At 40.9% G+C, this 71899-nt stretch overlaps 4 protein-coding genes across 8 annotated transcripts; 3 read left to right on the forward strand and 1 right to left on the reverse strand.

Moving 5' to 3' along the window:
- Positions 1-3146: 3146 nt before the first annotated feature.
- Positions 3147-42831, forward strand: LOC111081221 (gamma-tubulin complex component 2 homolog). Of its 3 annotated transcripts, none has more exons than XM_041593425.1 (8): positions 3147-3397; positions 3490-3645; positions 3703-4048; positions 4112-4636; positions 4705-5750; positions 5819-6140; positions 6328-6438; positions 42153-42831. In XM_041593425.1, the coding sequence occupies exons 1-8, from the start codon at positions 3342-3344 to the stop codon at positions 42390-42392; spliced, it is 2802 nt and encodes a 933-aa protein (XP_041449359.1). In that variant the 5' UTR covers positions 3147-3341; the 3' UTR covers positions 42393-42831. The 3 variants fall into 3 exon arrangements, with proteins under 3 accessions (XP_041449359.1, XP_022232916.2, XP_041449360.1); XM_022377224.2 differs by lacking the exon at positions 42153-42831 and adding an exon at positions 7362-7409 and having other exon boundaries at positions 3148-3397; XM_041593426.1 differs by lacking the exon at positions 6328-6438 and having other exon boundaries at positions 3148-3397; positions 42153-42830.
- LOC121404196 lies at positions 18119-20827 on the reverse strand. Of its 3 annotated transcripts, none has more exons than XM_041593428.1 (2): positions 19838-20827; positions 18119-19778 (listed from the first exon to the last, which is right to left on the reverse strand). In XM_041593428.1, exon 2 carries the CDS (start codon positions 19149-19151, stop codon positions 18393-18395), a length of 759 nt encoding a protein of 252 aa, XP_041449362.1. In that variant the 5' UTR covers positions 19152-19778; positions 19838-20827; the 3' UTR covers positions 18119-18392. The 3 variants fall into 3 exon arrangements, with proteins under 3 accessions (XP_041449362.1, XP_041449363.1, XP_041449361.1); XM_041593429.1 differs by having other exon boundaries at positions 19495-19778; XM_041593427.1 differs by having other exon boundaries at positions 19495-20328; positions 20396-20413.
- A 22705-nt stretch (positions 42832-65536) lies between the features above and the next one.
- Positions 65537-68797, forward strand: LOC121404198. Its single transcript, XM_041593432.1, has 2 exons — positions 65537-65644; positions 66866-68797. Exons 1-2 carry the CDS (start codon positions 65537-65539, stop codon positions 68795-68797), a joined length of 2040 nt encoding a protein of 679 aa, XP_041449366.1.
- A 158-nt stretch (positions 68798-68955) lies between these two features.
- On the forward strand, positions 68956-70567 carry LOC121404199. Its single transcript, XM_041593433.1, has 2 exons — positions 68956-69957; positions 70094-70567. The coding sequence occupies exons 1-2, from the start codon at positions 68956-68958 to the stop codon at positions 70565-70567; spliced, it is 1476 nt and encodes a 491-aa protein (XP_041449367.1).
- Positions 70568-71899: the final 1332 nt, after the last annotated feature.

The following is a 71899-nucleotide window of genomic DNA, read 5'->3' on the forward strand; positions in this document are numbered from 1 at the left end:
TCAGGTTATTTGTTGACAGCATTAAGGAAAGTTTAAAGGCTGTTTTGTTACACAATGGAAACCAAAAGCCGTCTGTTCCCATCGCCCATGCTGTTAATATGAAGGAAACAGTGGCTAACTTGTTTGAACATATGACATATAAAGAACACCAGTGGAAGGTCGCGTGTTAATAAAAAGTCGTAGCCATGATGACGGGACTGCAAGGTTACACAAAATACTGCTGCTTTCTGTGCCTATAGGATAGTAAAGCTAGAACTGAGCATTACTCAAGAAAACTCTGGCCAAAACGGGAGGAAAATACTTTGCAAAATACAACATACAAAATGATGCTCTCGTGAAGTTTTCACGTGTAATTTTACCACCATTGCACATTAAGCTAGGACTAATGAAAAATTTTGTAAAAGCACTGAATAAGGAAGCTGAATCAATGAGATGCCTAAGAACTGTTTTTCCTCGTCTGTCGCTGGCAAAAGTGAAAGAAGGAGTATTTCATGGTCCCCAAATAAAAAAAACTGCTTAAAGAAGAAATAATTCTAAGTATTTTATCTAGGAATGAAAAAGCAGCCTGGAACCCATTTAGACCCATAGCAACCAACTTTCTTGGTAACAGCAAATCTGATGATTATATTAAAATCGTCCAAGACTTAATAATTAATTTGAGCTAACATGTCACTAAAAATCCATTTCCTGCACTCCCACCTAGATTTTTACCGACAAACCTAGGGGACGTTAGTGATGAACATGGAGACAGATTTCACCAACAATTAAAAGCTATGGAACGACGGTATCAAGGTGTTTGGATTGAGAATATGTTGGGCGACTATGTGTGGACTCTCATAAGGAAATCTGATTCGAATGACAGAGGAAGACAGCCACAAAACTTAAATCATTTTAAGAACAGTAACAAGCAGTAGAAAACCAAATTTATCATATACGTTTAAAAACTTGTAGCAACATAACACCACATAAAAAACGAAATACACAACGAAAAAAAGTAACTGTCAACAACATATAATGCCAAAGGAACACGTTCAGGTATCAAAAATTAAACCCCTTTTCGTTTGCTTTGTTCCCAATCGGCAGTTGGGCCCGCAACCTTCCCAAAAGTATTTTTTGTCTATTTTTGTCATGTTTTTATGTTTGGTTAATTATAGCTCCACCATCTCTCCATAGATTTTAATAAACAATACCTTAAACGACGGCCAATTAATGCGTCTATTTTAAACTAAAAATGCATGCCAAGAAATTTGTTTGTTCGACTTTTCCTGAGTTTTTAAAGTTAAAATTTCGGGAAAATATAACGCATAAAAATGATGAAATTTAAATTTGAAAGCTTTATATATTTCAGGAGCTAAGCTGAAGTGTCTGGTCAGATTTATAGCTGTCAGCTTTTCAGAACTGCAAAGTTCTCTGCAACCAGATATAAGATACTTAAGTTATGCGAATAATAGAAGCACTACCTCTTCAAAAAAAACATGACAAAATACCAGATTTTAAAAATTCTTAAAAAAGAAAACTAAAGTATACAAAAAAAACATAATGCTATGTATAAATTTTTATGTCCCGAAATCTATCAGAAAAAGTAATTTGGGCCACAGAGGAAATTTCGTGTTGACTAGTGTAATCAGACGCATTTCCTTGCCAATAAAATATTGGGGATATATCCTGGACTGGGGAAGAGCGACCCTAGCCGAAGAAGTGAATTTCATTAACTTTACACAAAACCAAACAGCTGTTTCAGCAGTATACCCGCAGTGCACACCTCTGGTCACACCACTGGCCGCTAGAAAAATGTATGGCATGTATTTTGTAACAGTCCTAGGCATATAGGCCATTTTCACAGGCGATCCACCATCCATTTCGGGGACGGTCCGTAAGGTTTTGCCGCTCCGAAAATTTCCCAGTTATTTTACCATCCATCTGTGATGTTCCATAGACGCAACCATAAATATTTTACATTCCCAACGAAAAAGTACAATTCACAACGAAAATGTAAAGAAGATCGAAAAACTGTTTGCTAGCAAACAGATGCCAGTGGTGTGACCAGAGGTGTGCACTGCATTCCGAACGGTTACACTGCTCAGACCGCTGCTTGGTTTTGTTTAAAGTTAACAAAATGCACTTCTTCGGCTGGGGCCGCTCTTCCCCAGCCATATCCTGGGCTCCCCAATATTTTATTGGCAAGGTAATGTGTCTGACTATCAGTAACAGCAGATGGCGACGCCTCCCGTTCCGGACACCGTGAAGACAAACTGTTTTGAAAACAATATTTGTTTTATATTTATGAAAATTAATAAAAATAATAAATTATTTAATCCATATAATTGTCCTTTATATAATGATGCATTAATTAGATTCTATTTGTCTTCATTATTAAAATATTTCATTTGGTTTTTTGTTCTCTTATTGCAATGTTTGCTTCGTGTTAATATCCTTTTCGAGGTGGGTCGAAACATAAAAAAAAACAAGCAAATACTTCTGATTCTTTTCCAGTATATACCGACCTTTTGTTTTTTGATCTGAGTACTGCCTTCCGTACAGAGCCTAGAAAACAGTTTTTGCCGTAAAAAATTTCTTATCGGTTTCATACGAATATCAACCCTGATTCTGTTCGCTAGGTGTTTTTTTCGATCTGAGTACTAGGCTTAAACAATGTCAGATAGGAAAATAGGAAAAGGCAATAACAAACCATTTGATATGTCTGAATTCTCGCAAGCAAAACAATTCGGAAATGAGATAGTTTGTTACAGCGTGTGCAAAACTCATTCAGGGTATTGCACATGCTGTTGGCTAACAGCCTTCCGACTGTTCTGTACTCAGAAAAAGAGCCCAAAGTATACAATGCTATGACTATACATAACTTCCCTTAAAAACGCCTCGTTGTTTTCGGGTACATCATTCTCCCAATATGTACAAAACCGCGTCTCAAAAGAGATAGAATATATATTTGTATGTAAAACATTGATTGGATTTAGTAGAAGCAGTCAAAAAATACTACGAATTAGGCGATGGCTACGAACACGTATTTGAACTAAAAGATGTATCTTGTCTGAAGACTAGACTTAACAGCTTTCAATTTAAGTGTAGCGGAATACGACCATATGATCGTCGATACATACGATGTATGTATCGTATCGACTTCATAAAAATAAAATACCAACAGCAACACCGGCGTTTTGGAAGACATTTGATATGATTTTGCAACTAAAAACAAAACTAGGAGAGTCCACTCAATTCTAGCTCAAGCGCAAATGACTGCGTTTGTGCAATTGCTGGTATTGAAAGTGTTGTAATTTTTACTGCTGCTTTATGAATTATAACAACAGTTCGCCCTCTCCATTATGAGCAAAGTTGATCTAGTGCGTGGGGTACTACACAATCTCATTATCGAGTCGCAGTAAGTAAATTGAATCTCACCGAGCGCACATCTGCCAATTGCGCAATTTATCTCAAAGTATTTTCTGAATTCCAAAACAATTTTTTTTATAGAACTCCATACACGCCAGACATCATTGTGAGACATTTTCGTGCCACACACGAGCGGCGTCTCTCATCTAATGAGCTTCTGCATTTACTGGCAACCATTAGCCAAAAGCGTCCAAACTTTCAAACAGTGATCACAGAGGTCACCCAATTACTTAAGTCGTCAGTATTCAATATAATTCCTTGGGAGTCTAGGTTTTCACATTCCCTTTCTTTCAGGAAGGATCCTATGTACGCTCTGCTTGTGTTCGTTGAGCGATTTAGCTGCGAGGATTTCGCTGGTAGCCACTTAAAGATTGAAATGCCATCACCAACCATTCAGAGCAGTACTGGCTCTCCGGTCAGTGCCTCGTCTTCGCTGAGCTTGGTTCAATGTGCGTCGACTGACAATAGTGCAATACATACATTGTCGCAAAGCATTCCCACATCGACTCCAATGAATTATCGTAGAATCGAAAGTTTCCCAGTCCTCTCCACTGGGGGATTATTTGGACGATGCAACCAGAATCTAAAACTGTACCATCAGAAGCAGAAAAAGGATCCAGAGCGCGCCGATTTGAGTGTGGTTAGAGCGAACTATCTAAATCTTCTCTAGATTCTAATCAAAATCCATATATTTTGAATTCAGATCAAAGAGCGCGTGCTGATGGCAGTTTCCAGCAGTTCTCTGAGTAGCTACCGTCCGCCTGGAAGCACAGAAGTTGGTTCGACGAAGTCATCCGTCAGCATAAAGCCTAGTAGCTGCCTTCTAACGGCGGTGACATGCTTGCCGGATGAGTATCGCACGAACATGCTCTGGGATTACTGCAAAGTAGACGGAAACAACATGGTGCAGCCGGAGCTTGGTGCCCTGCCTTTGGAAAGCCAGCAGAAAGTCCTTCTAAGAGAGCTGCTCCATTGTCTGTGTGGCACCCGAGGAAACTTTATTGTCCCTTTGCCGCCAGATGTGAACAGTGCAGGCATTGCCAAATATGAAACAAATTTCACTATCCATGCGCACCTGGATAAATCGCTTACAGAGCTTCTGCAGGATATCCTTCCCCTGGCATCGTACTTTATAGGCATCCAAAAGATGATGGCGGCCACTGATGGCCACGGGCAGGTCATTAACTCTCTTAATGCGGCTCTTCAAGATCTAACCCACGATTTCTACGTAAGTGTATGCAGTACGAAATCTTTTCACACCACAAAAAAATGATATTTCATGGATTATATCTTTAGTTTCTGGTTGTACAATCTGAGCAGGAACTGCAGCAGCAGCAGTTGACGGTTCAGAAGCTTTTGTACTACTTAAAGCCGACCATCTGGGTGATGGAGGAGATATGGACGACTTTGGTGGATGTGCAACTAAAAAAGTTCCAGGGGGCTGCAGTGCTCACGCATCTACACGGGCGGATAAAGCGGCTGGAGGGGGACAGGGCGGCCCAGCAGATAATGATAAATTTGACGCATCAGGCAGCCGAGCCGTACATGCGAATGCTGCAACTTTGGATTCAAAAAGGAGTTATTGTTGACCGCAACCATGAGTTTCTGGTGGAGGACAACGAGGTCGTCCACCAAGGCGAGCTGCCCGAACACTATTCGGACGATTATTGGGAAAAGCGCTACACAGTGCGTCGCGATCGGATCCCTTCCTTCCTGGACAAGTACTCTGACAAGATACTGCGAACCGGCAAGTACTTAAATGTGATCCGACAGTGCGGAAAGCGAGTGATGCCCACTCAGCAAATGGAGCTCCAGCTTGATCCGACCAACGAGCGACACGTGTATGTAATCAACGACGCCTACTACTTTGCCGCCCGCATGCTGCTTGACGTACTACTCACGGAAAACGACCTTATGGGGCATCTGCAGTCAGTAAAAAACTATTTGTTGCTGAACCAGGGCGACTTCACCATGCAATTTATGGACGCCTGTGAGGACGAGCTATCTAAGAATGTAGACCTGGTGCTGCCCATGACCCTGGAGAATCTGCTCGGTCTAACATTAAGACTTTCTTCGGCCCGCAATGATCCCTACAAAGATGACCTGCACTGCGAGCTTCTCACCTACGACCTGGTTACTCAGATGTCAAAGATCATGAATCAAAAGGAAGAATACTGGCAGTCGCAGGACCGCCTAGACCTCAGTGGTCTCGAGTGCTTCGCCTTCACCTACGAGGTCAAGTGGCCTGTCTCGCTCGTCCTTAACCACATCGCTATTTCAAAGTACCAGATGCTGTTTCGTCAGCTCTTCTTTTGCAAGCACGTCGAGCGTCAGCTTTGCAAGTAAGTATAAAACTTCGACATTCCTTCCCTTCTTAGTCCTTGTTATTTGTTTTTGTTATTTCTTGCAGGATTTGGAAAGAGAACTCTATAGCTAAAAAGTTCTCGCCGCAGGCCGCTGAGCTGTATCGGTCGGCGTTCATTCTGCGCCAGCGCATGATGAATGCCATACAGAACCTGGAGTACTATATGATGATCGAGATCATAGAACCCAATTGGCAGATATTTATCGAGAAGATGAAAAAGGTCGAGAACGTGGACAATGTACTAAGTCTGCATCAAGACTTCCTGGACTCGTGTCTAAAGAACTGCATGCTGACTGAGTCCTCGCATTTAAATCGAGCCATATTTAAGTTGTGCAAGATCTGTCTTAAGTTTTGTGACTTTATCCAGGTGAGACTGTTATTGAAATCATTTATAAATTAGTATATACCTTTGAGTTCTTCCCGTAAATAACTGTCTTTTCCTGTCTATATATGTTCTGCTTCTCTCCTAATTTGTCTCTTTCTCTTGCTTTTTCATCTGCCTACTATAAACAAAAACTGAATATAAACCAAACACGCTTGATTCGACCTCAAAGTGCTCGCAGAGTTTTTTTCTCGACGCTGAGCTTAAGTCAATGGTCTCTGATAGCAGTGACGACAATATGGATAACTCCGACGTTGATCAGGGAGACTCGAATCGGGCACAGGTATTACGTATTTATGGCTATGGAAAGCTGCTTTAACTTCTGCTTGCATTTTCCATCTCTTAAATTGTGATTTTTTATACCCGTACTCAAAAAAGAGTTAAGGGGTATATTAGATATATGTATGTATATGTATATGTATGTAACGCAGAGAAGGAAACGTTTCCGACCCCAAAAAGTATATATATATTCTTGATCAGCATCAATAGTCGAGTCGATATAGCCATGTCTGTCTGTCCGTCCGTCCGTCCGGCTTGTTGAGCGCCTGGATCTCAGAGATTATAAGAGTTAGGGTAACCAAATTTGGTTCCCAGACTCATGTGATATCACACTGCTACAAGTATATTTCAAAATTTCGCCCCGCCCCTTTCCGCCCCCACAAAGGACGAAAATCTGTGGCAGGCATAATTTTAAAGATACGATATAACTAAAAACGCAGTATCGTAGAGAATGACCATATCTACCAGACTGCCGAATCTGAATCAGATCGGATCATAATTATAGCCAAAATGCAGAAATTAATTTTCAGTTGGTTCTTACGCCTACTTCAGCCAGAGGCCCGCTACCTGTCTCTTTCTCGCTCGCACACTCTGCCGCGTTCAGTGCGCGAACAACCCCTAGCGGAGGCGATGTAGAATATGAATGGTACATCTATAATCTACATGTTAAATTTAAAATATACATTGTAAATGTAGATGTAGATAACAGATGTAGCAAAAAAATGTAAAATGTTAAATTTTTTTTAATTTTAAAATTCTAAAAAATCATAAGCTCAAAAATGTATATACTGACTGAGTACGGGTATAAGTAGTACGGGTCGCGTCCCCAGAAGCGACTCACGCGTTCCTTCTCGTTTTTTTTTTTTATATAATATGAACCTCAGCCGAAACGAAATTATTTATTTTCTATAATTCATTTTAATTTAGATTGGTCTCGTGTGGTCGTACTACTGTATGTAATTGTGAAAATAATGTGTCCATGATTGTTAGAAGAGATATAAAGAGGGTGCCTGCGCTAATATATATACAATAAGAATTCCCGATTTCAAAAGTAGGTTTTTAAAAAGATGTTTTATTTAACCGAACTTATATATTAGAACATAGGATGTGATAATAAATTCCCCAAATCAATGTTAGAAAGTCTCAAACGGAACTGTCTTCATGTTCTCGAGTAATTGATCTCGAGACCTCTGTTGGGAAGCTTAAAGCTTATCTCCTTAAGCTTTTGGCTTCGGCTGATATTTCGTCTTCGCAATTGAGTGATGATGGATTCGGCTGAGAGAGTCGAAGCTTCGGTTGCGAGAGGCGTGGTTTGGTGAGAGCGGCTTATAAGCGATGCATTGGCCTATGTGTGGGAGGTTTGGGAGATGCGTCGGCTTGGATGAAACAGGCAGCCGCAGCTGGTGATTGGTGTCAGCTTTCATCTTAAGAACTCACTTGTTGACAAGAGTTCTCCCTTCTATTGGAGTGTGGGACTGATTCTGAATTAGTCATATGATGGAGTGTGGGAACGAGCTGATAACGTATTGGTCAGCGACGTTCTATTGCATTCCAGAGTTTTGGGTTGCATGGGACTTCCTGTTGATTTCGGTATGGACGAATCATGCGTTGTTTATGCAGGTGTTGGAGTATCTTCTCATATGTTTATCTTATTTCATATAGATGCGAATACATGGGTGTAAGGGTGAGTGCTGGGCATATGCATAACGTGTATAAGTGTGGGTGTGGTTATGAATATGTCAAGTGCTTAACGTATACTTAGTGCGTATGTGGTTGTAGGGCATTATGGATATGTTACTCCCCCGGCACTTCTTATAAGCCTGTTTTCAGGTTTTCACTTCAGGGTATAGGGAGGGAATTTCATTTATAACTCTTGGGGTACTTTTTTCTTCTCCTTTTTCTTCCTCTTCCTAAGGTTTTACATATTTAATAGTTATATTTTTAGGTATTTTCTTAAATTTAACAATTAGAAACCCAATTATGCTTATTATTGATAAAATGAACATAATTATTATAACGATCTGCAATATATTACTATATTTTGTTTGTTCTATAATTATTTCTTTTGTCTGTACATAAGACAATGGTTCCAATCTAGTTATTTTATTACTCACATAGATATTTTGTGTGAAATCTAGCATTGAATTAGTTATTGCGAATTCGTTTAATTGGGTTGAACAGTTGTAAATCTTAATTATGTTATTTCCTTCGATTGCTATTTCTTTGTCTAAACACTTTTGGTTTAATTTGGATTTTGGAAGGTTCCATGTTAACAATATATTTGGTTCAACGTAATTAAATTGGAAATTCTTAAATGTTTTTGTATATGGACATTTAGTGGGTTTTTGTTTTAAAATCCTTTTGAAACAATTGTCTCCTATTATTTGCTTAGTTTCTTTGCTATATATTTTGTCTTCGTAACTATAATATTTATCGAATATTAATTCTGTTAAAATATTATTTTGATTATCTGGATATGGGACAATTTTGTATACTGGGACATAAGCGATTTCGCTCGGAATTTTGGAGATTATATAGATTTTATTTGTATCAACTTTTAACCATGTAGAAGTTGTAATATTTAATAATTTCTCAGAATTTATGTGCTTCAGGTAATCTTGTTTTAGTAGTTTTGGGTTAAAAATACCAAGTCTAGTTAGTTGCATTCCCATTTCTATATCCTCTATGTATTCTGTGAAATGTTGTAGGTTGAAAATTAAAATTTCTAATTGTTGATTTTTGTTGTTTTCTTCGTTTAATTGGTTTATTATCTCAATTCCATGGTTTACTACTTCTATAACAAAATTTAGTTCATTTGTTTGGATACTATGGATGGCGAGATTTTCTATTCTCTGTTCTAATTCTTTCCTATCTTCTTGATCTAATGTGCCAAATAAGTATTTATAGGCGGTACCTACGATATTTATTAGGCCTCTCCTGTTGCGTTTAGCAATTTTTAAGCCATTTATTTCCCTATTTAATTTATCTACTAGGTATTTTACTTGAATTACTTATTGAAATTTGTTAGTCATTACTAGAAGGTTTTGATAGGTTTCTTCGGTTTTTGTTACATTAACTATTAAGTAATGGTACTCATAGTTAATCGGGAGATCGATTGATCCCGTTTTAAATATGAGGTATCTGTTTCTGGATTCAATCGGATTTATTTCAATATTTTTTCCTTCTATTGTAAGGACCATTAATGTCATGAGGACGATTGTGATTATATGTGTATATTATCAGTTCAAATTTTGTGTATTTGTTTTCGAGGTCATTCTCACTGGATATGATCCTCAATTTCCTCAATTGATCCTCAATCCTCCATTTCATTAAAGACTTTTAGTATCGCCCTTTTGGTTTCTAACCAGTCGCGACTGTTCACTTCTATTAGTGTAGCGAATTTTGAGTATACATCACTACATGATAGGAACTGTTGGTTACCTATCAGATAGAAGTCCATTACGTAACGTTCTCGGATGTTTAAGACTTCCGGTGTTACTTCAAATGACAACTTGGTGTTTCTATGCTCAGTCTTGGCAATATTACACGTTGTGCATTCGTTTATTATATTTTGTATACATTTTTGGTGGTCAGGGTAGTAGTATTTTCCCTTAAACCAATTGATTTTCTCTATTTCAGGGTGAAGTGGTTCTTTATGGTTTTTAATTATCAATTCTTTGAATTCCGTGTAATTTGGTATTTCTATGAGTTTTGTACTTGATTTCATAACTTTTGTGAAATTGTTTGGACTGATAATTTTCAAATACGCTTGTTGGAAAGTTGGGAAATCAGTCTCGTTATGGAAATATAATGCACTCTTTTTGGTACATAGATATTCCTTAATGAGTTCTTTAGCCAAGGTGTTAGTCATTTCCTTGTATGTGATTTTGATAATCAATTTATGGAAGTAGTGTTGTGTAGTTACTTTATTTTCATCTCCCTTTATGAACTCAATCTGGCGATTGAAATAGTTTATTGGTCGTTCCGTAATGGGAATATGATTGAGATTGTCTTCTTGCGCACTGTGTATTGTGGCGCCTGCACTATCAGAGACTTCTCCGAGAAGGTTTTCGTTAACTTTAACTCGGGAAAGGTTGGTTTACATGGTTTTCTTTGCCAGGTAGATATTTGATTTTGTCGTTTATTTTGATCTTTCACCTTTGTAGTTTCATGTTTGGTTCTTTGAGGTTGTTAAACCATACTAAAAGCTTATGGTCGCTAAGTATTTCGAATGTTCTTCCGAACAAGTATGATCGGGCTTAGTAGCCCAAACAATTGCTAACAATTCTTTGTCGATAGCGGAATAGTTGATCTCATGTTCGTTCAGCGTTCGGCTGGCGTAGCAGATCGGCTTATGGTCTTGCGATAGGACTGCACCTATAGCCATGTTACTAGCGTCGGTAGTAACAGAAAACATTTTGTTAAAGTCTGGATACACGAGAATGGGTCTGAGGTGATGAGTATTTTTAGTCTCTCGCATGCCTCGACATATTTCTCTTCTTTAGGATTTATTATTGCTCGTTTCTTTAATTTGAGCGTCATAGGCTTGGCTATGTTAGCGAAATTAGGAATGAACTTCCTATAAAATCCGCATAGTCCTAAGAATGACTTGATATGTTTTGTGGTTTCGGGGATGGGAAACCCTGTGATGGCTGTTATCTTGTTGGGATTTGGTACTATTCCTTCGGGTGTGACTATATGACCTAGGAACTCAGTTTCTTTCTTCAGAAACTAACACTTATCCATTTGTAGCTTGAGGTTTGCGTCTCTCAGCTTGCCAAAGACTTTTCTTAGTGACAAAAGGTGTTGGTCCAATGAAGTGGAGAAAATTATTATGTCATCTAAGTACTCCAAACAGTCGGTGAAAATTAAGTCGTTCATGCATCTTTGGAATGTGGCAGGGGCGTTGGTTAGCCCGAATGGCATTCGAGTATACTCGTAATGACCATGTTTGGAACAAAAGGCCGTTTTCGCGATCGAATTGGGTTCCATTGGGATTTGATGGAAACCTTTTGCCAAATCGATTGTGGTGAAATATTGGCACTTTCCTAATTTGTCTAGGATTTCATCCATTCTTGGTGTTGGAATCTTATCCTTTATGGTTAACTCGTTGAGACCTCTATAGTCTACGACTAACCTGCACTTCTGTTTTCCAGAAGCGTCTATCTTATTTGGAATCATTGAAATGGGGGAAAAATAAGGCGATTATTATTAATTAATTATTCCTTGTTCGATCATTTCTATGATTTGTTTGTTGACTTCTTCATGTATTTGGGCATACTTTTATGGCTTCCTGTATACCGGATCTTCATGTTGTGTTTGAAGTGGATGTTTGACAGTACTTGTGAAGGTCAAATTGTCTCCGTCTATGTACTCTACATTGCTGAACTCATACAACACCTTCTTCAATTTTTCTTTCTCTTCATCGTTTAGATGCTCTAGCCTTAGCTCATGACATTCCTTTAGTTCATTATCGATAGCGGAAGTGAAGTATTGATCCCCTTCTTAGGATGAGTCAAGGCACTTCTGTGCGATATTATCTTCTTCCGAATGTATCTTTGCACTTATGTGCGGTCCCAACTTCTTCAATTGCTTCTCCACTAAGAATGATTGGGAATATTCTTTCTCCTCTGTAATTAATTACGTCCTTGCTGGCCATCAGATATTATCTGATATCAGATATCATAGTTGTCCGAGAAGTTATCCAGGTAGAATCTGCTCACTGGGACAGACTTTGTTGGGGGGCCTAACTATACTTTTTGTTAACTTAACTGGTTGATGGTATAGACCTTGAGGTTTTCTGTGTTTATGGAGCATTCGGAATGATTTCCTTTATGATGTTAATTGATGATCCCGAATCCACGATACCTCTAAGTATTTTATTATTTAATTTTAGGTTATTATAGGATCCCCCTCGGTTTCTTCCGAGGCTGTTTGCTGAAAATTTACATCCATTTTCATCTGGTCGCTTTGGCTTTCCCTAATCCTTTTAGTAGGTTGATTGGGCCTGCTGCCACTAGCTTGGTTTTGATTGATTTGGTAATTCACAGGATTCTGTGCCTGACCTTTATTCGAGGAGTTACGAAATTCCTGTTGCAATCCAGGATTATTATTATTGTACCTACATGTACCTCAACTAGATGGATTCTGAGATTGTTGTGCATTGCTACTAAAGTTTGGGTAATAATTCCCATTATTCTTCTGAGCGGACTGCTGCGGCTTATGCTGCTCTTTATTAGTATTCACTCGTGTATTTCGCTCAATTGATTATTTAGTTGTTGATTTATTTAAATCGTTGCGGTTGGTGATTTATATAAATCGTTGCGATTTCCGATACACAATTATTGTTTTGTTTAACGTTTGTGTTTGGCCTAGTGCACCTAGGTTCTTTGGCGGATTCACTTAGTCTAAATAGCTTCGCTAATCTCCAGCAATCTAGTCGTTTAGATTGCTTCTAATAGATTAGTACCGGACATTAGTAGTGTTGTGAATCCTACCAGCTGCGCCAATAAGAATTCCCGAGTTCAAAAGTACGTTTTTAAAAAGATGTTTTATTTAACCGAACTTATATATTAGAACATAGGATGTGATAATAAATTCCCCAAATCAATGTTAGAAAGTCTCAAACGGAACTGTCTTCATGTTCTCGAGTTATTGATCTCGAGACCTCTGTTGGGAAGCTTAAAGCTTATCTCCTTAAGCTTTCGGCTTCGGCTGATATTTCGTCTTCGCAATTGAGTGATGATGGCTTCGGCTGAGAGAGTCGAAGCTTCGGTTGCGAGAGGCGTTGTTTTGGTGAGAGCGGCTTATAAGCGATGCGTTGGCCTATGTGTGGGAGGTTTGGGAGATGAGTCGGCTTGAATGAAACAGGCAGGCGCAGCTGGTGATTGGTGTCAGCTTTCATCTTGAGAACTCACTTGTTTACAAGAGTTCTCCTATTATGGATATGTTACTATACATATATAAATAGATAGCGGACCCGGCGAACGTTATATCGTAAACAGTAAACTAATTTTTCAGCTGCGCCTTTTTATCCGTTTGTTTCACATGAAAATCATTTCTAGCGGACCCGACAGACGTTGTGCTGTCTTAACTATAAATATTGATTTCGAATTGGTATAATTAACTAAAAAAGATTTAAGAAAGAAAGTGTTTATTATTGTAATGCTTTATGATAAACAACATTCTTTGTTTTTTTCTCTGGCGCGTATATAAATAGTTTGGTTGGTACTCCGACTCGGGAACAGGCGACATACATATAACTGGCCATGCGAAAAACATTGATTTTCAAGATTAACAAACAATTAGCGACTGCCCTTAAGATTTATTTATCGATATTGTAAATGCTAGCCTCACTGGAAACTGTAACCGTTTAAAGTCGAATGGCATGTCGTTCGAAATCAAAGGAATCTGTGGAATCAAAACGTCTTCTCCTTTATATTTCTCTTTCAAAATTGTGGCTTCGATGACGTTGTTCATTTCTTCATCGCAAGTCGGGTGCCATTACAAAGAAGTGGCTGGTTTATATTCCGCAACATAATAATTACCGATCCGATCTTTAGTTGCAGATTATGAGGTGGTAGTCTGGGCAATTCCATCGAATTTAAGAACTCCGTTGGATAGTTGACAACATCATCTTGGTTAGTAACGGATTCAATCGATTTGTATGGTTTTAATTCGCTAGCTATATTTTTTTTAATTTGGAAATTCATTTCGTTGACATCAACGTTTTTTGCAGCCAATATAACTCTTTCGCTCAACCATACATGATTTTTAAAATTTTGAGCAATGTTTGGGAAAACCTTCTCGATGAGTTGTGTCTTTCAGTAAAGTTACAAAAATTGGTAGGAAATGTGATGTATCCAGACAATGAGTCAACAGGTATTTTTCCATTACCAATATCTAGCAATTGTCTGGAAAAAACTTCTCCAGATTGCTCGTTCTGCAATTCGAATCGCATGTTTATATTTAATTTGAGCGTTTTAACGTTTTTCAATAAAATGGATGACTTTAAACATGCGTTAAGTTTGACGGCTGGTGTTGTTTGGCGAAAATCTCCTGCTAATAAAATCAGTGCACCACCAAACCGGGTTTGGTTCTTTCGGAAATATTGCAACGGTCTAATGCTTCCAATGATTTTTTGTGTGCCATCGTGCACTCATCCCAATTTATTAATTTGCTCTGTTGGCCATCGGAGAATTTTTTGAAAGGTTGCAAGTTGGTGTTTCATTTATTTGCATGTTCAACGGCAACTTGAGTGTGGAATGAGCTGTTCGACCGCCTTCCAACAACGTAGCTGCAATACCTGACGAAGCAAGTGCAAGTGCGATACTATTTTGCGATCGAATCGTTGCCAAAATCAATGATATCAAAAACATTTTCCCAGTCCCACCGGTAGCATCTAAAAAAAATCCGCCAGTTCCATCGTTCACTACTTTCATAAGCGTACCGTAGACATATTGTTGTTTCTCATTTAAAAGGGGAACATTTCCTTGAACGGTTTCTTTTAATGCTTCGGAATCATATTTCGTTTCGCGTCTCAACTCTTGATTAAATGCGTCGTGCATTTGGCGATTAGGCGCTGTCATTCCTAACTGTATTAATACTTTGTTGGCAAGCATCAAGCACATGTCTTCAATTAAAATTAATGCTTTATTGTACATTTCTTCATTTATTTGCAAATTATCATTTAAGGTTCTAACACGCTCCTGATGTTATATATGTATCTTCGGCCATGTAATCTTTATATTTGTTCCATAAATCAATCGGTGTTGATGGGAAGCATGTAGAAAAAGTATGGCAAACAATGTTCGTATTTGTTTAGCATTTGACGAAATCACAGCATCTTCAAAAGTGTGTGGTCCCAATGAGTGTCATTCTCGAGCAGTCCCATACGTTGACATGCTTCTCTGTATATGCCGTACAATACACCATTAACAGTTTTCAGATGTTGAAATGATGTTGGGCCACGAACATTGACTAACAGTAAACGAAAATAAAAACACTCGTCTTGGCTGGGATGCACTGTGTAAAGACGTTCTAGTGCATCTGTGGAAAATACTTGTTAGTAATTTGGAACTGGCTGTCCTTGTTTTCGTCGTTGAAATTTCTTTAATGATTGATTCCAGGTATAATATCGTGGCATTTCGGAATTTTAACTTAAAATTTTTAAGTGTTCTTGTAAAGTCATCATTCTGGCACATTTCAATGAAGCTGGTCAATGTTGTCGATGGCGGCCTCTCAATTCGTTGTAATACGTTTTTCGTTGTAAAGTACCATTTTCCAGATGTACGGCCAAAATGAACAACAGTGGGATATCTTTCATGTATTCGTAATGAAAAAATACGCCACAATGTTCTTCCACTGTCGTCAGTGGATCACCAGCGATAAAGTGGGTAACCATCATTTCCATTAATAGTTTCTGCTACTAATTGTCTTAGAAAGCGTTTTGAACATTTTCCACTCACCATAAACGGAGAATTTTGATTTAATGTTCCACAGGGACCATGAATCATATTTTTTGTAACAATCTCATATAACAATGAATCTTCATCATTATTAGGAATTTCCGCAGGTATCACATCGTCTATTTTATCCGGTCTTATTCTCTCTACCAACCAAATGAGGATGTGTGCATGTGGCAATCCGCGTTTTTGCCATTCGATTGAGCATCCAACAGCGCGTTTCGCTGAATACACGATGCTTAACAATGTAATCCATGAGTGATTTTAACGTTCTTATGTTGCGGACTTCCGACGTATGTTTCTGGGCGAATAGTTATTCTACCTACATTCTGTGCATTTCCGTCAGCATTGATAGCATCACGAAGATAAATGTATTCTTCAGAACGCAGTTTTACCTAGTTAAACCTGATAAATGTCAATTGCTCCGTTTTAACTTTCACGTACATATCCACAGCATATTGGTGGAATAGACGCCGACCTTTTAATAGTAGTAGTAGTTCTTTATTTTAATTTGTATTAAGGATAAATATAAATATAAATAATTAAATTTAATTTTCGAACTATTCTGTTGGCGTGGCTGGGATGCCGTTCGCCCTATTAATATTGTTACTTAATTTTATTAATGATATTTTCGCCTACTCTAAAATCGCTCTCTCTCAATACATTCTCTCTGTAAAGCAACATTTCCTTAACGAAATGTGCCAGTTCGTTCCAGCCCGTTCCGTTGTGCAGGGCAGTCAAGCCCAGGACTGTTAGAGTTGGACTACCGTTGGACAGAAAGTGCATCGTATCCTCCGGTGCGTGCATATTGCACAGCGTGCACTCTGCTGCAGAGAGACTTCTGTATGGGGACGCGTTAAGGTATAGAGTTTCTGTGCGTGCTCTGAAGATAGTTGCAGTCTACCAGATTATGGGCAAGGCTACTGTATAGAGGCCTTGATACGCTTTCACTAGCTCGTTGTGCCCACGCTTGTCTATCCCCCTCGTCTGTGGCTCTGATGATCTGGTCATGCCATGTTCTCCACAATGCAGGGTTTTGAGAATCTATGGAAATTCCCCGGGCGTTTGCTTTCGCTTCCCAGCTCGCGATGAAATCGGTTTTGTTGTTTGTCACATATTTAAGTACCTTGTTTGGGAGTCGATCGTCAGGCATATCCATCACTTTGGTTGCATAGCTGAAATGTTTTTGCAGCGTATATATAAATACTGCCGAGAGACCAGTTTCCAGATGGATTGCGTACGTCGGCGTGTTTTGTGGGAGTCTAAAGATTTTTTTAATATAAAATCGCAGGAGTTTTTCTGCTGCTTCATAGCGCTCGTGTCCCCAAACTTCCGCTGAATAGCCCATTATAGTTTGTGCTGTTGCCATGTATATTTTATATTTTGTGCTCGGAGAAACTTTTCTTTTGCCAAGTGCAATTTAAAGCATCCTTTGCGTCCGCTAGCTTGTTTTGTACATGCTTCTCAAAGCTCATATTTTGAGTTAGTGTGACTCCAAGGTACTTAAACTCACGGACCGTTTCCAGTATCTCTCCATTGAGGGTCCACGTTTCGTGCTGTGCCCTGCGGCCTCTGCCATCTTTTATCACCATGACTTTTGTTTTTTCGGCGTTGATTCTTAGGCCCCAAGTTTGGCAATAATTTTGCATGGTGTCGATCATTTCTTGCAACATGGTGTGCGATTCTGCCAAGATTACCATGTCGTCTGCGTACATAAGTACCTTGACGTTCTCCGTTCCTATATGTACTCCTCCGGTCAGGACCGACGATATGTCGTCCACGTACAGGGAAAATAGCAGTGGGCTTAGGAGACATCCTTGCTTTAATCCCAGGTTGCATGAGAACCATTCTATGTCGGTCGATGGTGTCGAAAGCCCCTTTAAAGTCTATGAAGCAGGTGTACATCTTCTGGTTTCGCCTCCTGTACTCTTTTGCTATAGCCACCAGCACGAAAATGCTGTCCACTGTGCTGTAACCTCTTATAAACCCAGCTTGGTATTCGCTGAGCACACCATTCTTTTCTACCCAGTCATTAAGACGCGAAAGCACTATTGATGCGAAGACCTTCATAGTCGAAGTAAGGAAGGATATCCCCCTATAGTTCGCTGCATCAGTGACATTGCCTTTTTTGTGTATCGGGTAAATAATGCTTTGCCTAAAACTTTCTGGGACATTCTCTGCATTCCTAATAAACAACAAATACAATTTTCTGGTGCGTTTTTTAGGAATTCTGCTGGTATCCGGTCGATTCCGGGGGCTTTACAGTTTTTGCTCTTGTTCACTGCTGCCTTGACTTCCCACTGCGATATTTCCTGGTCTAGCTCTCTATTTACGGTATATGGCAAAGCAAAATAGTGCTGTATCGCTTGGTTGTCCTGTAGATTTTTAAAATGCTGCGCTAAGCTGTCCGGTTCAACTCTGATTTGCATGCTCCTATTGATCCCATTCAACCTCCTGACAAACTCCCAGAAACCCTTGCTATCTTTAATATTATTTACTTTAAGCTCCATATTCCTATAGTGGTCGTCCTTTTTTTTCTGCACATTGTTTTGAAGGCTGTGTTGGCTTCTTGGTACTCCCGCTTCTCATCCGCATTGCCTGTGTGAAGTGACCGTTTCCATGTGATCATTGATCTTTGTCTCGCCCGATGGCATTCAGAGTCGAACCATGGCTGTTTTCTTGTATAGTGGGTGGGTTTTTGCATGCAGGCTGCCGCTATCTTTATCCAGTTTGTTAGGGTCTCAATATTAGGTGCTTCGGGTTGGCAGTCTTGCCGTTCGCTTTTCTGCTCGAGTTGGGCTCTGTACTGTTGTCGGTACCTATCGTTCCATTGCAGTTTCGGGAGCAGTTTGTTGTCGTGTGGATTGGGTTGTGCGCGAAGGTCGATTTGTATCGCTAACGGTAAGTGGTCCGAGAAAGTTTCGGGCACTACTTGCATATCATCAATGCGATTATGCCACATGCCATTGATAAGACAGTAGTCTATTGTGGACACCGCTTGGCCTCCTTTGAAGGTGTAACTTTCGTCCCCGCCGCTTTGCGTTCTGCCGTTAAGGACCGTGAAGCTGTTGTCCTCGCACATCTCTATTACATTCTTGCCATTGGTGTCTACTTTAATATCCTTTGCTGCCCTGATTAGCATTTCGAATTTTCCTGCGTGGTCTTTACTCACAGGGGTGCCCTGATGTGTTCCTATTCTAGCATTAAGGTCACCCACGACCATTACACTAGAACTCGTGGACTCTTGGATCATGTCGCATAGTTGATCATAATAGCCTTGCCAGCCATTGCAGTTGAGGAAGGTGTTCGTCCTCGTTTACGATTTTTATAGATTCTGCGCCACTGATGTCGTGAAAGCTGCAACATCCAGATGCGACTAAGTCTGTGTGGATGCCTCTTAGTTGACCACCACTTTCTCTTCCTCTAGCTGCCGTTCTTACGACTGGCTCCCATGACAGAATATGATTTGGGAAGTATGGTTCGTACTGCTGCATGTTTTGGTCGACAAATGTTTCGTATAGGAAAAATATTTCATAAGTATTTATTTGTTTGCTAAACCTGCGATGTTGTATGACAATATATTAATGTGTATGCTGTTTTAAGTGCGTATTTGCCGTTCTAGTTTTTTGATTCCCTGGCTTTGGTGAGAAGTCGCGTGTGAGTAATGTCGGTTTCATCCAATGCAGCGCCATAGAGTTCCTTTAGAATCGAGTTAGCTGGCTTTCCTTTGCAAGTGAGCTCGTGGGCGTTGTTAAAGGACACCCATTTGCCCTCTACACAGATCTGGTCATTTTTGACGAAGGCTCTATGGTTCTTGTTTATGGAAACCAGCTCCTTTTTCAACTGCATTAGGGCCAGCTTGTTTTCTTGCTGCTGTTGGCTAAGGTCTCTGTCAATATAGACTGAACTACCCGCTAGCTTTTTTCCATTTTTTATTACCTCATTTATCGCCGAAGCATTCTCCATTTCCACCAGCACTCCCATCTTATTGTTTCGTTGGTAGAGCTCTCGGGTTTCTCGTACTGATACGTTCAGGATCGCCATTTTACCCCGTAGCAATTTTTCCACTCCCTCCTTTGTGGCATCTTCCTTCTCTAGGCCTTTGAAAATTAGGTTCCGGGCCTTGCTGCTTTGCTCGAGTCTGCTAAGCTCCTTTCGGTCCTGCTCTCTGTCGCTTTTTAATTGATGGAAATCGCGCTTTAGAGTCTCATTCTCCGCTTTAAGAGTTTCGATCTGGTCGGACACTGATTCTAATTGGGACTTTAACGTCCCTATATCCTCCTTTGTTGCCAATTTGTCGAACCGTTGGCCCATTTGGTTGATGGCCTGCATCACGTCTCCCAGCGGCGTACCTGGGGGCATCTGCTTTGCACCTGGAGGAGTCCTGTTTAGTGACATCTTTGTGGTTCTATTTTTTTTTTTATGTTAAGCTTTTATATTTTTACAATTTATTATTTTGTTGACGCCTGAAAGTATGCTGTGGATAGTTTGTCTTACGTTACAGCATGCAGGTTCCGATCCGTGTTATGTTACAGCTTTGACAAGCTTTCAGCGCTTGGTGCAGTTGCGTTGCGTGTCTGGTCCACTCACGTCGCTGCAGTAGCTGATCAGTTCCACCTCTGGCTTTGCTTTTGTTGCTTACTTGTGTTTTCTCCCGCGTCAATTTTCACTCAAGAGGCACTTTTACCCACTTTCCACGAGAATTTCCAGTTTTCAGCGTTTGCAACCTGTGTTTTTATTTGCTGATATACGTCCGTGGCCCTTCCGTATCGGTCTGGTATCAAATGTCTGGTTAGAGAGCCTCTTTCTTTATCTGTTGCGCATCAGCTGGCGTTCCGTGTTGTTGCAGGTGTCTCACAATCTGATCATGGGCCGGAGCACGTCACGAAGCACGTCTGAACGGTAGGCGGTACGAGTTACAACTACCTACATGTTAGATGTAGAATATACATTGTATATGTAGATGTAGATAGCAGATGTAGCAAAAATATGTAAAATGTAAAATTTTTTTTTTATTCTAAAATTTAAAAAAATTATATGCTCAAAATTGTATATACTGACTGAGTACGGGTATAAGTAGAGTCGCGTCTCCAGAAGCGACTTGCACGTTCCTTCTCGTTTTTTCATTAGTTTCTAGACCTGTGACTGTATTTATCATCTTCATTAAAAAATAATACCCATCTTCACCTTGCCAAAAATAAGTTAGGATATTGTAACGCATCATATGATCGATGTGTTTTGGATACACGCTGCAGTTGATTGCTACGCCGGTGTAAAACAATATCTCGGTTTTCTTAATTTTCACCCACGACGACAATGTTGGCGCATTAAAACGTCTCGCGTATTCTCCTACAGGCGTCTTATCAGCTTTGACGGCAATTCTGTGGTTATCAGGCGGCATTCGGTCTAATGCGGTCGTGAATAATGCAACCAATTCGTTATGTTGATGGAAAAACGTTTGGAGTTGTTTCACAATTGGTCTTTTCACTGAATTTTTGTGTGCACAAATTTTGAGTCACTATCCGGAGTTGGCAATAATGAACCTGTTAGATGATGACCCTGAATCTTTAAAGTTGTCGGAAATTTGTTTTGAATAACTTTTGTTGCGCCGAATGATGTTATCTGAAAGCAATTATTAGATTGCTGGATATTATTCAAAAAATGATTAGAATATGGCCCATTTCCTGAAACCAATGAATGTAGTGGCTCTGGTGGCGGTACCAATGGTAGGGGAGAGGGCCCTGTTGTGGACCAGGTACTAGTTGTGACCCACCCCCCAAAAACTTGGACAGTCAAGCAGATGCTTCTAAACTGAGTATTGGGAGTCATATTCGGTAACAATACGCAGTTTTTGTGCTAATACCGAAACAAATAGCTGCTTTGGTCTAGGTGCTGTGAGCATAATAATAAAAAAAATGGGGGAAAAAAAAAACTTCAAAGTAAATTTTATTATTTTTCAAGTGCGAAAAAATGTATGTATATTTTGTCCAAAAATTATAGTATTTCGTTTTCCTTGTAGTGTGGTCATTGTAGTTTGTGAATTGTTTTCGTTTTTAACCAAAATATATGCACAACATTTTTTTTTGGTTTTTTGGAAAAATTGTCTGTTTTGACGGTTATGACACACGCCAAGATACCTGTTGTAGACATCTTGTATTTTGTATTTAATGCGTGTATTTGGTTACGAAGCTGCATAATATTGTTGTTTAATGTAATTTAGTACAAATAAATAACATTTAGACCACAGTACATTAGTTTGAGCTTTGAGCTTGATATCGAATTTAGACGATGCAGCGGCTGCATGGCAGCATGTGTACGTGTGACGTATACGATCTCATTTCACGCGTACAATGCTGCACAGAATATCAAACTGTATTGCTTCCTTGAGGAAGCAGGCATCTGTTTCTGCCCAGAAAAAGCGCGGACGGAAGGCATCATTAGGCAAACCAGCAGCTAAGCGAAGCAAGGCTCTTTCGGAAGATGATAAGGATTTCTGCATCATCTGTCTGCACCTCCTGCCAAAGAAGTTGACCGCCGCAAACTCCATCGAATGCAATGAATGTAGTCGTCTGGTGCATTTAAAGTGCGCTAATATGCGTGCCAGCTACTTCACATGCAAACACTGCGACTCTGACTACAATGATTCATGTTAAAAAGTATCATCCTTCTTTCTCTTTAAGCCAGTAGGCTCTTAAAATAAATAAACTTCCAATTTCTCATTATTTGTGGTGATTTTCTTTCATATTTTTTAATTTTAAGCGGATTTTTCAGGGTGGTCCACAACTAGGCCTATATTTTTTTTTCTCGAAAAAAGATTACTTCACTAAATTCTTGATAACATTTTTCCGAATGAAGGAATGATAGTTAGCTAATGCCTCTAGCTTTAAATTGGTACACATATGTTTGTATAATATGCAATTGGTCAAAAGTTATGAGGCAAAAACCTAACTATGTCCACAACCGAGCCCTCTCCCTTATCAATTGGACTTGACCGCTCGCGCAACACAATCCAGTAGCTTAATTTTTAAACTTAAATGCCTTGCAGTATTGGCAAACAACGTTAATTTGTCCAATAGCAACGATATGCTTTCAACTTCATTCCTCGCTTCGCGTTGCTCGTCGGTTTGACATACTCTTCTATATCTGTGACTTGCAGAATTGTAAGTTATGCGACTTAAGCCTGTACGTCTAATTGCTGGCATTTTTAAAAACGAAAATTCCTTTGTAAATTTTAGAAAACTTTTGCAACGCATCATATGATCGAAGTGTTTCATATACTGATAGGTCTCTCTGTCAAAGTAATAACCATTTGCTTACGTTTTTTGCAGCCAATATATCGGGGATTCTAGACCCTTAAACCTTCTCCTGACAATAACCAACACAACAACAAAACAATTAGCGAAATCGGTCCAGCCGTTCACGCGTGCTGCCGGGAGCAAGGGAAATAGGGATTCATTTATATATATATAGATAGATTAAGGTCACATACATATGTATATACTATAGGTTTACGCTGACTGTTAGCTTCGGCGGCGGCGTGGAGGCCAGAAAGAATCTATGGCATCGGCTTTGCCGGCGAATTGGTCGGCGCACAGTGGCTCGTTTTCCGAAAACTCGTTGCAAATGTCGGATATCGGATTGGGAAAACTTTTGTTACACTTAAATTAGGAATTGATCAAGCTATTCAAAACCAGTATTTTAAAATTTACAAAAATTTTTAAAGATTTATAACACTAGTCAGCACTAGCCCAAAATAACTTTTTCTGATAGATTTCGGGGTTTAAAATATTTTTGCGAATTATGGTTTTTTTTTATGTTGTAGTTTTTTTTTTTAAAGAATTTTTCAAAATCTGCTATTTTTTTAATGTTTTTTTTTCAGAGGTAGTGCTTCTATTTTTCACATAACTTAAGTATCTTATATCTGGTTTTTATTTTAAAATCTCGAGAAAAGTCGAAAAAAAATAATTCTTGTCCAACATTTTTGGTTTTAGATAAACGCATTAATTAGGCGTCGTCTAAGGTATTGCTCATCAATATCTATGGACAAACGGTCAACTTGCAGGCGTTTGACCAAAACGACTCAAAACTAATTTGACCTGAAATTAGTGCTTTTATTTTTCACATAACTTAAGTATCTTATATCTAGTTGCATAGAACTTTGCAGTTATAAAAAGCTGACAAATGCAGCTATAAATCCGACCCAGACCAAAGTTTTTTAGACACGAGTGAACTTAAAACTTACAATTTAAAATTTTGGTGGCTTTGCACAAATTATTTTTAGAGAAGTCTTATGGTCCATTTAATTCTTTCTTCATTATTTACGGTCTCTGATTTGAAATGATATTTTTTAAGTTTAAAGAGAAAACTTTTATTTATTAACTGCTTGCGCCGCCGCACAGTGGCTCATATTCTCAAAACACGTTGCAAAATTAATAAATTTTGAACCCGGCTAGGTAAAAGTCTGAAATTTAAAACATATATTTGCAATACTTAAAATAATTTTTGAAAAGAAAAATTAAAGTAGGCGTGTCACTGGAAGGGGCGTAATTAACGGTCAAACTCGTAATATCGTTTTTTTACCCTAAAAACCATCATAAAAAATAAAAAATTAAACATGCAAATATATTTTTGTACAACAAATCTTAGTTTTTAATAAATACTAATAAAATTAAAAAAAAATTTGTTTTTAATTATTTATTTTGCACTTTCTGAGATGATAGCACGAAAAGTTAACGTCCAAAAAACGTCAAGTAAAAATTTTGAACAATCGATTTTGTTAGGTTTTTAAATCATGAAATAGAGGCGTAATCGAAGCGTTTTTCGAAACTGCGAAAGAAAATCTTTCCCAGCAAATGGCTAACACCTATAGTTCATAAGAAAAACGACAAAACGAAGATTTGTTAAACTTGCTGTTAGCTTCCCGGATGAGAGCCGTTCGGAATTTTTTTTTCCGAAATTTTGATTTTAAAAACTCGGGAAAATTCGAAAAAAAAATTATTCTTGGTTTAATTTTCCCGAGTTTTTAAAGTCTATGCAACCAGATATAATATACTTAAGTTATGTGAAAAATAGAAGCACTACCTCTGAAAAAAACCATGAAAAAAATTTCAGATTTTAAAAATTAAAAAAAAAAAATGCTTATTAGGCTGTGCCAAAATTTGACCAAACATTTTTTTGGCCCAGCCTAATGCATATGCATTTAATTAAATATTTTCATATTTAACGAAAAATTTTCCCTATTTCCAAATGGGGCAACTATTTTAGAGGAATATACTAATTTTAAGTCCGGAACGGCTCTCATCCGGGAAGCTAACAGCAAGTTTAACAAATCTTCGTTTTGTCGTTTTTCTTATGAACTATAGGTGTTAGCCATTTGCTGGGAAAGATTTTCTTTCGCAGTTTCGAAAAACGCTTCGATTACGCCTCTATTTCATGATTTAAAAACCTAACAAAATCGATTGTTCAAAATTTTTACTTGACGTTTTTTGGACGTTAACTTTTCGTGCTATCATCTCAGAAAGTGCAAAATAAATAATTAAAAACAAATTTTTTTTTTAATTTTATTAGTATTTATTAAAAACTAAGATTTGTTGTACAAAAATATATTTGCATGTTTAATTTTTATACCCGTACTCAAAAAAGAGTTAAGGGGTATATTAGATTTGTGGTAAAAGTGGATGTGTGTAACGCAGAGAAGGAAACGTTTCCGACCCCATAAAGTATATATATTCTTGATCAGCATCAATAGCCGAGTCGATAGAGCCATGTCTGTATGTCCGTCTGTCCGTCTGACCGTCTGACCGTCTTTCTGTATTGTTGAGCGCCTAGATCTCAGAGACTATAAAAGCTAGGGCAACCAAATTTGGTTTCCAGACTCATGTGATATCCCACTGCTACAAGTGTATTTCAAAATTTCGCCCCGCCCCCTTCCGCCCCCACAAAGAACGAAAATCTGTGGCAGGCACATTTCTAAAGATACGATAAAACTAAAAACGCAGTATCGTAGAGAATGCCCATATTTACCAGACTGCCGAATCTGAATCAGATCGGATAATAATTATAGCCAGAATGACGAAATTCATTTTCAGTTGCATTTTCATGGGGCAGGGGAGCCCCCTCCAGCCAACGACAACACAACTCATTTTCCATCTCGCTCGCACACTCAGCCGCGTTCAGTGCGCGAGCAACCCCTAGCGGAGGAGATGTAGAATCTAAATGGTACATGTATAATCTACATGTTAGATGTAAAATATACATTGTACATAGATGTAGATGTAGATAACAGATGTAGCAAAAAAATGTAAAATGTAAAAACTTTTTTTTTAATGCTAAAATTCTAAAAAATTATATGTTCAAAAATTTAAAAACTGACTGAGTACGGGTATAAGTAGAGTCGCGTCTTTAGAAGCGACTCACACGTTCCTTCTCGTTTATGCTGGTTTTTAGGGTAAAAAAACGATATTACGAGTTTGACCGTTAATTACGCCCCTTCCAGTGACACGCCTACTTTAATTTTTCTTTTCAAAAATTATTTTAAGTATTGCAAATATATGTTTTAAATTTCAGACTTTTACCTAGCCGGGTTCAAAAGTTATTAATTTTGCAACGTGTTTTGAGAATATGAGCCACTGTGCGGCGGCGCAAGCAGTTAATAAATAAAAGTTTTCTCTTTTAACTTAAAAAATATCATTTCAAATCAGAGACCGTAAATAATGAAGAAAGAATTAAATGGACCATAAGACTTCTCTAAAAATAATTTGTGCAAAGCCACCAAAAATTTTAAATTGTAAGTTATAATTTCACTCGTGTCTAAAAAACTTTGGGGGCTTAAGCCCTAAAAATTGGATTTTTAAGCAAAAATACATTTTTTCTTTTCTAAAAACTGGTTTGTTGTTTTTGTCTTGCCTCAATTTGTAAGGATATGTGTACATTTTTTCTCAGCTCATGGTTTTTGTTTTATTTAAGTTTGGTGTTTTTTTGTTCAAAAGTTAATAATTATTTTTCAGTTTTGTCGAACATATTTAACATAATTATTAATAATAGTTAATAAAAATAAATATTACACTACTCGACACGAGTTTTCCTCAAGTAACAAAACCAACTTTTTCTTAAAGATTTGGCGCTTACAAATGGTTTGATGATACATTTTTTTTCTATGGCAGAACCTTTTTTTGAAGAATTTTTGAAAACTGGTATTCTTTTTAAGCTTTTTTCAGAGGTAGCGCTTCGTTTTTCACATAACTCTAGTATCTTACGTCTGGTTGTAAAGCACTTTGCACTTTGAAAAGATAATTAAAACAGCTAGAAGTTAAGCACTTTGCTATTTTGAAAAGATAATTAAACCAGCTAGACTTAACTTCTAGCTGGTTTAATTATCTTTTCAAAACAGCCTTTAAACTTTCCTTGCTGCTGTCAACAAATAACCTCCAATTTTTTGGGTCGTAAGCTTCACCCAGTTCCTTGAATAAACCAAAAATGTCGTGGCAAATGCACATATCATCTTTCGTCGTGTAAAATTGTGCGTCAGCCAAATGACGCGTCCGGAAATGGGTTATGTTGACGTTTTCCTTTAATAAGCCGGAATCCTTTAAAAAAGATCCAAGAAACTCGGCTTTATATTTAGGAAGATCCAGGTTCCTCACCAAATCGTTCAATTGTTCCTGTGAAATAGGATTGCAAAATTTCCATTCTCCTGAATAGTTATTGCTTGAATCCGTTGTTCCATTCGACGAGGAAGATACCTCTCCTTTTTTTGCGTTTTAGGGGCGGTATTTCCTCTGAAGGACGAGCAGGAAGGGTAAAGCCGAAACCAGATTGTTTCGGGTAAACTATTTTCATGTGTTTCCCAATTCCAGTTTTCTTTACTGAACAAAAGAAATATTCGGCGCCGTGAATATCAGTTTTTTACATCGTAATCATATGCTGTTAAATTCAATCTACACATTTGACATATACAGCTTGATGCCCACTCTTCAACAAAACTTTCGGGTTTGATTTTAAAGTTTTCTTCATACTGTTTTTGGAGAGTTTCGGTAAAAGCGATTTTTATGTAGCAAAATGAGTCTGCTTGGAAAGCACATGAAAATGATCGGCCAGAGGTATCCATGACAATTGATTTTAATTAATTGTAAGATGTTTTGGTAAACACACGATCGTATTCTGAGAGAAGTCAGAACTACACTAAGGCACAGACACTATAGGCACAGAGTTATATATCCATGACTATGATTAGGTAGGCGCGACGAGATCCAATTTGTGTGGACCTGCACTTATGAGAATATAAAGGAAACATTTGACCTGAATAGGTATCCTACCTCAGATAACGAAAAAAGTAACTGTCAACAACATTTCATACCAAAGGAAAGCGATCAGGTACCAAATGTACAACCCTTTTTCGTTTGCTTTGTTCCCAATTGGCAGTTGGGCCCGCAACCTTCCAAAAGGTATTTTTTGTTAAATTTTTTCATTTTCTAGGTTTGGTTAACGAATTTTAGCTACAAAGTCGAGCGATACCTTAAACGACGCCAAATTAATGCACCTATATACAAAAAAATAGAGGACAGGACAGGATATAATTTTCGTAAAAAATACCGCACAAAAATCATCATTTTTGCATTTCAATGCTTTATATTTCCCAGACGGTAAGCTGAAATCACAAAACGTTTGGGCTTAACTTCTAGCTGTTTTAATTATCTTTTCAAAATAGCAAAGTTCTTGACAACCAGACGTAAGATACTAAAGTTATGTACAAAAAAACAAGCGCTACCTCTGAAAAAAGAAAAGCTTAAAAAAAGCTTAAAAAATTCTTCAAAAAAATTTCTGCCAAAGAAAAAAAAGCATAATTCTTAAAAAAATGTTAAAGCCCCAAATCTATCAGAAAAAGTGGGTTTGGATCCTTGAGGAAAAAAAAGTTCGATTTTGTCGGGTAGTGTTATTATTATTATTGATCCCAAAGTATACGGATATACAAAACTTTGCTTTAAAAAACGCCTCGTTTTTTTCGGGTACATCTTTCTCCCAAAATGTCCCAAACCGCCAAACATAGAATATATATTTGTATTTAAACATTGATTGGATTAAGTAGAAGCAGTCACAAATGAGCACGCTTCAGTGTTTTCAAAACAGATATCTATTCCAATAAATTCTCCTCGTCAATGTTGGCCTCATCAACATGGTCTTTATTACCATCATCCATGCCCAGCAACATGATTAGATTGTGCAAGAGTTGGCAGTTGGGCCCGCAACCTTCCAAAAGGTATTTTTTTTGTTAATTTTTTCCATTTTTTAGTTTTGTGGTTGTGCAAATCCGAATGATGGACAACTATTCTTTTGCCGTTAGGCACGAGTATATGGTTGGATGGTAGACACGGAACCGGACAGACCGACAGAGAAACTTGTACGCTGGTGCGACTTCAGAATATGAGTGAATGTATTTTGGCAGCGTCGCCCTCTTCATGAGCGGCCGCTGCTAGCATAAGTTTCGTTCGTATAAGAGACTAGATCTAACATTTCAAGAGCGTTAACATAAATTCAAGTACATTTCAATTGCTAGGGTCTTAACATTTAAACAAAGGCGAGTGATTTGCCTCAACATCGGCCGCGTTGACAGCCTATAGGCTTCAATATGTTGGAATCGGTGCCACTGCTTATAAATTCCGGCCTTAGTACTCACTACGGCCACGCGAACCTTTCCGTCGGCTCCTGGGATTGCCTCCTCCACAACTCCTATGAGCCACATTTGAGGGGGCACGTTGTACTCGTGGATTGCCACCACTCTGCCTGGCTCCAGATTGGCGACCTCCTTGGACCACTTCCCTCGCTGCTGAAGGCTGAGAAGATAGTCTCTGGACCAATCTTTCCAGAATTTTTGCTTGATGGCAGAGACGAGCTGCCATCGTTGCAGATACGATAGGCTGTTGTCTGGTCTGGGCAGCTCTGATTCGGGCGGCAGCGAAACTAGCATTCTGCCTACTAGTAGATGCGCGGGAGTCAGCACCTCCCCTTCGTTGGGACTGCCGCTGTCGACCACCAATAGCCTGGAGTTAAGTACGGCCTCGACTTCCACGAGAACCGTATGCAGCTCGTCCTCCTTGAGCACTGCGTTGCCCATGGCCCTGAGCAGCAAATGTTTGGCGGACTTCACCGCTGACTCCCACAGGCCTTCAATGTGCGGAGCTCGAGGAGGGATGAACTCCACCGAAAACCGGTGGGCCGCAGCATAAGCCTTGAGAGCCTCGTCCTTGGCATCCATGCCCTCCATACGCTCCTTGAGCATGCGAGCTGCACCAACAAAATTCGTGGCGTTCTCGCAATAAAGCTTGACAAGGGCCCCACGACGTCCAAAAAACCTGAATAAACACAATATAAAGGTATTAGAAGTCAAGTCTTTCACAATATCTAGGTGTACAGCCTTAGATGCGAAGCAGACGAACACTGACTTTAATGACTTTTTTTTTTTTGTCAATCTCCTGCTAAAATGCGTCTCTTTGAACAGCTTGAACTGCTGCTAGAAACGCTGCGCCGAGCTCGTCTGATGACGGACAAGTACTCCTCCTAGTTACTCCTTTCCTTTTATTTATGAACCGACGGATATATGCAATTGTGCCTACCACTTTCCTATATGATGATGAATTTTCTATGAGGGTGAGAATTGGATTGACTTCGACATCGGCCGCGATAAGCGCAGTGGCTTCCTTCTTTTTCTCCAATGACGCATCCGCTTCTGTCAACTGCAGGGGAGAATTTTGAGGCCAATGTTTGGATTCTTGCTGCAAGAACAACGGGCCATCAAACCATAGTACTGAATTTAGGTCTGCCACCGATGATCCTCGAGATACTAGGTCTGCGGGATTTTCTTTGTTGGGCACATGTCTCCATAGGGCTGTCGAAGTGATATCCTGTATCTCTGCAACTCGATTCGAAACAAACGTAGTTAGATGGGAGGGATGAGTTTGCAGCCAATGTAAAACAACTTTCGAATCTGACCACAATAAGACCTTTTCTACGGGACAATCGATCATGGACCGAACTTCCTCCCACAACTTTGCCAAAAGATGAGCGGCACATAACTCTAATCTTGGGATTGTTTTCGTCTTTAAGGGTGCTACCCTAGATTTTGCAGTTAATAATTTAACGGAGACTCCATTTGCTAAGGAATCCCGAACATAAATACAACAGCCATATGCTCGCGTGGACGCATCTGCAAACCCATGTATTTGACATCGAATGTTTGCGCTGGCTCCTACAAATCGCGGAACGGTGATGTAATGCAATCTTTGCATATCCAAGGCCATTGATTTCCATTTGTTGTGTACGTTCGAGGGAATGGGATCGTCCCAACCAAGACTTAATAGCCAAATTTCCTGCAAGAATATTTTTGCATTGGTAATCGCCGGACATAGCAGACCCAAGGGATCGAAAAGACTGGCTACGACAGACAATATTGCTCTCTTGGTTGTAGTTTCGGACGAGCTTATTGGCTTCAGACAATATTTGAAAACGTCTGTTTGTGGGTTCCAAATCAGACCAAGAGTTTTACAATCTTGCTGATCTCCATTCGGAATGACAAGATTTTCTTGCTGATTCTCATATAGTGGATAATTCGCAGCCCATTTCGTCAGCACAAATCCTGCTGGCTCTAGGATTTCAACTAATTGTTGACGCAATATCTTTAGCTCAGATTTCGTGTCCGCTCCTGTAAGCAGATCGTCCACATAAAAATATGAGGCAAGAGATCTTGATCCAATTGGATGCGAATTTGCATGAGTGTCGCTCAGATACTTCAAACACCTTACAGCCAAAAACGGTGCACTGGCAGTGCCATAGGTTACCGTATTGAGACGGAACACTTGCAAAGGGTCTGAATTTGTCCGTCTCCACGTAATTAATTGGAATTTTCGCTGCGCCTCGTCAACTTGGATTTGACGGTACAGTTTCGTAATGTCTGCTGTAAGAGCGAATTTGCGACAACGAAACCTCAGCAACGTGGCATAAAGGCACGGCTGGATGGTTGCTCCAACCATTAGTAAATCATTGAGCGCGACTTGGCTCGAAGTTTTGCACGACGCATCGAATACCACTCTTAGCTTAGTGGATGTGCTTTGAGGTCGTTCCATACATTGATACGGTATGAAGAAATGCGGCTCTACCGGGATTGAATTTTCAATTGCAGTCATGTGGCCTAGCTACAGGTATTCCTCCATAAACTCCATAAAAATTGTCTTTACGGAAGGTTTTTGGCATAATTGTAACGTCCTAACTTTTGTTGGCCTGAAATGCAACGATTGGGATTCGCCTTCTGGCCGCTGACATCTCAAGTCACTCAAAAGCTGGTTCGCGTGATGTTTCACAGAAAGTAACACCACCCCCTATTGTACCTCTCGTCCAACAGAGCCCCCCTCTGACTCGATACAACCCTTTAGTAGTCCCCTGTTACCGGATATAATGGCTACACTATCTTCTAAAAGCGGTTGCACTAGAGCAGACGAGCGAATGCAGGTGGTTTTGCTGCTGGTGGAGTGGTCGGGGGGGACTCTCTGGCATCAGCTAGCGTATCAGCCTGGGGGGGTTCTTGACACCTCCACTCAACACACCTACAGCACATATTATCAAGAGTCCCGTAAAGTCGGATGACCTTACACGCAGCACTAACATAACACAAGAAAAAGAGAATAATTCAAATACATGGGGACTCAAACCTATCCGATTGCGATTACCGAGCTGTTATGGTAATGCTTCTGTCTCTATACCAGGGGTCGGCACACAGACTCACACATTTTTTTGGTGCGTTTGTGTGCGAAAACAACAGACACGAAGTCAAATACGTTACTTATTTCTCTGCCGCTGCGAAAGCCGAAGAATTGTGCATAGGGCACATGAATGCTTCTCTGCCGCTGAGGCAAGCGGGCAGAATATGAAGCCGTTTGTGCATAGGCCGAAGCATGTTTCTCTGCCGCGACGTCAGCAGAGCAGAATTTTCTCTGCTGGTACGTCATCAGGCAGAATAACGAAACCACACGAAGTCTTTACGCTGTACGTGTGCCGACTGCGCTGCCCGAAATTTTTTCCTATGCACAGTGCATACGACGCTGCCGACCTCTGCTCTATACCCACCCTACCAATGATCTTCCAATGGCAATGATATTCGGAAGATCCCTTTCCGGTTACAACACCGTAGTTACCCCCTTTTTTAACCCATTCAGGAAAACCTAACACTCTGGCTTACTCCATTCTTAATATGTATTTATTTTAATAAAAACACAATTTTTCCATAACTTCATCCTCCTTCTTAAACATAAGTGTTATTCAGATGCACATGATAGTAATCTACATAAGTATAAGAATAGAAAGAACGATCAAAACAATACGAAATGAAATGCTGCTTCTGCTTGTGCAGGTCATAATTAGAATATTCTTCCTCCTACGAATATGCGAACAAAACAAACTTGTATAACGCTATTGTATCGTAGTGCTCTGCTATTTCCCTGGCTTTCTTCTTCATCGTTTATTTCTTGCCAATAATTTTGTTTTCTTTTTCACTTATTTTCTTCATTTTTACTTTACTTACGGGTTTCGCAATATTTTGGTGTGGTATAACATACAAATATCCAATTTACATACTCTACATGGGTCTGTCGACACTTCACTCACCCTTCCTGTCCGCCGAAGGCCTTCGTCGTTGCGACGGGGTTTAGTTTTCTCCTGTTTCACTAATAAAATATAATTGTTATTTATATGTTTTACCACTATTTCTACCCAATTTATTAACTTGCGCGTTTGCAGTTTAGCTTGTTCTGTTCGTTTGCATTTTCTTTTCGTTTCTGTATTCTTTCGCTTTTCGTTTTCTGCTTCGGTTACGTTACGTTAAATGTTTTTCTGTACAATAGATCAGACACTCAAGGAAAAGAGCAAAACCAAAAGAGACCAGAACAGGCTTCGGTGCACCGAGTCGACTGCTGAATACTCTGACACGATTTCAAATTCCGAAATGCGAAATCTGCACTACGTAAAGTAGCTTGGCTGGCTAATGCAACTGCTCCAAGGGGGTGAAATTAATACTCTCTTAGACGATTGTGCTGAAGCTGTGGTGTAGTACGAAACTGGAGTTTAGGCCGCTGCTGCTGACGCCTTGACAGAAATTCGCCGTTATCTCCCGAGCTTCATTGACCTGTTGTTTCACCTTCTCTGCTTTCTGCACACTCAAACCAGGGGACTCTCGCGTCGAAGATGCTAGCGCTTCTTTTCTCGGGGTATACTCCAACCCTCGAGACGTGAGTGCCTAGGCTAGGGAAATTGCATATTGTAACTGCCTAGTTTTTCCAACAAATTCACACTCACCATAAAAATATCTAAATACACTGATTTTAATTGTTTTCCCTCTTCGATTTATTAGTTTAATTAAACAAACTGCCAGCGGATGTTTCGAAATTTCTTGGATTTAAATTTGTCTGGTATGCGCGTTGTCTCTCTTTTCCTTGATATTCACAATGCCACTGATACGTCTGCTCCGTAGAGTGATTGGAAGCAAAAAGAACTACTGTCCGCTTACTGAGCTGCTCAATGCCCCCAAGTAGATCCCACAAGAGAAGAGAGATGTCAGTTTTGACATCTCGTCGTTCTCGCTCCTCTCTTGCCTCTCATACATTATGCGTTATTGCCAAATTAATGCCATTTTACCTCTGTAAACTCCCAACTACATTTGAAATTTTACCTCTGTAAACTCCCAACTACATTTCAAATTTTAACTCCCGCAAACTATCCACTACATAATCGCCTTTCTAAAGACAAAAATCGTCTTCTGGCCGTCTCAAACGACGAACCGCGAGATGTCGGGCTTGACTTGAATGGCAAAGAAACTTGCAATCGACTGGAGGGTAATCGTGTGATAGTGTCAATAAAAGATTTTTCACACACAGTTTCTTCGGGGGTATACAGTCTTTCTATAGACGCATTTGGAACATTTTCCAACTCCCAGAAAAGTTGTACAAGATTTTCAAGAGGGCAAAACTCCTGCAATGTGCTCACCATAGAGCATGCTTCCGTACTTCGGGGTCCCTTGGATCTGCAGCGACCAGACACCACCCACCCAAAGACGGAATTTTGCAAATTTAGCGCGTTTTGTAGTTTTAATTGGCCGTCTTTAAGTATTTCAAAGAAGGCATCAGCTCCAAGCGAAAATTCCCTTTTTTGGTTTTTATGGAAACCTGGATCGGCCAGTGTGAAATCTTTAGGAATTGTCAGCGAGTCTAACGGAACAGCTTTCTCTGGGTGATACGAAAATATCGATTTTAAAATGACGAAGTCAGTGGTTATTTCAAATTGATGAACACGAGAACAGACTGTTGTTTGCACCATTTGGTGCGCAGCCAAGCTAGTCTTTCCGATTCCCAATAAGTTAATATTTTTACGAATCCGTTTCAATTTTAAGTTTCGAGCGAGCTCCTCGGTAATAAAATTCACTTGCGAGCCCGAATCCAGTAGTACCCTGGCTGGCTGACGCTGACAAGAGCCACCTTTAATGTCCACAATCGCTGTGGCCAGAACTACCTGATCTGAATCCACTGCCATAGCATGATTCGACGACAACTGATTTGTACTCTCAGCAGCTACCGCTCCCTGAGACCCGACAGCCACACGGGCGGTTGGCGTTACGCCCGAGTAAACATTATGGCGGTGCAACAATGTGTGGTGGGGCTTTGAGCATACTCGGCAATGGTTAGACTTGCAGGCTGAGACATTATGCCCTTTTCGCAAACAATTTATACATAGCGGGATTCCCTTTACAAACCTTAATCGAGTCATGACGGACACATCTGAGAATGACGAACAATTTGTAATGCAATAATCCACTGACTTGCAATACGCGCAACTTGTTTCCTGACCCTTGTTTGCTTGGGCTACAGCAAGTGATGTTTTTCCAAATTTCCTATTTTTGGGTTCTTGGGAGCCCTTTCGACCCCTTAACCGCCCGGAAATAGATTCGTCAGCCGACAAATGCTGATAACGCTTGTTCAATGAAGCAACAAACTCTGTCCACGACGGAATCTTTTGATAATCCAAATTTTCCTTCCATCTAGAGTGAGTCTTCGCGTCAACTTTCGCAAGAACAAGGTGTATCAGAAGGGCGTGAGCAATAACCTTGTTATCCCCCACTGACAGTAACGATTCGTATATGGCAGATGCCGTGTCGATGAGTGACCGTAAAGCGCTTGCCGATGGCGCCTGCATCGCCGGTAACTCAAAGAGTCTAGATACGCCATCAAGGAAGATAAGGCACTCATTATGATAAACCTGCTTTAGCCTTGGAATAATTCTGATCCGTCACCGGGAAAGCCTTGACGGTACCTAATGCTTCGTTTTCTAAACAATTCAATAAGTGATTGAATTTTTCGACGTTGCTTAAAGACATGTCACAATCTATAATGATCGAAAATAAACCCATGAAATTCAGAATAGCTCCCACCAAACTTTGGCAATTTCATCTTGGGCAGATGACGTGTATGTGACATGGTGGTGTTTAGGGCTGACTCGTCCGACGGTAAGCTTATCTGGCCTTTTAAGAGACATTAATGACGCTTTAGTTGAGACGCACAACTCTTCAAGATCGGATCGCGATGCTAAGTCTGGGTCAATATAATCAATTTGCAATTGCAAAGAGAATGCGCAATCTATATATGTATCCAAAATACTTAAACGAAAATCAAGCTCCTATTGGTTAGACGACATTTTTTTGCTTTCTATTGCTTTTGCTGTTCTGTCAATATCTCTTTTTACTGAGTTTAACTTCCTCAAAAGATTACCTGAATCGTCTTCTTCCACCATAGAAGTATTGCAACTTGAACCACCTCGACGTTTTCCAGGCATTATGAAGATATTAAATAACGAGAAGGAACGTGTGAGTCGCTTCTAAAGACGCGATTCTACTTATACCCGTACTCAGTCAGTATTTACATTTTTGAGCATATGATTTTTTAGAATTTTAGAATTAAAAAAAAATTTTACATTTTACATTTTTTTGCTACATCTGTTATCTACATCTACATCTATGTACAATGTATATTTTACATCTAACATGTAGATTATAGATGTACCATTCAGATTCTACATCTTCTCCGCTAGGGGTTGCTCGCGCACTGAACGCGGCAGAGTGTGCGAGCGAAAAGGAAAATGAGTTGTGTTGTCGTTTGCTGGAGGGGGGGCAGGGGAAGCAACTGAAAATGAATTTCGTCATTCTGGCTATAATTATTATCCGATCTGATTCAGATTCGGCAGTCTGGTAGATATGGGCATTCTCTACGATACTGCGTTTTTAGTTTTATCGTATCTTTAAAAATGTGCCTGCCACAGATTTTCGTTCTTTGTGGGGGCGGAAGGGGGCGGGGCGAAATTTTGAAATACACTTGTAACAGTGGGATATCACATGAGTCTGGAAACCAAATTTGGTTGCCCTAGCTCTTATAGTCTCTGAGATCTAGGCGGTCATCGAGACAGACAGACAGACAGACAGACGGACAGACAGACATGGCTATATCGACTCGGCTCTGATGGCTATGTTTGGCTATGCTTCGGTTTATCGACGAGAGATAGAGAGAGCGAAACGAAAAAGCAGCAACAAGCATTAAATTTGTGGGCTCGGGTCTGCTGATTACACTACTCGACAAAACCGAACTTTTTTTTTTCTCAAGGATGCAAACCGACTTTTTCTGGTAGATATGGGGCTTTAAAATTTTTTAAAGAATTATGGTTTTTTTTCTATGGCAGAACTTTTTTTTGAAGAATTTTTGAAGTCTGGTATTTTTTTTTAAAGATTTTTTCAGAGGTAGCGATAGTTTTTTTCACATAACTTTAATATCTTACGTCTGGTTGTACAGAACTTTGCTATTTTGAAAAGGTAATTAAAACAGCTAGAAGTTGAGCCCAAATACTTTGTGATTTCAGCTTACCGTCTGGGAAATATAAAGCATTGAAATGCAAAAATGATGATTTTTGTGGGGTATTTTTAACGAAATTTTGACTTTAAAAACTCAGGAAAAGTCGAAAAAAAATTATATCTTGTGTCCTCTATTTTTTTGTGTATAGGTGCGTTGGCGTCTAGGTAATTTGGCGTCGTTTAAGGTATCGCTCATTAAAATCTATGGAGAGACTTTGGAGCTAAAATTCGTTAACCAAACCTAAAATATGGAAAAAATGCACAAAAAATACCTTTTTGAAGGCGGCGGGCCCAACTGCCAATTGGGAACAAAGCAAACGAAAAAGGGTTGTACATTTGGTACCTGTTCGCTTTTTTCGTTATCAGAGGTAGGATACCTATTCAGGTCAAATATTTCCTTTATATTCTCACAAGTGCAGGTCCACAAAAATTGGATGTTTCTTTCGTTGTGCCCAATCTGAGGTATGGGTACCTGTTCAGGTCAAATGTTGACCTTTATTTTTACACAAATTAGACGTTTGTCGCTTCTACCTATTCATATTTCAATTAAACCAAAGTAGAAATACCTGAGATATAGAATTTCATTCCCTAACCCATACAACAATCAGTAATTTTTAGACTTTTTAGTCAATTCTAAGGATATACAAACTTTTTATTTTTTACTGCTTGTTACTGTTCATAAAATAATTTAAGTTTTCTGGCTGTCTTCCTTTGTCACTCCAATCAGATTCCCTTATGAGAGTCCACACATAGTCGCCCATCATGTTTTCATTCCAAACACCTTGATAACGTTGTTCCATAGCCTTTAATTGTTGGTGAAATCTCTCTCCGTGTTCATCACTAACGTCCCCTAGGTTTGTCGGAAAAAAGTCCAAGTGGGAGTGTAGGAAATGGATTTTTAGTGACATGTTGGCTCCAATTTTTTCATAATTCTCAATTAGGTCTTGAACGATATTAACGTAATCATCACTCTTGCTGTTGCCAAGAAAATTTGCTACTACCATTCGGAATGAGTTCCAAGCTGCTTTTTCATTCGTAGATAAAATATTTTCAAATCCATCATCTTTTAGTAGTTTTCGAATTTGGGGGCCATCAAATACTCCTTCTTTCACTTTTGCCAGCGACAGACGTGGAAAAACAGTTTTTAGGTAACTCGTCGATTCACCTTCCTTATCCAGTGCTTTAACAAAATTTTTCATTAGTCCCAGCTTAATGTGTAATGGTGGTAAAATAACGTCTTCAAACTTCACGAGAGCTGCATTCTTTACATTGTAATTTTCCAAAGTATGTTCCTCCCGTTTTGGCCAGAGTTTTGTTGAATAATGCTGTTCTCTAGCTCTACTATCCCATAGGCACAGGAAGCAGCAGTGTTTTGTGTAACCACCTTGCAATCCCGTTAACATGGCTACAACCTTCAAGTCACACGCGACCTTCCACTGGTGTTCTTTATATTTTATGTTTACAAACAACTTAGCCATTGTTTGATATGTTTCCTTCATATTAACAGCATGGGCGATAAGAACAGACGGCTTTTGGTTTCCATTATGTAGCAAAACAGCCTTTAAACTTTCCTTACTGCTGTCAACAAATAACCTCCAATCTTTTGGGTCGTACGCTTCACCAAGTTGCTTGAAGAGTCCGAAAATGTCGTGGCAAACGCACATGTCATCCTTCGTCATATAAAATTGTGCGTGAACCAAATGACGCGTCCGCAAATGAGTTATTTTGACACCTTCCTTCAATAAACGTGCATCCTTTAAAAAAGATCCAAGCAGCTCGGATTTATTTTTAGGAAGATCCAGGATCCTCACCAAATCGTTCAATTGTTCCTGTGAAATAGGATTGCAAAATTTCCATTCTCCTGAATAGTTATTGCTTGAATCCGTTGTTCCATTCGACGAGGAAGATACCTCTCCTTTTTGGCGTTTTAGGGGCGGTATTTCCTCGGAAGGAGCAGGAAGGGTAAAGCCGAAGCCAGATTGTTTCGGGTAAACTATTTTCAAGTGTTTCCCAATTCCAGTTTTCTTTACTGAACAAAAGAAACATTCGGCGCCGTGAATATCTGTTTTTTTCCACATCATTGGACTACCAAAGTTAAATTGTTTTCTAAAAAAAATTGTAAGAAAAAAATAATGTTTAGAATTTTGGGAAAAGTTAATAGTTTTGTGGATTAGAGTTACTTACTTTTCGTCGTAATCATATGCTGTTAAATTCAATCTACACATTTGACATATACAGCTTGGTGCCCACTCTTCAACAAAACTTTCGGGTTTGATTTTAAAGTTTTCTTCATACTGTTTTTGGAGAGTTTCGGTAAAAGCGATTTTTATTTCGTTGATCATCATGTACTTACCACATATGTAGCAAAATGAGTCTGCTTGGAAAGCACATGCAAATGATCGGCCAGAGGTATCCATGACAATTGATTTTAATTAATTGCAAGATGTTTTGGTAAACACACGATCGTATTCTGAGGGAAGTCAAAACTACACTAAGGCACAGACATTATAGGCACAGAGTTATATATCCATGACTATGAATAGGTAGACGCGACGAGATCCAATTTTTGTGGACCTGCACTTGTGAGAATATAAAGGAAATATTTGACCTGAATAGGTATCCTACCTCTGATAACGAAAAAAGTAACTGTCAACAACATTTCATACCAAAGGAACGCGAACAGGTACCAAATGTACAACCCTTTTTCGTTTGCTTTGTTCCCAATTGGCAGTTGGGCCCGCCGCCTTCAAAAAGGTATTTTTTGTGCATTTTTTCCATATTTTAGGTTTGGTTAACGAATTTTAGCTCCAAAGTCTCTCCATAGATTTTAATGAGCGATACCTTAAACGACGCCAAATTAACGCACCTATACACAAAAAAATAGAGGACACAAGAGTTTTCAAAGTCAAAATTTCGTAAAAAATACCGCACAAAAATCATCATTTTTGCATTTCAATGCTTTATATTTCCCAGACGGTAAGCTGTAATCACAAAGTGTTTGGGCTTAACTTCTAGCTGTTTTAATTATCTTTTCAAAATAGCAAAGTTCTTTACAACCAGACGTAAGATACTAAAGTTATGTGAAAAAAACTATCGCTACCTCTGAAAAAAGCTAAAAAAAAAATACCAGATTTAAAAAATTCTGCAAAAAAAAGTTCTGCCATAGAAAAAAAAAAATATCATCAAACCATTTCTAAGCCCCAAATCTTTAATAAAAAGTTGGTTTTGTTCCTTGAGGAAAAATCGTGTTGAGTAGTGTAATTTGTGTGTCAAGGCAAACTTGATTCAGTGTGATTTTTACGGAAGAACTTTTTTTTAAATGGCAACGGCATTACCGGTAATGGCAATGGCAAAGTGCATTACGACCAGTTCATCACATAGATTAGGAGCTTTTAATTTTTAAGAATTCTGTTTTTTTTTTCCATGGCAGAACTTTTTTTGAAGAAATTTTTTAAATTGGTATTTTTTTATGCTTTTATCAGAGGTAGCGCTTCTTTTATTCACATAACTTAACTATCTTACATCTGGTTGTAATGAACTTTGCCATTCTCAAAAGCTAATAAATGCATCTGTAAAGAAAATCTGAATACTTTATAGCTTCAGCTTACCATATTAGGCTTTCAAATGCAAAATTTATGATTATTGTGCGGTATTTTTTTTTTAAATTTGGATTTTAAGAACTCAGGAAAATTCGCAAAAAAAATATATCCTGTGTACCTAAAGTATTGTTTATTAAAATCTATGGAGAAATTTCTATGCTAAAATTGGTGCAACGTTTGTTTACTTGGTATGTAATTCCAATTTTTCTACATGTAAAATTTAAAAAATGTCAAAACAAGCATTGCTTTGAGGTCCATCCACGTTCCAAACGGTAAAATGTGATTTTCGGAGGGTTGGTCAAACAATTTTAGTTCAAGAAACGCAATATCGTAGAGAATTATTAAATCTACCAGATTGCCGAATTAGGGTTAGATCGGATCATTACTATAGCCCAGAATGAAGAAATACATTACATACAATACATGCCCACAATAGATAGGGCCGCACCGACCTCTTTGTTATTTTCATAAGTGCATTAATTTGGAGTCGTTTAAGGTATCGTTCACAAAGTTTATGGATAAACGGTTGGCTAAAATGTGAGTTGTAGGAGTATTCTTTTAACGTCAAGGGTATATGAAACCGGCGTGTCGAAGTTAGCTTCCTTAGCCGTTTAGCTTTCGATCTTGAAATTCCTTCCAGTAGCTAAGATAATTATTCTGTACAATAGTAACGTAGAAAACATAATAAATGTGAAATGTTTAACTAAATTTATATTACTTCTGCCAGTTGGAGACCTCGTTGGATCCCACAGATACGTTTTCGGAGCGCGTAAATCGCTTCGATCAGGAATTTACCGGACTGCTGATATATTTTCTTAAGCAAATCCACAATATGGCTAAGAAGAACACCGCCGATCGCTTCATGAATCTGGTGCACCGAATTAACTTCAACGCCTTCTACTCCGATCAAATGGAAAAGCTTTGCGTCGAAGATGCCATGGCGTTAGGCCAAATGAGTAGTATGTAGTACGAAAAGCATAGAAAAAGAAAATGGGGTATAAAATAATAAAAAAAATTTAAATATGTATTTAATTATTTATAATTGTAATTATTTATATATCATTCCTCGTCTTTCATAGCCCACACTAAATATGTTTCATTTAGCTGTAAGTATATATTACGTTAGATCGCTTCAATAAACTATAAAAAATTAGTTGTTGCCAATCGCGTGCAAGCAACACACATTATCCGATAGGGTTTGGTGGACTGGTCAGCCAACATAACTGTTAAACTGAATCAGTAATCAGTAATATAAACTATTTTTGCTTGCTATTTTCAGTTGAACTAAAATAATCTGATCGGTGTGTAAGGGCCAAAACAGAAAACCCTATATCCGAGAAGACCACATTACATCAAAATTGTACATTGGACCTTACAAGTAAAGTTTTCCGAAATAAACTTTGATGCTTCTATATTTTATTTGTACTGTCATAATTCTGCTGTTTTATTGGGTAAGACACTCGGCCAATGTACAGATTTCTTGGGCAGTAATTATACTAATGAAAGACACTAACGATTTTATGTTATATTTAAGATATCTTTGATGAAAATCAATATTTTTCAGTTATGTTACATCATACAATGAGTTATATGTGCATCATATTTTTATACCCGTACTCGAAGAGTTAACAGGTTTATTAGATTTGTGGTCGAAGTGGATGTGAGTAACGCACAGAAGGAAACATTTCCGACCCCATAAAGTATTTATATTCGTGATCAGCATCAATAGCATAGTCGATAAAGCCATGTCCGTCTCGATGAGCGCCTAGTTCTCAGAGACTATGTAAAAAGGCTAGGGCAACTAAATTTTGATTCTTAAATCATGTGATATCACAAATGGGAAAGAAATTTGAGTCACTACTGTGGCTGCGAAATTTTGAAATACGCTGGTCGGGGACAATAATCAAACTGATATATACAGAGCCAACGAACCATGGCTCTGGCCACGGTTCTCCGCAAATAGCGGTGTGTCAGCACCTCCGGAAAATAAAATAGTCTTAAGCAACACACACAATTACTAAAATTAAGAACTCTCGATCAACAACTCCACCCATTGTTTTCCACGCACCAATTTAAAACACCCCACCTCTTGCGTTATTTCGCCATCAGCGTTACCAGCACAAAATTCTCGATTCCCCCCACCTGTTTTGATCTACATTCAGTCATCACCTTCCACGATGTAGATTCAGCAAAAACCAATCCTAAACCAAATCCCCAACTTCAGCCATCCCCTGCCGCGATGCAGACACAGCAAAACACTTCCCCAACTCCACTGACCCACTATCCAATTGTCAACGAAGCACTAAGCTTCGACCTACTTACCCCATCCCATAATTGTTGCGCAATAATCATAAGTTAGCAATTATTAATTATTTCCGGGTCAAAGACACACAGTGGACAATCACGGTCTCAGGTCTCAGGTGGCCAAAAGGCCACACTCAGCAGGCCAGTGTAACAGTGAACTGTAAGCTAAAACGTAAACAAACACAAGCCAAAATTAAAACGAAATTAAATAAAATACCAATAAAAAAATATAACTAAAACCAAATCGCAAGCGTCATTATTGCCCTCCCGAGCCATTGCTTATTGCTTCTGCAGCCACACCGTCCGCTTTGCCTTCCCATCTTTTCGGTCATACTGGCCAACCCCAAACCTTAAGTTCCGATCAAATATACGAATTTTCTTGTAGAGAACCCTGGACAGGCTAAAGAATATCCCAGCTTGAAATAAGGTCCTCACATAACCTTATTATTCATGACTTACTGACAAAAATGACTAATATAGCTTTTCAATTTCCATTAATTAACAATTATCTGCTAACTATAAACTATAATAGGAATATACATAATTAAAGAAAAAATATAAAAGGAGAAGAAAAGAAAGGTTTTACAAATTTACTAGGTTAAGGTGAAGGTAAACGTTACGTACAATCGTATCAAGGGATAGTTCAGGAGATTTTGTATTGTAAAAGGAATTGTATTTATTGCAAAGAACACGGAAAGGTTCGTGCTGCGCGAAGTTAGATCTGCAGAAGGGTAAACGGATAGACAGGAAAGTTCGGATTGGTCTAGAAGGAACTGTAAAATGTATCTGTCCCAACAGAGTTTGGGAGTCTACAAGCCCAAGAATAGGCTTGTGAATGAATAAGACGCTATTGCAAATTCTGCGATGGTGTAAGGAGGGTAGCTCGAGTAGTTTTAGCCTGGATCGGTATGGAGGCCAGTTCAGGCTGTCTGCCAGAGTCCCAGTTCAGATTCCTAAGGGCAAAAATTAAAAATTGTTTTTGAACAGATTCAATTTGAATTTGTTGCTCTTTGTATTGAGGGCTCCATACACAAGAACAGTACTCCAATATCGGGCGTACCAATGAGACGTACAGTGATTTTGTTAAACTCGTCAAACTCTTTTGACCAACGCTAAAACTCCCTTAGCTTTGTTCACCGTTAAACCAATATGGCTGTTAAAGCAAAGCTTATGATCAAACAGGACTTCTAGGTCATTTGATGTGGAGATTCGATCCAGAGCTTGTTTTCCTAAAGATTAGGAAACCAGATGTGGAGCACGGCGGTGAAACGTCATAAGTTTGCACTTAGAGAGGTTCAAAAACAGTAGGTTAGAGGAACACCACTTATTTAATTCATCGAGGTCAAGTTGAAGGCGAGTGTGCGAGTACCAATCGGAATATAAATGAAAAACCAATTTTGACGTCATCAGCATACATTAATGTAACTGAGTTCAAAATAACTTGAGGTAAGTCTTTCACAAGCAGATTGAGCAGCAGTGGACATAAATGACTTCCTTGGGGAACACCTGAGGTTACATACACGACATTTGACAAAACATTAGAGAACAGAAGACGCTGTGTGCGTTTTGACAGATACGACGATATCCAATTTACAAGATTAGAAGGAAAACCTAACAGAGAGAGTTTATGGATCAGCAAAGTATGATTAAGTATGATTAAGAATCAAAATCTTTGCTGAAATCTGTTAAAATTACGTCAGTTTGCAAGCAGCTTTAAAAGCCTCGGTTGATTAGAGACGAGGACTCTATAAGGTTAGTCGATGTTGATCGATGACTAAGGAAACCATGTTGCGACGGGGATATTGTACTACGACATGCGTGTTGCAATTGACGAGTAACGAGGTGCAGCTCTAGCAGCTTTGGAATAGCAGAAAGTTTAGCAATACCGCGGTAGTTTTCAACGTTGGATCTAGACCCTTTTTGTGAAGAGGTAAGGTAGGATTCGTTCCAAATCACGGGGATGCAAGAACGTTAAAAAAAAAAATTAAACAGGAAGGGGCAAGGTTGGCAGAGGTCTCGAGCGCAAAACTTTAAAATACAGCTCGGAACTTTATCAGGTCCTGCAGAGAGTCAGATGTCAACCGATGACAATCCTTCAAAAACTGCGCTTTCTTCGAATAAGGGAAGAACTACTTTGTTAACATGATGAAGATAGTATGGAAAAGGGGTGGATGCGTAGGTATGCGAATAATACGTCGATTGAAAGTAGGCGGCAAAAAAATTGTCAATACCTTGAGCTGACGTTTCTGTTTTATCCAGTAAATGAAGAGACGGAGGGAGCGTTTTGAGTTGACGAACGAAAAGAATATTTTGGGATCAGTACCGAAATTTGTACTACATTGGGAAAGATATTGGTTATAACATTGACTATTGACAGTGCGAAATTTAGAGCGAACAGACGAATATTGAGCAAAGTCAGAAAAAGAACCAGTCCTCTGGTAGTTTTTATAAAGCCAGGATTTTTTATTTTTTAGGTAGGACAGATACTTGGAGAACTAGGGCGGCTTGGAGGTTATATGAACGGTAACTTCAGAAACATAGGTGTTGAGAGCAGAGTTTAACGTGTCATAAAACGAGTTGACTATTCCATTTATATCTGATAACGACTGAAGAAATGACCAATCAATTTGCAAGAAATGTAAACTTAAATCGGTGAAATTCTTTTTCCGAAAACACTTTATTCGATTTGTTGAAGGTATAATAAGCCAGGTTTCAGTAATAGCCATAGTGTCGAATTCAAAAGAGGAACTATCCGTATATATTTTGGTCAGTGTACCCAAAAGACTGCGTGCATTCTGATATTGGATGGTGAAATGGTTCCTCAGTTTTTTTAAATCTTAGGGACAGTGACTCTAGGACTCTGGGAAGAACTTCTTGGGAGAAATTTATGCAAAATAGTGTGCTCAGGTCATGCGGACGGTTCCAGAGCTTTGGATAGAATAGAATCGGAAAGAAACATTTTGAAGGTTGAAATATTACGCTTATGTTTAAAATTAAATTTAGTTATGATAAAGGCATCAGGCGGTGATTTGAGATAATGACTAAGATGTAGTTTAACATCTTCCGGTGTGGTTTCTGGGAGGAGGCGAGAGACAAAGATTGCCTTTTGAGGTACTACTGCTCTTAGTTGGAGTCCTGGGGCAGAAACGATGGCAGCAGCCGAGGCAATGGATGGAACAGAAACGGTGGCAGGAACAGTGAGGACAGTGAGTCCCGGGGCAGAAACGAAAGCACTTTCAGTAGATACTGGTGGAACAGGAACGGTGGCAGGAACAGTGGGGACGTCATCGCACATACGCACACTGGAAGCACTAACAGCGGTGTCAACAGTGATGGATAAAGTGAGTGGCATAACATTGTTAGTCGGTATAAGAAACGGATTGATTTCCGGCAAGGTATGACCACTCGGCGAAGCCAAGGATGCCGATGTATGTAGGTGAGAAGAAGGCGTTCCGATTCCAATAGGTTGCAAGAAGTTGCTGTTATCGGTGTTAGGGATTTTCCGTCTAGGAGATTCCATCAGAAGCTTGAGGCCAAGAAATTGAGATTCCAAGGTCAGGAACTTCTCTTTGAGAGCGACAAATTGCTTCCGGACATCCAGAAAGCCAGTACGAGTCTGCCTCATAAAAGTGAGCATTTCGGCCTCAATCTCCCGGCAGGCCAAACATGACCAAGTCAGACCCATACGTTTTGAGATGAGATCGTGTAGTCGTCCAAAATTACCACCACCAGCACATTTTATATGGGCGACATTGTCGCATAGCCAGTAGCTGAGGAATGAATCGCTGACTATGTTGCCACCGAATTCGCATTTCTTTGCACTGCAGACCACAGCCATTTTTGACAGCAGTTGAATCACTGTGCACGAAGAAGAACGCAAAGTGGCAGCGCAAGCTATATGAAAGAGCGGGCAGCAGAGCGAGCGACGATCAGCAGCAGCGGCAGACGATCCAGCGAGGTGACGAAAACAAACGGTGAAGCTAACGACAGCAGAGACACCGAAAGACTAATTGAAGAAGAATGCAGGCAAAATTCAGAGAGTGAGAGCAAGAGAGCTTGCACTTGTGCGCTCCAGAGCGTGTGTAAGTAGGCGATGCAGCGGGCGCACGAACGATGATCACAGAGAGCGTTGATCCAAAGCGTAATAGATAAAAGCACTAACAAATCGTTTGATCAAGTTTGTTTAACGATCGGAATGTTTAATTATATTTAATCAATTGAATAGCAAGTAAAACAGATATAACCGGCACAAACAGTGATCAGCAATGATAGGTTCAATGATGTACACAATTATTAGCAATTAATATTGAGTTATTATCGCAAAAAGGCAGGAGCGAGGTGAAAGAACGACCGGCTTAAGCAATTGAAAATACAATTGACAATGCTGATGATATCGTGGCTTGTAAAGCAGAAAGCAAAATAGAAAATATTAACAGAAACATACAAAAAAGTTTCAATAGTGTAGAAGAATTTTCATTGAATTGGCATCTTAAATATAGATATTACCAAGTGCGAAAGTATCCTCTTTCGTCCCCCAGTTGTTAAATGCAATCAAAATGTTAATGAAAAATTGGAAAGGATTCAGAAATTGTTTTAACATTTCCAATGTTTCCATATCCCTTGCTAATGAGGTCAAATAATTGGGGGTGCATTTTCATAAATTCTTCTACTTCAACGATCACATCAATTTGCAACGGTTAAAGACGATGAAGATAAGGTCTTATTATGCCAATCCAAACATTTCAATCGCTTAAATGCGATATTTGGAGGGTTGCTCAACCAATTTTAGCTCAACCGTGCTACCATAGATTTTTATAAACAATACCTTAAACGACGCATAATTAATGCACCTATACACAAATATAAGGATACAGGATATAATTTTTGTCGACTTTTCCTGAGTTTTTAAAGTCAAAATTTTGACTTTTCTATTTTCTATCAGAAAATGTTGGTTTGGAGATATGAATATAGATATTTATATATTAATCTCCCCATCATACAAGGAAAGATTAAGACCGTGATGAAATTATATAAGGTCGTCCCGTCCCACTCTTTCGGATTTTATTCACACCCAGACAAATCCAATTCTCCCTTTTTTTCTCGGCTCCGGCTTTTAATGACTTTTGCGCTTTACGTTTTCAGCCAAAAGTCATACTTTTCATTTCAAGGCGCTCGGACATTCGCAAAAGTAAGGTTTATTTCCTCCTGTAACTGTTAATTTCTGCTGTTAAACCCACGCGTTATAGCTATATGACATTAGACTTAGCCAATTTTTCTGCGTAGAGAGCATGAGAGACAAAATGCAACATTATTGTTCGTAGCAGTCTCTAGACACTTCTAATGGCTTTCACTCGAACAACTGAAAAACTACTTGACACAAAATGATGTTTTCCAGCAAAACACAGCCACCAAGCCAGCAAAATTGTATCCGCAAAGTAAAAGAACCGAGACAACCAAATCGGACTGCCACAGCTGTTCGGGGGAATCCACTATTTGTTGTTGCCCTGACCAATTTTTTTAGATCGAATTTTTAGTTTAGTTTAACTAAAAATTATGTATAAAATGGGCACAAGCTCAATTTCACTGGTGATCATGTCAAATCCTTGTCAGTACATCAATCAGCAATTTTCATTTTGCAATTAAGATTCGTTTTGATGTATAAAAAGCCGTTTACTTTTCATTTTGGGAAGGAATTTGTTGCCGTTTTGAAAACGGAAAAGTTAGTAGGCGCGTTCACCAGGACAACTTGATCAGCGATCTCGACTCAGACTGATCTCGGTTCTTCGCTCTCGGTTCTTCGCTCTCGGCTCTCGCAGAGCTCTCGCAGAACTACGCCCGCTTCCTGTCTCTCTTGCTCCTTCATTTCCTACATATGTACATACATTTTCAAATTCATTCCTTTTATTAAAGTGTAAAAACTAACGTAACGTTACAAGTGACAAATGAAAAAAAGAGAGAAAAAATTAATATTAAACGAGAGAGAAAGTTCTGAGTCGCTGCTGTGGCCGCGACTCCACTTTTATACTTTTTCAGCTTATGATTTATGTGGAATTTTAATTCTTATCTGCTTAAATTATAGCCTTTTCACACTGGCTACCACCCACCATCCATTTCAGGGATGTTCATTATTTGCACCTTTCTGTGCGGTATATTTTCGATCATTTTCAAATACGACGATAAATATTTGACATTCCCAAAGAAAAAACGGAATTCACTACGAAAATGTAAATAATGACAGACAGGAAAATGGTAAAAACAACAACCAAAAATCTGATATGTCAGAATTGTCTCATGTAGAAAAACTCGGTTTGTGGAATATCCTCTGAGAATTCTTTTATGAATGCTCTGCCTAACTCATGTGTTTCATGGATGGTGCCAGTATGAATCACTCATGGCATGTCCTAAGCCACTGGTGACTCACTGGTGAAACTCCAGATGAAATTTGTATGGGCATTTCCGCTTTTGTCACTCGTGAAACTTCATATGAAATTTTCACTGAATTTTCTAGTGATTTCCCCGGTGGCTTATATGTACGTATAAGCCATGAGTGAAATCACTCGAGACATGCCATGAGTGATTTCACTAGTGGCATGGTACGATTTCACGAGTGATTTCACTCGTGACTTGCCATTAGTGAAATCACTCGGGACACTTCCGAAAATGTCCTATATGAAATCACCTGTGAAACTTCTCATGAAATTAAAAGGAATTTCACGGATAATTTCATATGAAAAAGCCACCCAAAAATGTTTTTCAAATAAAAGTAAATATATTTATTTTACACCGATTTTCTAGATTTTTGTTGATTTAAATATTTTTAATTATCTGTAGGGCTTTCCTTAACCGACTTGATCGGGTTAAGAAGCAGCAATGCTCCTGAAATGAAATAGTCGGGCGGGGCACTTTAAACATTTTTTTGCCGCAAATCTTGATTAGGTTGTACTCCTGGACTACTGTTTCGTCCAGCACACTTTTGAGGCACCCAGACAATGGGTCCAACTTCCGAACTTTTTTGATCTGTAAATAAATAAGTCAAACTGGATATATATTTAATAAAATTCAAAATCCAGTATTTACAGTTACATGGGTATCCTCGAGCGAAAAAAAACACGCGCAGCTACACACTCGGTTAACCACGCGGCTAGAATGTTCTAGAATCTAGACATCTTTTTTCTAGCGAAACCCATGTAACAATTTAAGTTAACTAACAACGCACACTGTAATCACTGAATCCTGAATTACCTGACTGTGTAAAACACTGAAAAACTACTTTTAAAAGGAATAAACATAGACGCACAACAACAAAAAATCACAGGCGCTCGCAACAAAAGGTAGCACCAATTAATCGGTTTTTCTCCCATCATCTCTTTGGGGAAACGAAATGAGCGAGATTAGAAAAGTTAAGGTCGAGTGCAGGTAGAGAAAACTAAAAATATGAGAAAGAGGGAAATCTATGGATATCTGCTTCTCTTTCTTATGTGTCCGCTTCGATCTACAGCAGTTGAAGCTGGACAGAATTTCATGCTGACGTCGACATCGCTGCCTTTGTCGACGTCGAGCCCGAACAATTTTTCCTATGACACTTTCATGCCGTGACAGCCAGAACTGCAGGGCGTACTCAGAAAGAGTTAAGGGGTATATTGTATTTGTGGTAAAAGTAGATGTGTGCAAAGCAGAGAAGGAAACGTTTCCACCCCATAAAGTATATATACTCTTGATCAGCATTAATAGCCGAATAAATATAGCCATGTCCGTCTGTCCTTCTGTCCGCCTAGATTTCAGAGACTAATAGAGCTAGAGCAACCAAATTTTGTTTCCATGTGATATCAAACTGATACAAGTGTATTTCAAAATATAGCCCCTTCCGGCCCCTTCCGGCAACACAAAGGACGAAAATTTGTGGCAGGCATAATTTTAAAGATACGAAAAAGATAAAAACGCATAGCCGTACAGAACAACCATATCTATCAGCCGAATCTAAATCAAATCGGATCGTAATTATAGCCGGAATGAAGAAATTAATTTTCAGTTGCTTCCCCCACCTCCTCCAGAAAGAGACCAGCTACTCATTCTCTTTCTCGCTCGCACGCACTCTGCACTGTGCAATGCGCGAACGCCCTCTAGCGGTGAGGATGTAAAATCTAAATGGTAAATGTATAATCTACATGTTAGATGTATAATATACATTGTAGATGTAGATAACAGATGTAGAAAAAAATTTGGTTGATTTTGAATTTGTACACATATAAATAAAAAATACTATGCCATAACATGTTGAGCAATACTGTTATGTTAGCGCGCTGTTAACATTAGCTTATAATGTTTTGTATGAAATTGGGGGGAAAAATGTTACAACTTTGATTGCATGTTATGGCGAAAGTATTGTGTAAACTGAAATGCATTAGTATGGAAGACGACTGTCCTGGTATGTATAACCATATTTTAGCAATATTTGTGTAGATATTATGTGTTTCTGTCCAATTGTGCCGTGCTTGTTCTATGTGATTTTCAGAATGACCTTAAGAAATGTAGTTATTTTTCTTAAATCGGTACTTTTGTACGGCAAAGCGTTGCAAAAAGTTATGTTATAAGTTGTTAACTTGCAGACTATGAGAAAAAATTCAACACGATTTCCAAAAAATCAAACTATTCCAGAACAATGTACATATGTGTTAAGTCGTGCTGAGCAGGTAGACATTTGGAGCAACAACAATCGCTCAAAAGAAGCAGTAGCACAACACATATTTATTTATTGAAGATTAACAACTATCTGCTAATATAAATGTGTGTATATAAATGCAGATTAATTATGATTCAAAATAAAGGCAAAAACTGATAAAACTATAACTATAACTGATATAACTAGAACGTGTGAGTCGCTTCTATGGACGCGACTCTACATTTATATCCTTACTCAGTCAGTATATAAATTTGTGAGCTTATGATTTATATAGAATTATAAAAAAATTTACATATTAAATTTTTTTGCTCAAGCTGTTATCTACATCTACAATGTGGATTCCACATCTGAAATGTAGAATCTATATACACAATGGAGACTCTACATCTTCTCCGCAAAGGTTGCGCATTTCACAGGGTGTGTGCGAGCGAGAATGAGTAGCGTGAGCTCGTGCTGGAAAAGGTGGGGGAGTATAATGTATAAAGTATAAAGTATAATAATGATCCGATCTGATTTATATTCGACAATCTGGTAGATACAGTCATTCTCTACGATACTGCGTTAGTTTTAACGTATCGTTAAAATTAAGGCTGCCATAGATTTTCGTCGTTTGTGGGCGTATGGCGAAATTTGGAAATACACTTGTAGCAGTGTGATATCACATGAGTCTGGAAACAAAATTCGGTTTCTCTAGCTCTTATAGTCTCTGAGATCTAGGCGCTCATCAGGACGGACAGACATGGCTATATCGAATTGGCTATTAATGCTGATCAAGAATATACATATATACTTTATGGGGTCGGCAACGACCCGTTACACACATTAACTTTTACCACAAATATTGGAAAAAACCGATGAATTAAATTTTTTTAAATGTATATTTACCCAAAAATTTGTATTTATAATTTTATTGAATAACAAAGAACGGAATTGGGGAGTGTCCTCTTGAAAAAACAGAAAAAAATTGTTTGGCCAAATTTTGGCCCAGCCTAATAACCATATCTACCAGATTGCCGAATCTGAATCAGATCGGATCATAATTATAGCCAGAATGAAGAAATTAATATTCAGTGGCTTTCCCCGCCTCCTACAGCAAGAGACCCGCTACTCATTCTCTTTCTCGCTCGCACACTCTGCCTCGTTATGTACGCGAGCGGCCCTATCGGAGAAGATGTATAATCTAAATGATGCATGTTGTAATGTACCAAACCCCTCTATGCATATAGCACAGTGCAGACCGTAGCGTGAGGCCGGTCTTAACGTTGGACGTTCCCTGAGTATCCTTTTGGCAGTGAAGAAGGTCGATGGGACACAGCTAGCAAAACAGCCTGTGGGGGGGCTCTTGACCCATTCCATCTCCAACCTCAGAGTACACATTTAATAATGTCCCTTGCCTTAATGTTTACTTCCATCGATCAACGCAATGCAAAGTGCAACGCGACTCACAACGAATGAAAAATGATTAACTTTGAACCAGACTCTACTCTCTTCAATTTCTCACTAATACACCCATTCCATTGAGATGTGTGGACCGTGAGTCTGCTTGATGGTATGCAGTAACGCGTCTCAACCCTCCCGACCATTGAGCTTTTCTGCGCGCAATAAATATTCGAAAAACTCCCAAAAACGATATCTCTTCTCTCTCTTCTTCTTCACATTACTTCAAGGAAATATTAATTATTTTATTTACTCCATAATTTTTACACAAAACTTAATACTTGAAACCATTACCTTTAATCTTCATAACTCATTTAATAAGCCAACACCACTTAAATACTTCATAATAATATTATTTTGCTTTCATAACTAGACTTTTATACCCTATTTTCATTATTATTGCTCAAACAATTTCTTTGATAAATTATATTCTTACTAATTTGTAATCTCGTTGCTTTTGCTCATATTCACTTTCACATATACAACCGCTGAAGCCGGCCCCCCCCCCCCCCCACCGGTTCTGCCCCTGACTTGACCCTGATCTGGTCTTTTTCTTTATTTTCCTTCGCTATGTTTTTGTTGGGCACAGCAATGTTTTAAAAGCGCCTGCTTGGAACCAACATCTGTTCTGGAATACAGTCTTATAAATTCCATGTGACTCCTGGCCGAACTATAGACCACTTTCAAAACAATTCTTCACGAAGATTTATTTAAAATTCCCACGGATGCCTTAAATATTTCGAGATTGCTCTTTGAATATTTAGGACTTATACTATTAAACTGGTTAAGCGCGTAATTTAATTTCGATACGAGAAATTAGGTCTGGTCAGTTACGCTGGTACGATCAAATAGGAAGAGAAAATTCGCTGAGCTCGACAAGAACCTATTCTCGCTCCACCCAAAACGATCGAGTTTACGAGCTTTCTTCCCAGCTGACTGTGTTGTAAAACTCGCGAGTGTATCTCCTAACGTAATGAGCTTAAATTCCCGCCAAATCGATAACAATTTATACGAATTCTACGAAAAATAAAAAAATTTTTCTCTTTTTTTGAGAACCATGCACAGCACACCACAGGGTAATCAGCCATGTTTTACATAGGGCAGATTAACCTGAAATCTGTTATTGCCTTATGTCTTTCGCATGCACCTTTCCTATTAAATTGCCTTTTAAGTCTTCTAAGACATAAGTAGAATTTCCAACCTTTTCTCGCACTCGAGCTTTAACAAATGATGGACACAATTTGCTTGCGATATTTTTCTCAAAATTACTTTGTACAAAGTTTCTTCTAAAAACTTCTTGTCCTACATGATAACGAACTTCCTTAGCACGTAGGTTATACTGCTTTGCCTGTTTTTCATAAGCGTTTGTAATATTTCTCTTAATCCCGGTTCTTAATAAAGCCAATTTATCTTCTCTCTTCGTTGCTGGGTGCGGTTTGAAGACGTTTTCTAGATGGACGGCAAATGTATTTGCCTTCTCTTTGTTGCTGCGAGCCCACTCTCCTGTTTGTGTACGCAAAGGTGATTCACTCTCGATTGGTGGGCATACGCCTGATTTTGCTTTCCACAGTGGGAATCGTTTGCTAGTTGGGGAGAGTTGCTCCATATAGGATATTTGAGCTCGGTTTTTTTCATCTTCTAGGGCTCTGCGTAGTAGGTGGTTGGCTATTTTTAGCCGCTCTTTCGATGCAGGTGATCTGTGTGCTTGCCTAAGTGCTTAGTGCTCCCACCAACCAACAATCCCGAAGCTACTCCGCCTATCATATTCCAAACAGGAGAAGTCACAAGGGTCATTAAAGACCAAATCTCAAAGCAAAAGAAAGCTCCGGGCCACGATTTCATCTCTCCTAAAATGATCATAGAATTGCCGAGCTGTGCAGTGTATTTTCTTACTATGATATTCAACAGCATGATGAAATGGGGCTATTATCCTCAAGAATGGAGGAAATCAGTCATCACAATGATCCATAAAGCCGGAAAAGACAAGTCCAAGCCATCATCATATAGACCTATCAGCCTACTGCCTTGCCTATCAAAGATATTTGAAAAGCTGCTCCTGAATCGTATCAAACAACACCTACACATCAACGGTGCCATCCCGACTCACCAATTTGGATTTCGCGAAAAACACGGAACCATTGAACAAGTAAACCGTATAACCTCTGAGATACGAAATGCATTTGAAAGACGGGAGTATTGCTCCGCTGTTTTTCTGGATGTCGCACAGGCTTTCGACCGCGTTTGGTTAGATGGCTTAATCCACAAAATCAAAATATTACTTCCACAGAACATCCATGGAATAATGGAGTCATACCTACAGCAAAGAAGTTTCGCAGTACGATGCAAAGATTTCCTCTCTGAATATCATCCAATTGAAGCTGGTGTACCGCAAGGCAGCGTGCTTGGACCGACACTGTATATCATATTCACAGCAGATCTACCGACAAACAGCCTAACAACAACTTCGACATTTGCTGATGATACTGCCATATTAAGTCGCTCCAAGTGCCCAAGAAGGGCCACGGATCACTTATCATCTCATCTCGTGGCCTTAGAAAAATGGCTAGCAGACTGGCGGATACATGTAAACGAGCAAAAGTGCAAGCATGTCACCTTCACGTTAAACAGACAAACTTGCCCTCCATTATGTCTGAACAATATCAACATTCCACAAACCACCGAAGTAACATACCTTGGTGTTCATCTGGATAGAAGGCTTACTTGGCGTAAGCACATCGAAGCGAAGAGAAATCTACTTAAATTTAAAGCTAGTAATATACATTGGCTAATAAACACCCGTTCACCACTAAAACTGGAGTACAAAGTACTTTTGTACAATGCAGTTCTCAAACCTATCTGGACATACGGCTCCGAGCTATGGGGAAATGCTTGCGTTAGTAATTTAGAAATAATCCAGAGAGCTCAATCGAAGATACTAAGAACTATTACTGGGGCACCATGGTACATACGGAATGAAAATATCCATAAAGACTTAAATGTAGGATCAGTTAAAGATGAAATTGCCAAAGTGAAAGCAAAGTACCAGGCCAAGCTTCAAGCCCATCCTAATAGACTTGCGCAGTCTTTAACTTGGCACACTAGCCATACACGACTCCGGCGAAGAGACCTTCCCACCCAGCAATAATACTTAGCTAGGGACGTACTCTAAGTAATTAAGTGTAAATAATTAAATAAATATATTAGGCTAAGATTTGTATATTTGTCGTAAGTCTCTAATAGGGAAGATTCGATAAATAAAATCCCGTAATAAAAAAAAAAAAAATCTTCTCTCTTAAGAGGATGTACGGACTCTTCTAGAAGATTTAATTTTCGTAATAGTTCATATTCGGATCCATGTGTTATCATTTCCATGCCGTAGATCGCTCGGTAAGGTGAAACTTTAATGCTCTGATGTAAAGAGTTCCTTAACGCACAACTAATTGCAGCCACATTCTTGTCCCAATCTCTCTGATCTTCTTTCAAATATGCTCGAATCGCCGAAATGATAGACCTGTTCACGCGTTCAGATGCGTTTGCTTGGGGAGAATAAATAGCGGTCAGCATGTGTCTGATCTGTAATGATTTTAAAAAGCTTTCAAACTCTTTTGCTCTGAATTGTACTCCATTATCACTTATCACAATTTCTGGAACGCCATACGCACAGAAAATCTCATTTTGCAAATACGAAATAATACTAGAAGTAGTAAATTTTCGTAGTGGACATAACCAATGGAACTTGGAAAAGTGATCCAATACTATAAGTAAGCCTATAAATCCATTTTTGCTTCTGGGGTATGGTCCTAACAAATCTATATAGAGTCTCTGAAATGGTCTAGTAGATTCTGCCTGCTTTCCCATTGGTGGTCGCAGAATTATGTTCGGTGCTTTGGTTGTTTTGCACACTTCGCAATTTCGAACATAATCGCGAATTTGTTGAACCATTCCTGGCCAATAAAACTGTCTCCTAATCAAATCCAAAGTTTTCCCCATCCCTCCATGAGCTGCTACAACACAGTCATGAGCTCTTGAGATCACCTCCTTGGTTAAACTCTGTGGTATCCAAAGTTTCCAAACCTGATCTTGCAAATCTTCCGTTCCTTCATCCTTTTCGGTACGTAAATAAAGCAATCCTTCTTCAACTTTCATGTCTGGGTATTTACACTGATCTCCCGTCACCCTAGCTTGTGTAGATAGATACTCTGCATCCTTGAAATTCTTTGCTTTTAAATCAATTAACGGTCCTATTCCTTCAACTATCGATACTTCGTTTTCATATAACCTCGACAAGGCATCTGGTACGACGTGATCCTTTCCTTTACGATGGCTAATAGAAAATCGATACCCTTGCAATTGCATCGCCCATCTAGCAAGTCTACCTTTAAGATTCGCTTGTCTCATTAGCCAAATAAGACTAGCATGATCCGTAATCACTTTAAAGTTCTGAAGCTCTAGATAACATCTAAACTTTTCAATCGCTAGCAACGCCGCAAGACATTCTCGTTCTGTTACACTGTAGTTCCGTTGTGCGGTATTCAGTTTCTTACTCATATACGCGATAGGTCTTTCCTCATCATTATTCCCTCGTTGAGTCAAAACTGCCCCTACCCCAAAGTCACTCGCATCACAATGTAAATAAAACTTCTGTGAAAAGTCTGGATTCTGTAAGACCGGTGCTGATGTTAGTACGGTCTTCACTTTTTCAAAAGCCTGTTGAGCTTCCTCTGTCCATTGAAATTTCCGTTTGTTTGAAATTAATTTTGTGATTGGGAAAGTCAAATCCGAAAAATTTGGAATAAATCTTCGATACCATCCAGCAAGTCCGAGAAATCCCCTAACTTGTCGTAATGTTTTTGGCACTGGCCATGACATAATAGCTTCGATTTTCCCCAAATCTGTGGCAATACCTCCACCTCCAATCACGTATCCCAAATATCTAGTTTGAGTAACACAGAATTTACTTTTCGCAATGTTTAACGTCAAATTAGCTCGACGAAATTGTTCTGAAATCCTCTTGAGCACCTCCAAATGAAAATCAAATGTATCTTATACTACAACCAAATCGTCCAGGTAACCAAAAACGCAATGTTTTAAATCTGGTGGAATTAGCTCATCCATTAATCTGCACATTGTCTGTGGTGCGTTGCATAACCCAAAAGGCATAACTTTAAATTGATAAAGAGGACGTCCCGGAATAGTAAAAGCCGTAATCGGACGTGCTGCTTTTGACAACTTAATCTGCCAAAAGGCATCTTTCAGGTCCAACTTTGTAATGATATTTGCCTTGGGCATTCCACAAAAATATTCCCTCAATATTAGGTAATGGATATGCGTCCTTTTCAGTAACTGCATTGATTTTTCTCGCATCCAAACAAAGCCTTACTTTGCCTGGTTTTATGACCATGCGCATTGGAGAACTCCACGGACTCGAAGAGACTTCAATGACGTCCATAGCTAACATGCGATCAACTTCTTGGTATACAAGTTTTTCTACAGCCGGTGATACTATATAAAATCGCTGTTTGACTGGTTTACCCTTACCGATATCAATATCGTGTTCTAGTAAAGATGTTCGCCCTAGGCCTTGAATTTCAAAATTTGGAAACAATTTTACCACTGACTCTAGCTGATGTTGTTGCTGCATTGTCAGTGGATATTTATGTTCTTGACTCGCCTCTTTTGTAATGAGTGTGTCTGTTTCGAGACCAGCGACTACACTTGGAACCAAATTAAATTCTTTCCAAAAGTCTATTCCCAATATAACCCTTTTGTTCAATGATGGAATGACGAAGAAGTTCAAATCTCTTTTAAGGTTATTGTACGTAATGGTAACTCTAAGTTTTCCTACGATTTCATGTCCTTTTCCGTCTGCTGTTTTCACCTGTCCCACAATCCGTTTAAAATCTGAGTATTTTGACCAATTTTTTGTGGCAAGATCGGATCCGACACAGCTAATGTTTGCTCCGGTATCTAGTAAACCGAGCTCTTGAAAATCTAGAAAGGAAACTTTAGCGTAAAGTCGCCCATCTTCTTTGCAATCTAAAATTGACGATATAAGCAATTTTCTGGTAGTTTTCACCTCGTTCCAAAACTTCCGCGCTCTTTGCGTAGATAATTTATTCTTTTCTGAATTCTTAAATATTCGTTCTCGCGTTGTTTCGTAATCTTTTAGCCGTTCATGCTATGGCCTAACATGACGATGACATCCCTGAATACGACTTTGAATTTTATTCGTTTCGAACTTTTTCCTATCTGGTATTAAAATTGTCATATCCGGTGAATGTTGTTGTTCTGCTGGTTGTGGTTTTAATTCTGCCTCTTTTGGAACGACCACCTGCACAAAACGAGTACTATTCTGATCTACTTCGGGACCATACGACGATCTTGATCGAATGGACCCTTCTTCGGGTTTTCCGACTTTCGACTAAGACAAACTGCACACTGCGCTTATAAACGTTCTTCTGACCACATCCATAGCAGAAAATTGTTCTTACTTGAGCACACATGTCCCAACAATGTCCTTCCTGTTCACAGTTCCAACATTTTAAGATACGCTTTGCCAACTGCACCGCATCTATTTCTCCTGGTACGCTTTCAAAATGCTCTTGTTCCATTTCCAGTTCTGATACTTTTTTTCTGCTTCCCAAATCTATCAAAAATCTTGTTCTGAGACTTCAATCCCGCTTGTTCTGCTATCAAATTTTCTCTCATGCGACACATCTTTCTTAATTGACCCACGGATGAAATTTCTTCAAACAAAATCTGATGTCGAATTTCCATACGAAGATTTCTAATGAGAATTTTGATGAGGCGCGATTCTTCCAGCGGTACTGTCAACCGTGTTGCAATATTCATGACGTCATCGTAGTAATCATCAAAGCTTTTTCCAACTTCCTGCTTTCTAGCCCTCATCTCTTCTTCGGTCTCATCGTCTGTACGTAAATCCACGTATTGTCGTTTAAGTGCCGTACAGAACTCCTGCCATTCGATCACGACGACTTCTTTGCGATATTGCCAATACCAATCTCTCGCTTTTCCTGCAAGCAGAATGTGTAGGTTTCTACAGATGGCTTTAAAATCACTACTAAGACAGTCATGCGTAAAAGCTCGTAGTCTGTATAAAAATCCTTCAACCGGTAGACCTTTTGATGCACCATCAAACCGTAAACTCCAATTTTGAATTAGATGAGTGATCTTTTCTGTACTCAAAGTACAGATTGATCGATTGTTTCCTCTGCTATCCCTATTAACTTCCCTAGGGTTACTGTGGACCGAATCTCTAGCTTCCGTCGTATTATGAGCTGCCGACGGTGAATTTTGTACGGACCTTCCTGCTAGTTTCGCCTCGATTATTGCTTCCAGACTCTCTAATATTGCCGACCAATTAGTACTTCCGAAGCTAACTGAACTAGTCACCGAGTGGTTTACACTATCCGTTTCTTGCCTGTTCGGTAAATCTAAACCTTGGGTATTACCTAGAGGATTTTCTTGACTAGCTATGGCCTGTGCTTTTGCCTGTTTAGCCGGTCGTCGTTCCCTATTAGCTAAGTGTTTTTTCCTTAGTTCCTTTCCTACTCCTTTTTCCAAGTTCCTATTTCCAGTGCTTCTCGTATTATATCCTTTCGGAATGGCACCTGTTGGCGTCGGTGGATTACTTGTCGTACCTGTTGCCCCTTGTTTACCCGAACTTGGATTGCTTTAATGTCTCTATTACTAATCAATTTCCTACAAACTTGACATTCCTTATGCTCCTCAATATGCGGTACAATGCAATTCCGATGAAAGAGGTGATCGCAGGGAGTTACACCGCACTGTTCCTCTGCGACGATGGCTTTCTTGCAAATATTGCAACGATGTTCCACTTCGAATATCCTTATGTCGTCCATAGGTTGTTCCCGACCCGCTCTGGGACTATGTTCAACAATTGTTCTATTCATCGCTTCTTTGGGATGAATTTGTAACAAAATTTAATATAAACAAATTTTTTTTTTCTAAACGTTTGAATAATTTTTTCTAATTTTATAAAATATTTCCTATCCGTAACGATCCGAAAAAGAGTTCAAACATATGAGTTAGGTAATTGTCTAGTTCAATAAACCAAACAAATTAAAGAATTTGTTTTCCAGGTGCATCAATTCAATAACCCTATGTTAGTTACGCCAGCTATTGATCGTACAATTTCGGATGCTGTTACCAATGAAATTGTATTCGACTCAATGCTACCCCAACCACATGCCATGTTAATGACCCGACAAAATTCCTAAGATCATCCAACTTTCCAAGAGACTAAACTCGCTGCTTCAAGTTAACACCTGTCGACCTAGTTCTAACTGGAATCAATCCAATTGTAGAATTCTGAGTCAACCTGTTGTGTATGCTCGCCACAAGGTATTCTCAAATAGTTGGTTGGTATTTAATCCCGTGAAAGCCAGTTCACCCTTTCGATGCTCGGACTAACATTCGGTACCATCTTTGATCCATAACAGTTGTATACAGGAACATCAAAAGCAGTTAACTCGCGGTAGATTCTCGGTCCCGCCAACAATCTGTTTCGCCAGTCAATTCTACTTGATCCCTGGACACGAAAAGGAAAAATTTTGTTTTTCACCATAAAGCTGGAACTGAAAATGAAGCACTAATTCAATCCTTAGTCTATCTAGGCTCTTGAGCTTAGCTGCCCCTTGTTGGGCGCCAAAATATGTAATGTACCAAACCCCTCTATGCATATAGCACAGTGCAGACCGCAGCGTGAGGCCGGTCTTAACGTTGGACGTTCCCTGAGTATCCTTTTGGCAGTGAAGAAGGTCGATGGGACACAGCTAGCAAAACAGCCTGTGGGGGGGTTCTTGACCCATTCCATCTCCAACCTCAGAGCACACATTTAATAATGTCCCTTGCCTTAATGTTTACTTCCATCGATCAACGCAATGCAAAGTGCAACGCGACTCACAACGAATGAAAAATGATTAACTTTGAACCAGACTCTACTCTCTTCAATTTCTCACTAATACACCCATTCCATTGAGATGTGTGGACCGTGAGTCTGCTTGATGGTATGCAGTAACGCGTCTCAACCCTCCCGACCATTGAGCTTTTCTGCGCGCAATAAATATTCGAAAAACTCCCAAAAACGATATCTCTTCTCTCTCTTCTTCTTCACATTACTTCAAGGAAATATTAATTATTTTATTTACTCCATAATTTTTACACAAAGCTTAATACTTGAAACCATTACCTTTAATCTTCATAACTCATTTAATAAGCCAACACCACTTAAATACTTCATAATAATATTCTTTTGCTTTCATAACTAGACTTTTATACCTGTTTAGAGTGAGGACGGCGCTGGCGGGGCAACAGCTCTGTGGGCATTCCAGCCACACCAATGTTAGCAATCCAGCTACGCAAGCTGTTGCCCTCGCTCTCGCTCTCACGCTTATGGGCCCCCCCGGTGACGCGCTCTCGCCTCCGACAGCCCTCGGCAGCTGGAGTGCCACCGATCTAGGCAATGCGCTTCTTCACCCACAAGCAAACGGCCGGTTTTGCACGCGATACAAATACATATATATATATAAGCCCAGAACAACCCCGAAATATATACGAGAAGAAATTGGAACTGCCTATCGTCTTTATCTTTGGGAACTGATCCTGGGACTTCGCAACGCCTCTGCGCTCAAATATTGGTCCTTCGAGCCGGATTTACTGCTTCCCCAAAAGCTTCTCCAGCCTTCGAGCACGGCATCGCCTTCACCAGGAAATCACAAGATAAGTACGCTTGCCTTCTTTACCATAAACCGCCTCCATTTAGCGGTTTGTGCTCCAGAGAAAATTCCGCGAGTTCAAAGTGCCGCGACCGAAGTACATATATATAGTCTTATATATGTACTCTCGCCATCTCCGTTATCCGTAGTGCTTCCAACTTCGCCACCGCCATATTATCGGCAATTCCGGCCGTTCTCCGGTACTTCACTTCGAATTACCAGTAATACGGTAGTTTTTCGTCGGTTTCTTGTGTCCGTCCATAACTCGCGGACAAATTATTTACCAAAATAATTAATTATTTAATACAATATATTAAATAAAAGTGTATTCCGCGCCTATGTATGTACGCACATTCCAGCCCATGAGAGCAGCTTGCGTACATACACACACACATACATTAATATTTTTCTAGTGTGTCCCCCCCAATAGGAAAGCACTGCAAGTTCAAGTGAATTCACACACACCTACATTGATATACAGGTCTCCAAGAGCATTCCATCCGCACCCTACCCTAATACAATATACACTGGCACACTCCAAGTGCAAGTGAACACACACACATACCAACCTATATACACAGTACAGCAGCAATAAAAGTATCCATCCAGCTACCTGTGTTTTCTTAATTAAATTTATTATTTATTTTATTTATTTATTTATTACATTTACTTGCATAGTTGGCTCCCAACTATATACATACATACACACATTCAACAAAAATACCAAATAATTAAATACCGCATTCCACCACTCCGCGCAAGTGCCATATTTGAAAATCCGCGATTAAGTGAAATTCGTGCCCTCCAGCCACTTTTCGCAAGGTCCCAATTTCTCCCACATTCTCCAGAGTCCAAATTAATTACTCGCGACCAAGGCACGGCGCATTTTCCGTAATTACTTGGCAATTTACCTTACAAATTGGCAAATTGTGTTGCGTGTTTTGATATTTTTTTTGTTCCGAGAGTGAGAGGTGGCCCAAAAACTATCGGCATCCGAACCCGGTGTTCATCCGAATAGGAAAAAAAAAAATTAGTTAAATAATTAAATACTCCGACCACGTCCAAGAAAAACCTCCAAGTCTTTTTTTGTTCACAAACAAAAAAATATTTTTTTTGTTTTGACAAAGAAGTTATTGTTGTTCCGTTTCTGTGAGGTGTCCGTGCCTGCTTCCATTGCTTCCTTCCATCCGATAGTAACCCAGTTCCGCTCACGACTGCGTCAAGGGGTAAACGGAGGAGCATCGCACAGTCAATATTTCCAAATATTGCTACTCCAGTGTGACCGTTCCTCTCCTCAGCTCGGCTCAATATAGGGTCACTCATTGTTTGAGATTTCTCACCTACAGGTGACCTCAAACAATCCGAGTCGTTCCGATTATTGCCTTCCAGCTAGCTTGAGGCCTTTTGTCTGATAGTCCGTGTTTGGGTTACGGGTGTTTCCTGACGGTTCCGAGTCAACTCTATTCAGACCAGTCTGCAGTCCCTCACAGACTTCCAAAAAAAAACCGATTTTTTCTTGCGTGGGTCCTTTTAAATTATGCCAACAGGTCACAAGGACGGCAAACAACTTTTGCCTGTGACCTCGTCCAACCGGCTACGCACCTCGTCCGCCTCCGGAACTACTCCGACACAGCCAATCAAGGCATCCCTCACTCCGAGAGCAGCCAGTAGCAGCCCTGCTACAAGGACCAAATCGGTCCTATTCCCGTCTCCGGTGACCCTTAAGGTTCCATCGGTGACTAAACAGGATCCGAAAGGCTGCATCACTAGTCCCGTCAGCTCTCGCCACTTCACCACAATGGCTCAATCCGCCACCTCTGCCGCTCGGACCAAGTTGGTAGCCGCCATTGGCCGACTATCCCACCTGGCAGAGCGTATCACTTCCGCCCCATCCGCCCCTCTGTCCGAGGTCCGCCGAGCCAAATCCTCAGCATGTGGACGGACGTCGAGGCCGAATACAAGGCCTGTTCCGCGGTGATGGCTGACGAGGATCCAGAAATCCAAGCGGACATCCGGGAAACATATGGCGAATGCTATGGGGTATTTGAGCAGTGTCTCAGCGACCTCAATGCCCAGCTGGCCCCCTCCGCAGTCCTTCCTCCCGCACAGCCAGTCCAACAGGGCGGCTGTCGACTGCCTCCCGTCAATATTGAGGTTTTCGCAGGGGACTACGTCCGCTGGCCCACATTCCGGGATCTGTTCACCGCGGTCGTGATAAACAATCCAAAATTATCTCCGGTAGAGAAGTTATACTACCTCACCGAGAAGACCAGGGGCGACCCAAAGGCCATTGTAGAAAAGTCCCCCCTCACGAATGACGGTTTCGAGTCCGCCTGGTTGGCTCTCCGCAGCCGATATGAGAACAATCGGCTTCTGGTGACCAACCAAATTAACATTCTCCTCTTCTTGCCCCGCGTAACTTCCGAATGCAGTCGGGCTTTGAAGGAACTTCAAAGTACGATGCAGGGAGTCCTAAATGCGCTAGCGGTCTCCAACGTTTGCACGGACAATTGGGATAGTCTGCTTGTAACTATCTGCGCTTCAAAGTTGCCGAAGCTAAGCCGCGCCTTATGGGAAGCGTCCGTGACGGACAAGAAGGAAGTGCCGCCCTGGAAGGAAATCGACTCCTTCCTTACTCAGCGCTATTTGACGCTCGAAGCTATTGAGAGCGACCCTTCCACTTCCCGAGTGGCTACGAATCCGCCACCCTCCCAAGGCAGCCAGAATCCATCCACTTCTTGCAGCCGATCCAATCCATTCCGGTCGCACGGCAGTTCGGTGCCGAACAAGGTTCTTTCTTTCAAGAACCAAGTGAGTCCGAAGAAGAGGACGTGTGATCTCTGTTCCAAGGAGAATCACCCGATCCGACTATGTCCGCGCTTTCTCAACATGTCCGCTGATGCACGTTCCAATTGCATCAAGACAAAACAGCTGTGCCTAAATTGCTTCGCAAGAGGCCATCAGCTTCGCGACTGCTCAAGCAGCCACAATTGTTCCACTTGTGGAGCCAGGCATCACACGCTTCTGCATCGTTCCGCGCCTCCGTCCAACATGGCAGCTTCGACATCCGCCCAAACCCCCAGCTCGTCCGATTCTCAGCCCAACGTACAGAGCTATTTCTCTTCCAGCACAAATACCGTTCTTCTGGGCACAGCAGTCATTAATATTTGCCACCTGGGGACCAATTTCCGTGCCCGCGCTCTGATCGACTCAGGCTCCGAAGCGACGTTCATCACTGAACGCCTCTTTAACATCATTAAGCCACCGTTCGAAGCTATCCAGGAACAAGTCGCGGGTTTAAACCAAACCGTAGCGGCTGAGGCGCAAAAGCGTTGCCACTTCATGATCGGGGCCGCCTCCAGGCCGGGCCTCAAGATCGAGACCACGGCATATGTTCTGCCTCAATTAGCAGGCAACCTTCCTTCATATCCGATACCGCAGCACTTCTTGGAGAACCTTCCAAACCTCCAATTGGCAGACCCTTCCTTCCACCGAAGCTCGCAGATTGATGTGCTTCTAGGCGCTGACATCCTTCCTGCTATCCTGTTGAGCGGCTTCCAGTCTGCCATTTGTGGCTCGCTGCTGGGACAAGAGACCATCTTCGGATGGGTCCTATCCGGTCCGGTATCAGCTGACTCGGCTCGGACGGTTTCCGCCTTCACCACGAAGCTCTCGTTTAATTCGGATGTCCGACTCGAGAAGCTTCTCACCAAATTCTGGGAGGTGGAGGACCTTCCGGGGAGACCGACGAGCGAGTCCGATTCAGTGTGCGAGGAAAACTTCCTCCAGACCACTAAACGAACCCCCGATGGGAGATACGTGGTTACTCTCCCTTTCAAGTGTCCAGAAAAAGTCGAGCTAAGCCACTCCAGAAGCGCGGCCAAGGCCCAGTTCCTTAGAAACGAGCAGCGGCTGCAGCGGAACTTGCCGCTCAAGAAGCAGTACGACTCCGTCATTCAGGAATATTTAGAGCTCGGCCACATGACAGCGGTTACACCTAGTCATGATTCCGGCCATTTCTACCTGCCACATCACGCCGTGTTTAAACCCGACAGCACCACAACCAAATTGCGCGTAGTCTTCAACGCCTCCAGCCCGTCTTCCAACGGGAAAAGCCTCAACGACACGTTGCATGCTGGGCCAGTCCTTCAGTCTGACTTGACCATGCAAATTTTGAGGTGGCGCGTCTTTCGCTACGTTTTCAATGCCGACATCAACAAGATGTATCGGCAAATCCAAGTGGCTTCCCAACACACGCCCTATCAGCGAATACTGTTTCGCGACCGTAACGGGGACGTGTGTGACTACGAGCTCACCACTGTCACTTTCGGAGTCAACTGCGCACCGTACCTCGCCCTCCGCGTCATCAAGCAACTCGCACAAGAGGTGCGTCCACAGCTGCCGATGGCAAGCGTCATCCTGGAGAGCGACATGTACGTGGACGACGTGCTCGCTGGTGCTCACTCTCAGTCTCAGGCAATTTCCGCCATTGCTGAACTACGCGAAGCACTCGACTCTGCAGGGTTTCCGCTCCGAAAGTGGACAGCTAACCATAAGGGCGTCCTGCGCGACATTCCAGTCGACCACTTACTCCGCGCTGACTTCCTAGAGCTGGAAGAGAGTAGCATCGCTAAGACGTTGGGAATCCGATGGCAAGCCAGTGCCGACGAGTTCTTCTTTTCGCCTCCCGCCTTAAACGAGCGAAAATCCTGCACGAAGCGCAATGTGCTGTCCCAGATCGCGCAGCTCTTTGATCCAGCGGGATGGCTTGCCCCCTTCGTCGTCCAAGCGAAAATATTTATGCAGGAGATTTGGTTGAGAGAGTTAGGATGGGATGACGTCCTTTCTAACGATCTGTCTCAAGCCTGGGAGACATTCCTGAAAAGCTTTCCGGCCATCCAAGGGATCCGCATTCCGCGGTGGTTACACGTCTGTCCGATGGCCAAGGTACAGATTCATGGGTTCTGCGACGCGTCTCAACGTGCCTATGGGGCAGCGATTTGCGTCCGAGTTGAGCGTCCGCAGGGCATTGTGTGTACCCTTCTCACAGCAAAAACCCGCGTTGCCCCCGTGAAAACAGTCTCGTTGCCTCGACTCGAGCTGTGCGGAGCTGTCCTTCTGACAGAACTCTCCGTGGCCATCCTTCCTCAAATGCCGCTCGACGCCAGCCAGGTGTACTTTTGGCCTGGTTGAACAGGCCGGCATGTGATTGGACCACTTTTGTAGGGAATCGAGTCGCCAAAATCACTCGCTGTTGGCCCCGCGAACGATGGAGCCACGTCCGATCCGAGGACAACCCGGCCGACCTCGCCAGTCGAGGGCTCGGACCCACTGAACTGGTCGGCAATGACATGTGGTGGCATGGCCCTGCGTGGCTGCGTGGTCCGCAGTCGGAGTGGCCTTGTCCACGAGGCTCAATCCTTGAGACCGACTTGGAGAAACGAGCCGTCAAGGTTCACCACGCCACTGACACCGCCTCGGACATTCTCAGCCGATTTTCCGAATTCGGACGCGCTCTGCGCGTGATCGCCTACGTTCGGCGGTTCGGCCAGCGCGTCAGAGGGCAAGCAGCGCCAGTCCACGTATCCACAGAGCTAGACAATAAAGAGGTCGCTGCAGCTCTCCAAGCTGTCACCATCACGACCCAACGCTTCCATTATACGGCGGAGCATCGCTGTCTTGTAAACAAGCAGCCACTTCCGACTACGAGCTCTCTTCAGAACCTCAATCCGTTCCTGGACCAGAACGGAGTCATGCGGGCATGTGGCCGGGTCCGAGCCTCGGCATCCATGACCTACAACGAGCGGCATCCAATCCTGTTGCCACCCGCATGCCTCCTGGTTCGCCTGCTGGTTCGATTCACCCATCACGTATCCCTACATGGTGGGAACCAGCTGGTCATCCGCCTTCTCCGGGCAACATACTGGATCCCTCGACTACGTCACGTCGTGAGGGCTGTAATCCACTCCTGTAAGGTCTGCGTCATCCATCGCAAGCGACTCCAAACCCAATTAATGGGCGACCTTCCTTCCTCACGAGTTACATTTTCGCGGCCGTTCACATACACCGGAGTCGACTTCGCCGGGCCGTTCGACGTGAAAAGTTTCACAGGACGCGCCTGTCGCATCTCCAAGGGGTATGTGTGCGTTTTCGTTTGTTTTACCACGAAGGCCATCCATTTGGAGGCTACGTCCGACTTGTCCACCGACACTTTCCTAGCCGCCTTCGCCCGGTTCGTCGCGAGACGAGGCTGTCCCCACGAAGTCCACTCCGACAACGGGAGGAATTTTGTCGGCGCATCCCGCTCTCTGGCTGTGGACCTTCTCGAGGCCCTCCGCACTCGGACCTCCGCGGTGTACAGCCAGCAGGGGCTCACGTGGCGATTCATCCCTCCAGGGGCCCCACATATGGGGGGCTTATGGGAAGCGGGTGTGAAGAGCTTCAAGGCTCTTTTCCAACGGTCGATGTGTACTTCCAAATACACATTAGAGGAGTTCGCGACCTTTCTCTCCAATGTCTGAGGACCCAACGGACCCGTTGGCTTTGAGCCCAGGTCATTTTCTGATTGGTGGGCCGCTACTATCCGTGGCAGAGCCCGAAATTCAGGCGAGCGCCTCTTCCATCCTAAACCGCTGGCAACACCTCAAGGCTCTCAACCAGCAATTTTGTTCGCGCTGGAAGACAGAGTACCTGCGAGAGTTGCACAAGCGCAACAAATGGCAGCATCCGACAAGGGACCTCGAGGTTGGAGACCTCGTAGTGATCAAGAAGGAAAACATCCCCTCTCACGAATGGCGTCTCGGCCGTGTTCAGAGCACGTATCCGGGACCCGATGAAAAGGTTCGCGTGGTAGACTTACTCACCGCCTGCGGCCTTATCAAGCGACCGATCACGAAGGTGGTTCTGCTGCCTATGGATTCGGAAGTCCCTTCCACCTACCCTCGCGTAGGCTCCGATCCCTAAGAATCCGCTTAATCCAGCAATAGTATCCGTAGTTCCTAAGCAGTTCCGAAAGCTCCCTTTTCGAATCGTTGACAATCCGTGCCAACACTGTACTAATCCTTCCTTGACTCTTTTCTTCCATCACAGTCATCTTCCGGAGTATAGCCATGGCACCCAAACATTCCGCGCAGTCCCGGGCAAGCCGCAAAGCCGATAGCACACCGGCACGAGGTAGGAGTTCCTCGTTCAAGTGCCGAGTGTGCCCAGGAGTCCACCCGTTGAAGAGTTGCCGAACATTCCTGCGCATGAGCGGCGAGAAGAGGCTACGAGCAGTGTTGTTGCATAAATACTGCTCGAACTGCCTGGCTCACGCCCACTCGGGCAAGGACTGCCGCAGTGGAGACAAGTGCAAGACGTGCGCTAAAAACCACCACACCCTGCTCCACCTTCCAGGACCGCGGCGCCCCGTCGGCTCCTCTTCGGCATCGACGTCTCCACCTACAACCTCCCGCGCAGAGCGACGCCCTCGTCGTCCGGTCAGCCGCCCTGTCCTCTGGGATCCGGCCCCGACAGTGCACTCCTTGCTCCAGCATCGGAGCATTAACGTCCTTCCGACGGCACGGGTGGTCCTCGCGGTGCAACAGAGGACGCACAGCATGGTCGCCCTCATCGATCCCTGTACGCCGGTCAGCTGCATAGACGCCGATGTGGCTCAGGAATTGAAGCTGCCAACCACCTGCATCGGGGATGAGAGAGTGTGCACCGCCATAATCCGGGCTAAGACGGAAGGACTCCAGTGGGAGGCCGTCTTCAAAATCGAGCCCCGTCTCCGCGTCCGCACCCCGATCCGTCCACTGAGTGACACTGTCCGGGCTCGCTTCGATGATCTGAAGCTGGCCAATACGGAGTTCCACAAGCCGGCGACCATTTCGCTCGTCTTGGGAGCAGATGTCTATCCGAAGGTCATCCAGCCGGGCTTCCTCGCCCGCGAAGACGGCCTCCCCGTGGCCCAAAGCACGGTGTTTGAGTGGATTGTGTCTTGTGCGTGCACGCAGACTTAAACACTCTTTGCAATCCTGCAAGGGGGGGGAGAATGTTCAGAGTGGACGGCGTTGGCGGGGCAACCGCTCTGTGGGCACTCCAGCCACATCTCAGTGTTAGCACTCCAGCTACGCAAGCGGCTGCCCTCGCTTTCGCCCTCATACTTAAGAGCATTTTTCCCCCCGGCGACGCTCTCTTCATGCTTAAATTCACCACGGGCACGCTCCCGCCCACGATCACGCTCCCGCTCTCGCTGCCGACAGCCCTCGGCAGCTTGAGCGCAACTTCCATCTACGTGCGCTCCCGCTCTCG

The sequence above is a fragment of the Drosophila obscura genome, unplaced genomic scaffold, assembly GCF_018151105.1.
Source record: "Drosophila obscura isolate BZ-5 IFL unplaced genomic scaffold, ASM1815110v1 contig_188, whole genome shotgun sequence".
NCBI lineage: Eukaryota > Metazoa > Arthropoda > Insecta > Diptera > Drosophilidae > Drosophila > Drosophila obscura.

What these genes read in the sequence shown, in the direction of transcription:
- LOC121404196 (XM_041593427.1), bottom strand. Translation starts at nt 20,296, where the DNA reads ATGTCACTAAACAGGACTCCTCCAGGTGCAAAGCAGATGCCCCCAGGT.
- LOC121404199 (XM_041593433.1), top strand. Translation starts at nt 68,956, where the DNA reads ATGTGGTGGCATGGCCCTGCGTGGCTGCGTGGTCCGCAGTCGGAGTGG. An exon ending in TCCGCACTCGGACCTCCGCG is followed by an intron (nt 69,958 to 70,093) that starts GTGTACAGCCAG and finishes AATACACATTAG; the next exon opens with AGGAGTTCGCGACCTTTCTC.
- LOC121404198 (XM_041593432.1), top strand. Translation starts at nt 65,537, where the DNA reads ATGTGGACGGACGTCGAGGCCGAATACAAGGCCTGTTCCGCGGTGATG. An exon ending in CATATGGCGAATGCTATGGG is followed by an intron (nt 65,645 to 66,865) that starts GTATTTGAGCAG and finishes AACATCATTAAG; the next exon opens with CCACCGTTCGAAGCTATCCA.
- LOC111081221 (XM_041593425.1), top strand. Translation starts at nt 3,342, where the DNA reads ATGAGCAAAGTTGATCTAGTGCGTGGGGTACTACACAATCTCATTATC. An exon ending in AATCTCATTATCGAGTCGCA is followed by an intron (nt 3,398 to 3,489) that starts GTAAGTAAATTG and finishes TTTTTTTTATAG; the next exon opens with AACTCCATACACGCCAGACA. An exon ending in AGCGCGCCGATTTGAGTGTG is followed by an intron (nt 4,049 to 4,111) that starts GTTAGAGCGAAC and finishes TTTTGAATTCAG; the next exon opens with ATCAAAGAGCGCGTGCTGAT.